Source organism: Tenrec ecaudatus, chromosome 11 (assembly GCF_050624435.1).
Source record: "Tenrec ecaudatus isolate mTenEca1 chromosome 11, mTenEca1.hap1, whole genome shotgun sequence".
NCBI classification, from domain to species: domain Eukaryota; kingdom Metazoa; phylum Chordata; class Mammalia; order Afrosoricida; family Tenrecidae; genus Tenrec; species Tenrec ecaudatus.
The window spans coordinates 91,824,105-91,896,193 of NC_134540.1; the positions used below are offsets into that span (position 1 = coordinate 91,824,105).

Below are 72,089 nucleotides of genomic sequence, written 5' to 3' on the forward strand. Positions count from 1 at the left end.
CCCCCACTTTGTCATCTCTTGCCCTGTCCGACGTCTCCCTTCCCCCACTTTTCTGTTCTCCAGCCCCCAGGGAGGAGGTGACATGTAGATCCTTGTAATCGATTCTCTCTTTCCAACCCAGTCTCCCTCTACCCTCCCAGTATCGCCACTCACATCACTGGTCCTGAAGGAATCATCTGCCTTGGATTTCCTGTGTTTCCAATTCCTGTCTGTACGAGTATACATCCTCTGGTCTAGCCAGATTTGTAAAGTAGAATTGGGATCATGATGGTGGGGAGACTGGGGGGAGAAAGCATTTAGGAACTAGAGGAAAGTTGTATGTTTCATTGTTGCTACATCACACCTTGACTGGCTCTTCTCCTCCCCAAGACCCCTCTGCAAGGGGATCTCCAGTGACCAACAAATGAGCTTTGGGTCTCCACTCTGCACTCCCCACCCTCATTCAAGATGGAAAGATTTTTTTTTTGTTCTGATGATGCCTTATACCTGATTCCTTCGACACCTCATGATAGCACAGACTGGTGTGCTTCTTCCATGTGGGCTTTGTTGCTTCTGAGTTAGATGGCCACTTGTTTACCTTAAAGTCTTTAAGATCCCACTCGCTATACGTTTTCATAGCTAAACACCATCAGCTTTCTTTGCCACATTTGCTTATGCACCCATTTGTCTTCAGCAATTATATCATGTAGGTGTGCACCCAATGATATGATTTTGTGTTCTTTGATGACTGATAACTCATCCCTTCGGTGCCTCTTGATCACACAGGCTGGTGTGCTCTTCCATGTGGGCTTTGTTGCTTCTAAGCTAAATGGTCACTTGTTTACCCTCAAGCTTTTAAGACCCCAGACGCTATATCTTTTGATAGCCAGGCACCATCAGCTTTCTTTACCACATTTGCTTATTCACCCGCTTTGTCTTCAGTGGTTGTGTCGGGAAGGTGAGCATCATAGAATGCCAATTTAATAGAAGCAAGTATTCTTGCATTGAGGGAGTACTTGAGTGGAGGCCCAATGTCCTTCTGCTACCTTAATATTATACCTATAAATATAGGCACATAGATCTATATCCCCACCCTCATATATATATAAATATTTGCATATGTACATGCCTTTATCTAGACCTCTATAAATGCCTTTTGCCTCCCTGCTCTTTCCCCTATTTCCCTTGACTTTCCTCTTGTCCCACTATCATGCTCCGTCCCCACCTGTGTTTCAGCAGTTCCTCTTGGTTACATTACCCTTGATTATGCCCTACCAGGCCTCCTACACCCAACTCACCACCAATTTGGATCGCTTGTTGTTCCCTTGTCCCTGGGTTTGTAAACACCACTTCCTTACCCCACCTCCCCCTATCCATGTCCCCCTGAAACTGTCAGTCCCATTGTTTTCTCCTCCAGATTGTACATCCAGCCTATTTTATTTAGACAGACCTACGGAGATAATAATATGCACAAAAACAAGACAGAGGACAACCAAGTAACAGTATACAACAAGAATAACAAACCACTGACAAAACAAACAAACAAAGCACAACAAGAAAGAAAAGCTTGTCGTTAACTCAAGGATCATTTGTTGGCCTTTAGGTGTCTTTTCCAGTCCAGTCTGATGGGGCACCACATCCTGGCCCCAAAGTTCACCTTCAGCATTCCCTGGGGACCTTGCTGCTCCATTCCCTTGCTGTTCCACTGCACTCCCCCAGTTCTTTGCCTCGGTGTGGCAGGATCAGATCAGGCGCAATTCCCACACTGTGTCTCCGGGGCTGTTCCCCGTAGGGCCATGGGTCAGTGAGGGGCTTCATGTCTCATAGGGGAGCAGGCCATGTGGTCCTCTCTGTGGACTGGCTGCTCTATTTGGGGTCATTGTCCTCAAGGCCTGGTGGGCTAGGATGTGCTCCACTCTCTCCCACTCCCCCTTCATCTGCTCCCATGTGGTCCGATCAGATATGTCCCTCTGGCGGAGCTGCAGATTCAATGCCATCCTTTGAAATAAATTCTTCTGGGGGAAGGGGAAATAATCCACTTAGTATTTGGGACTGGGGCCAGCCCCCGCCTCCCCAGATCTCTCCACTGGGTTCCTACTCCATTCTAGAATGTTGCATTCACACCTTGGGAAAATGAGTTGAGGTCTGGTCCCTCTTTCCCTGTGGAGATATAAACAATACCCTCCCATTGGTTGGGTTAGTGCCCCGTGCCTCCGCTATCCATTTCTTCCTTATTTTCATCATTTTTTTCCCTTTTCCCAAAATGTATAACAGCCCAATGGAATTCTGTTTGTTGATCTTGTATCCTACCACTCTGCCAAACTCCTCTATTGCTTCCTGTACTCCCCTTGTGGAACTTTTAGGATTTTTCATATATAAAACCATATCATCTGCAAATAAAGATAGTTTCACCTCTTCCTTCCCCAGATGAATACCTTTGATGTCTCTTCTTTGCCTTATGCTGTTAGCAAAAACCTCCAGCATGATATTAAATAAGAGTGGGGACAAGGAACATCTTTGTCTGATTCCCTTTTTCATTGGGATTGTGTTAGTTTTTTCTCCGTTGACTACCACATTTGCTGTTGGTTTTTCATATTTAGCTTGTATTGACTTGAGGAACTTTCCTCCCATTTCTATCTTCTCTAGTGTCTTAAACAGGAATTGGTGTTGGATGTTGTCGAAAGCTTTTTCTGCATCCATCGATATTATCATGTGGTTCTTATAGTTTTTCATGTCAATGTGATGAATAATACTAATGGTCTTTCATATGTTGAACCATCCCTGCATCTGTGGTACGAATCCCACTTGGTCATGGTGAATTATTTGTTTTATATACTTTTGTATTCTATTGGCTAGTATTTTGTTAAGGATTTTTGCATCGATGTTCATTAGAGATATTTGTCTGTAGTTCTCGATTCTTGTGGGATCCATGCCTGGTTTTGGTATCAGAGTTATACTAGCTTCATAGAAGGAGTTCGGGAGTTTGCTATCCTTTTCTATGTTCTGGAAGAGTTTCTGTAGGATTGGTGTTAGTTCTTCCTTAAATGCTTGGTAGAATTCTCCAGTGAAGCCATCTGGTCCAGGGGATATTTTTGTCGATAATCCCTTGATAACCTTTTCTATTTCTTCTATTGCTATGGGTCTGTTGAGATTCTTGATGTCTACCAAGGATAGTCTAGGGAGGGATTGTTTTTCCAAGAATTTTTCCAGGTCTTACAAATTGTTGAATTTATTGGCATATAATCCTTCGTAGTACTGTGTAACTATCCTTTTCATTTCATTAGGGTCTGTTGTAATGTCCCCTCTTTCATCCCTTATTCTTGCTATTGAAATTTGTTCCCTCCTTTCTTTGGTTAGGTTTGCCTGTGGTCTATTGATTCTGTTTATCCTTTCAAAGAAACAACTTTTAGAAGTATTAATTTTTTCCATAGGTTTCTTATTTTCCCTCTCGTGAATCTCAGCCCTGATTTTTATAATTTCTTTTGCTATTAGTAGGATTGTCCTGCTGACTCTGCTCTAGTGGCTGTAAATTTTGTGTCAGCATATCAAACACGAGTCTCTTCCTTTCTCAGGTGTGCATGTATTGCTATGAAACTTCCTCTGATAATTGCCTTTGCTGTGTCCAATAAGTTTTTGTACGCCATGTGCTCATTCTCGTTGGTTTCTAAAAATTTCTCAATTTCATCTCTAATCTGTGCCTGTATGCACTCCTTTTGCAGTAGAGACTTATTCATCCTCCAATTGATTGCTCTTGTTTTTTTGTCTTCCTTTTATTGATTTTCAGCCTTATGGTACAGTGGTCAAAGTAATAGCAGTCTGTATGATTTCAGTGTGCTTAAATTTATATACATTCACGTTATGACCCAGTATGTGGTCTATCTTCAAATATGTGCCATGTGGACATGGGAAGAATGTGAATTTTGTAGTTTTGGGATGAAAACATCTGTAAATATCTATCAGGTCAATTTTTTAATTGTGGTGTTTAGATCTCTAGCCTCTTGTTGAGTTTATTTTCCTGTGATCTATCTTTCTCAGCAAGAGATGTGTTGAAGTCACCCACTACAATTGTTGACGCTGTGATTTCGTTTTTAATCTTTTGAAGTGTTTGGTTGACGTATTCAGTGGGTCTCGCATTCAGGGAATATATGTTTACAATGCTCAGTGGTTCTTTGTCTACCACTCCCTTGAGCATAATAAAGTGCCCCTCCTTATCTCTTTTTATGATTTACACTTTGAGGTCAATTTTATCTGAGATTAGAATTGCAACCCCTGCTTTTTTCGAATTGCTGTTTGCTTGGTATGACTTTCTCCAGTGTTGCTTTTCAGCCTGTTTTTGTCTATAGCCTTGAGATGCATCTCCTGGAGGCAGCAGATTGATGGGTTGTGTTTTCTAAGCCTGTTTGCTAGTCTCAGTGTTTTAATGCCTGAGTTCAGGCCATTGACATTCAGGCTTATTATCTCTATCTGCAGACTCTGTGCTGTCATCTTATACGTCTTGTGTTGGGAGTTTTCATATTTTCCTTTTTCATTAGTATGTTGCCTGTGTGTGTGTGTGTGTGTGTGATTCTTGACTTCTTTCCATCTTTAAGCCAATGCTATCTTGGGGTCTGTTTTCTCTTTGTTGCCCTCTGGGTGAGGTTGTTCTATGTGGTGGTCTCTTATTTATGCTTGGTGAGTGTTGTTCTTCTGCCCATACTGGGTCGGCAAGGAGCTTTTGTAAGGCTGGGTTTCTTCTAATGTATTCTTTGAGTTTTTCCTTGTCTGGGAAAACTCTTACTTCTCCATCTATGTAGATTGATAATTTGGCTGGGTAGAGTATTCTTGGGTTTGCGTAGTTTTCCTTCAACTTTTGGAATATGTTACTCCACCCTCTCCTCTTCTTCATAGTTTCTGCTGATAGGTCTGAGCATATTCTTATATGGGAACCTTTATATGTGATTGCTTGTTTTTCCCTAGCTGCTCTCATGATTTTCTCCTTTTCCTCAAAGTTGAATAGCTCAACTACTATGTGCCTTGGTGACTTTTTCTTGGATTCAGTCTAACTGGTGTTCTTTCAGCCTCCTGAATGGTTGCCTGGTTTTCACTCATTAAGCTGGGGAAGTTTTCCTCCAAAAAGTATCTCACTATTGTTGCAGGTGACTTCTTTGTTGTGACTTCCTCTGGTAAGCCAATAATTCTAATGTTGTTCTACTTCATAGCATCAGACATAGCCCTTAGGTTTTCTTCAGCTTCTCTGATGATCTTATTAGATTTTTGTTCACTTTTGTTAAAGTCTGCATAGATGTCCTCTGAGTCACTGATGTGTTTCTCTGCTTCCTCCAGTTGATTCTTGAGGTCCATGTTTCTGCTACTTGTTTTTGTTATTGCCTCCCTAAGTTCCTGTATTTCCATTTGGTGTATGGCCTTTTTCTCCTCTATCATTTCATCCTTTTTCTGTATTGTTTCCCTCATATCCTGTATGACTCCAAGCAGCATTCTGAAAATTTCTTTCTGTGGCAGCTCAATGTCTGCTTCTTCTATGTATGTTTTTCTGCTCGGGACATCTTCTGTCATTGACTTTTGTTTCTCCTGTTTTTTTCGTTGAGGTCATTGGGGCTGATGGCTGTTCACCTTGTATTGTTTTAGAGGAGCCAGTTGTCATTTTACAGGGAGTCAAAGAGCTCTGGCTCTCTCTGGGAGATTTGTAGGAATGCTTCTTTAAACTGTCGACAGCTAATTTCACTATGGGCTTAACCTACCAGTTTAACCTCCTGTGGCTTCCCTATCAGGGGAGTGCCCCAGAAGGCTGGTTGGTTGCATGCTTTGGTGTTGCAGAGGTTGGGCAGAGGTTCTTGCAACAGCCTGGAATGTTGACGAGTGTTGGCCAAGCTGCCTTATGTCCCCAGTTACACAGGCAGGAATTCCCAGGTGATAAGTTGGGCAGAGTATCCCTGGTGGGAAAGCAGGGCTTTCCCTAGCTTCGGGGTGGCTACACAGCTCACCTACCTGGTTGTGGTGCAGGTATAAAAGCTTTAGGCTAACAGGAGTGTTCTGAAAGTCAGCAGTGGAGTGTGAGAGAATGGGAAAGAGACAAAGAGGGGAAAATTTTTTTAAAGTAAGACTGTTTAGATTGTGGGGGAATATAGGGAAGAGAGGGAAACAAAAGCAACTGTGTAGCTGAGTCCCACTCCCTGCCTATGAAGCTGAGAGGGTTTAGTCCCTGCAAGCCACAGCTGAGCCAAGAAAAAGCCCCTGTGCAGCCCTTAAAGACTGTGGGGGGGACAGCGAACAGAGATGTAAACAATAGCAGCAATGTAGCTGAACCCTGATCCCTGCCCGTGGAGCTGCAAGGGTCCTGTAGTTGTGTTGAGACCAAGCCTGCCTACGGTCTCCAATTGGTCCCGGCTCTGGCAGAGACAGTGTTGGGGCCAAGGTCAAGCCCCAGCTGGCTTCCACTGAGGTAAACCAAAAGTCCCTCAAAATCCCATGGGTCTGTGCCTACTTATCTTTATGATGCTCCTTCTGTATTCCAGCTGTGTTAAAGGTTCCTCTAAGCAATTTTCCTAGGCTGGATTCTGCGGAGTCCCTCTGGTATGTCTCACTCCGTCACCATCTTTCCTCCATGAGTCAGTCAGAAACATCTAACAACTTCTCCCCACCTAAGCCCCGCTTGGTGGTCCACGTGGAGACAGGGGGAAGGGAAAGAGGAAATGAGGAAAGGGAAACAAAGGACAGGAGAGGAGAGGGTGAAGAGAGGAGAGAGAGACCAGCGAGAGTGACCCACTGATCTTGATTTCAGCTGACTGATGCTTCAGAACAAAACTTTCTAGGAAATGCTCTATTAGAAGACTGTTTCATGGTGATATATATATGTTAATTTTTATAATATATTGGAATAGAAATTTAAATTGGTGTTCTACTTTTGTTTCTGTCCTTTTAATTACAAACCATATTTTCTTCATTGTACTTCATTAAAGAAAACTTCCCTGATTTTCTTTCTAACATGCCAAGGACATTTTGTTAGTCATCATTTGTGGCTTCATAATATTCCTTTGTATGACTGGACGACACTGTTTTTTTCTATTCGTTTGTTGATGGAAATTTTGGTTTTCTCCATCTTCTAATTCGTTTCACTACTGTGGAAAGGGTTCCAGTAAATATTGGTTTGCAAGTTATTGTGATTGCAGAAAAACTAAACACCATATAGTGTCGCTTCAGCTTTAGACAGTTGGCAATTCATTTTATTTTTTTTCCAACATATATATGGTTCCCCACCCCTAAAATGTATGTCCTTCATAGAACCCTGAATATTACCCTACCAAGAAACTTTGATCATTAGAGATATGGTTAAGATCAGATCATATTGGTGTAAGATGAGACCTAAATCCAATATAACTCGGTGTTACCAATTTGATTGGAACTCATAGCAGTGCTCTAGGACAGATTGGAAATGCGCCTTGGGCTTTCCAAGTCTGAGTCTTTTCAGAGGCTGATAGTTTCATCTTCCTCTTGCAGAGCAGCTGGAGACTTTCAATCACAGGTCCTGAGGTTAAACACCCAATGCTTACTTCCGACTGTGCTCCCAGAGCTCCTAGTAGAGTTCATCCAAGTGCGCATTTCTCACTCATTGCCACCGAGTCCATTCCAACTCACAGCAACCATATAGGGGAGAGTGGAACTGTGCCTCTGTGTTTCTGAGACTGTATTTGGGGGGAGTAGAAAGCTTCGTCTTCTTCCAGCATAGAGGTTGGTGGTTTCAAACTGCCAACCTTGAGGTTAGCAGCCCAACTTGTAGCCAGTATACCACGAGGCTACTAACAGATATTTTAAGAGTTCAAAGTCACATAAAATGATGCTCAGCATTATCAACCATTAGAGAGATGCAATTCAGAACCACAACAAATTATCACCTACTCTCCATTAGAAGGAACACGACATAAAAATATTAAAATGAAAAGTCCCTGACAGTTAACCCCTATTGTTTGTGTAAATAGCATTCAGCAATGAAAGATTGACTCTGTACAAGAGAATAATTCAGGTACTGCGATATGGAGTTAGCCTACATGGGCCCAATATCACTCTTCAAAATGGCGATAAAAAATCAGTGCCAAGTTCTAATCAAAGACAATATTGAATAAAGATGGTTATGTCACAGAGGGATGACTAAAGAAAGAAGCAAGCAAAAAAACATAGATCCAGGAATGGGTTTGGGGCTCACACTAAATCCTACTCCAATTTAAGAACAACTAGTTTTTTTTCATCATGGCCTGTTCCATGCTCGCCTTCAGTTCATGAAGAGAACACAGAATATATGGGTGCTATAGAAAAGTATGATGAAGAAATTAGATGGTGATCAGCTATCAGATAAAACAGCATCTTGGGACTAAAGACTTGTCTCCAAATAAACAGCCATCTAAGTGAGATGTCAACTAAGTCCACATGGAAAAAGCACACCAACACCAGTCACTGAAGGATTGTAAATCACATAATCTGAATTTGAAGGAGGGAATAGAACCAGAGCCTACATTGTGAGAATTTGGCTTGCAGAACGCTGTGGATGACAGTGGGAGCCTGTGGTAGTTATATAATTTGGTGTCAATTTGAGGATCCAGAATGAAGGGGTAGAATCTAGCCTGTTAAGCAGATCATAGCCAATGAGACCTCTGTGTGTGCATGGCCTTCTCCAGAGGAGTCTAGGAACTCCTGTATTCCTCCTTAGAGGCAGGGAGACTCTTTCTCTCTGCTCACTCCTTGAGAGACATCCCTATGGAGAAGATACATGGAGAGAGGCTGATGGAACCAGATCTCTGGAGCCAGAGAAGCCACATGGAGACCCCTGTCAGTACTGAGATGCTTACAATGTCACTGGGTCCACAAGACCTTTCACCCACTGGGCTGTGATCTTCTTGCAATTGGCATCACTGCATGTGTTTTGTGAGTTGGAAAAGGACTTTATAGATTGGTATCGGACATATGAGTGAATATGGGGCCTATAGACTTGATGTGGACAGGGCTAAAATGTTTTCTTAATATTCAATTGCTTTTGTTTAAAAACACCTTTCTAATACACATATGAGTGTTTATACATTTGTTTCTCTAGTCTACCCAGACTAACACAAAGCCCAAGATACATTTGTGGGAAATATACTTGCAGTGATTTACCTCTATCCATTGGAAGGAAAGTGGTGACCAAGTACAATGCATTGGGAGCTAACTGTAGAAGATCAAAATGATGAACCAATCCTGAATGGTTAGACCTTTGTTACTCAATCCCCATTTGGATGCACATTTAGGCCTTGACTTGGCTTTCAATATTTTCTGTAATTTTTGTCTTTTGTTTGTTCATATTGGAGTTTATCCCAGATGTATTATATCATTGAGGTTCACCCTATTTGATTTTTGTTATATGTTTTTCTGTATATGAAACCCAGGGTTTCTTAATCTATAGGGACAGCAATTAGAATATGGGTTCCTGGGGAGGGGGGGGTACTGTGGTGTTTGGGGGCAGTAAAAGGGAGCTGATATCTAGCAGTTCAGGAAGGAAAAGAATGCTTTGAAACTGATTGTGGGAGCAATTGCACAATGCCGCTTGATGTGATTGAACAATGGAATGACCTATCTGTATTAACTCCCAATAAAATGGTTTTGAAAACACACAAACCCCCCTGGAAATGAGTATTATTAAAGTTGTGGGAAAATTTGAGCCCCAGTCAGGATATTAAATAGTATATTCACTGGGAAAAACAGTTTGTGCCTCAAAGAGTTATACATGGAACTACTAAGTGACCTAGCAATTCAAATCCTAGGTATATTTCCAAAAGTGTTGAGCATGATGACACAACAGAAGATTGCCTAGAAATATTTATCTCCATAGCTTTCATAATAGTCAGAGGGTGGAAATCACTGGAATTTTCACCAACGCATGAGTGGATAAACCAAATATGTCAGGTACATGCAATGGAACTATAAAATTTATCTAGCGGTAGTAATAAATGAAGTTCCGATGCATGCGGCAATTTGATGAGCCTTGAAAATAGTATGCTGAGTGCAATTAGTCACAATCAGAAAGAAGCTCTATGATCTAACTTACATGAAAGAAGTAAATATATAGGAAACACAACTTGCTAATAAAGTGGATCAGGTGGGTTTTCTTTGCGGGGTGTTGTGCATTGAGTTTACATTAATGATTGTGAAATATTTTGGAAACAGCAATAGTGGTTACACAACATAAAATCAATGTCACTAAATTGAACATGTGGAGGTTCTTGTGCTGGCAAATCGTTTCATGTTTCTATTTTCACCATAATTTTTAAATGCTAAAAAAACTAAAGTAAACAAAACCCACCAAGCATTCTCCTTCTGACCAAACTCCAAGTCACTAAAGTCAGTTATCTTTTCCTATGGAATTACCTCCAAATCCATCCTACTGTACTTTCCTCCTCGACCACCCATACCCTTCTAGTGGATTCTTTTAAGTTTTAATATCATTGTAAACAAATTCTCCTATTTTCTTCATCTCTGTCTTCTCTGGGCCCAGGCTCTATCTTGAAGACAATGAATTGTTTTGACTCCCTGAAGATATTGCTTATTCTACATTTCAACTTTTACCACAGTTCCGTATTCCTCTAGTCCCCCAACTCCCAGGCCCAGGATGTTACTTTTAAATCATAATGGAAGTGCTTCTCTCTTTAAAGGTTCATCCATCCCTTGTGGTCTATTACTCCACAAGGGGATTGCTCCATCCTTCATTCTTCCTCTGGGCTGCATCCCAACCTCTCCATCTCTACCAAGAGCTCACATCAGAAAACTATTCTAGATCAATCATGACTTTCATGTGCTCGAATCCAATGGGCTGTCCTAACTTTCCTGGATTAAGGAACTTTACTGCCATTGAGCAAATTGTTTCAGAGCAACCCTATAAGGCAGAGTGAGGTCGCTCCGTTGGCTTTTCTTAGGCTATCCATCTTTACAGGTTCAAGCCAGGACCTCCTGCAATACTCTTCTCGGTTCCCTTTGTTAGTGTGTCAGCGTTCAAGTTTCCTCCTGCTTCACTGACTGCCTTAACTGGGCTTTCTTTCCTGACTCCTCTTCACATCTTTGATGACTAACTGAGACAGATCCAACCTTGGATTCCATTTTCAATCTGATCGCTCTTTATATGTGATCTCAGCTAAACCTAAAGATTAAATGCAGCTACATGCTCACCCGGCTTGTATTCTCTCACAATACTTATTCAGTCTGAATGATGAACAAACAATAAGAACAGCTGGATTATATGAAAAGGAATATAGTATAGGGATTGAGCAAGGCTTCTTAACTACGAATAGCATGCAGATGACAAAGCCTTGCTTGCTGAAAATGAAGGGGACTTGAAGTACTTGGTGATGAAGATCAAGGATTTCAGCCTTCAGTATGGATTATGACTCAATGTAAAGAAAATAAAAATACTCACAACTGGACCAATAGGTAACATCATGAAAAATGGAGAGAAGATTGAAGTTGTCAAGGATTTTGTCTTGCTTGGATCAACAATCAATACTCATGAAATCCGCAATCAAGAGCTGAAACAGCGCGTTGCGTTGGGGAAACCTGCCGCACAGGGCTTCTTTAAAGTGTTGAAAGGCAAGAATATTAATTTTAGGACTAAGGTGCTCCTGGTACAAACCATGATATTTTCAATGACCTCATACACATATGACATGTGAAAGTTGGACCTTGCAAAGGGAAGACCAAAGAAGAATCACCACATTTGAATTATGGTGCTGGGAAGATTACTGAAAGTACAGTGGCCTGTCAAAATACCAAAGCAATGTGTCTTGGAAGAAGTATAGCCAGAATGATCCTTAAAAAAAACAAGTTAATTAATTAATTTAAAACATTTTATTACGTGCTCATACAACTCTTATCACAATCCATACATACATCAATTGTGTAAAGCACATTTGTACATTCATTGACCTGATCATTCTCAAACCATTTGCTCTCCACTTAAGCCCCTGGCATCAGCTCCTCATTTTCCCCTCCCTCCCCACACCCCCTCCCTCATAACCCCTTGATAATTTATAAATTAATATTTTGTCATATCTTGCCATGACCGACATGTCCCTTCACCCACTTTTCTGTTATCCATCCCCCAGAGAGGAGGTCACATGTAGATCTGTGTAATTGGTTCCTCCTTCCCAACTCACCATCTCTCCACCCTCCCAGTATCACCACTCACACCACTGGTCCTGAAGGTATCATCCACTCTGGATCCCTAATGTTTCCAGTTCCTATCTGTACCAATGTATATCCTCTGGTCTAGCCAGACTTGCAAGGTAGAATTGGGATCGTGATAGCTGGGGGTGGGGGGATAGAGGGGAGGAAGCATCAAGGAACTAGAGAAACATTGTATTTTCATTGTTGCTACATCACACCTTGACTGGCTCATCTCCTCCCTGAGACCCTTCTGTAAGGGGATGTCCAGTGGCCTACAAATGGGCTTTGGGTCTCCCCTCTGCACGCCCCACTCATTAACTATGATAAGATTTTTTGTTCTGATGATGCCTGATACCTGATCCCTTCGACACCTCATGATCACACAGGCTGGTGTGCTTCTTCCATGTGGGCTTTGTTGCTTCTAAGCTAGATGACTGCTTGTTTTACTTCAAGCCTTTAAGATCCCAGATGCTATATCTTTTGATAACCGGGCACCATCAGCTTTCTTTGCCACATTTGCTTAGGCACCCATTTGTCTCCAGCGATCATATCATGGAGGTGAGCACACAATGATATGATTTTTTGTTCTTTGATGCCTGATAACTGATCCCTTTAGCACCTCGTAGTCACACAGGCTGGTGGGTTTTGTTGCTTCTGAGCTAGATGGCCGCTTGTTTACCTTCAAGCCTTTAAGACCCCAGATGCTATATCTTTTGATAGCCAGGCACCATCTCTTCATTTGAACAGAAGAGATTTTGTTTACATTTTATATGCATATATATCAGTATATTACATAGTATATATATATACTTATATTTAAATTTTAATAAAGTCCAAAGGCAACATGGTGACGTCCAAACTCCTCCTTCTCCCCCTAAATGACTGCTGCTAGAGTCAATCATTGTTGCCACATTTTTGTGGGTCTACTGGGAGGTACTAAATACATATGCATCTACATTTCTTTCTTATACTAGTGGTAGTACTATACATACTTTTCTGTAGCTTGTTTTCCCATCAGACATTGTATCTTTAAAAAAATCACTCTGTTAAAACTGCCTACTTCACATTATAATTAGCAGTATCCAAGTATATCAATCTACCCACCACCATCATATAGATTACAACTCATAATGATCCTATAAATTGTTTTCAAGGCTGTATATCTTTAGGGATTCATAATAGCTTCATCCTTCTCTCTCAGTGTGGCTAGTGTGTTTGAACTGCCAGCCCTGAAGCTAGCAAACCAACACTTACTCAACAGTGCCACCAAGGCTCGTTCTGTAGAAGTCTGGCATTCTACTTGCTTAGTAATTAATCATTTTACATATGTGTCGGTTTCTTTTATAAACACGATTGCAATTAATATCCTTGTAAAGAAAGCATCTGGTATGTGTACAAATAATTCTTAGGTGTTAGATTATAGATCGAAGGAGCAGGGCATTTGTCATTTTGATAGACATGGTCAAATTCCCCCTATAGATGCTGTGTCCTTCAGCACAATCAGCAGCCATGTGTGGGAGCCTGATTCCCTACATCCTGGTAAGCACACCGTGTTATCAAATGTCTTGACCTTTGCCAATCTGATAGGTGAACTATTCTGCCACAATTGTGGTTTTAATTTGCATTCATCTTACTATGGGAAAAGTTAAGTAAGCTTTCATGTGTTTAAGAGCTTCTTGCATTTATTTTCATGATTTTGAACTTCCTGTTCTGATCCTTTGCCCATTTTCATACCGTCTTTGATCTTTTTTTAAAAATTATTTTCTGACAGGAGCTCTCAAAGCATAAAATCTATAATCAATACTTCCTCTGTGACATGGGCTGAAATTGCTTCCAAGCTTAGTGTTTGCTCTCTCACAACCCAACCCCACATTTTGCTGTGTATCTTTTTTCCCCTACAGAATTCTATATATTAGAAAGTCAAATTCATCAATATGCCTTTCCTTTGAATACTTAAATATTTAATTCATCTGACCCTAAATTGAAGTAAGTGAGGGATTCAACATTAGTGCATTTTCCACTTATGCCTCTCCCATTTATGAAATACTTTATTTTCCCCAAATTAAGTAAAAATTCAATTTCATCACACACTATTTTTCTGTATGTAATTGGATCTATTTCTGTCCTTGACACAACTGGCCTCTTTGCGTACCTCATGTCACTCTCAGGGTCTGGAAGTTTATTTTACTTTTAAAGACTAGCTTCTGTCAATTCCAAATCACAGTAATCCTATTTGCATCAAGGCAGAAATATGCTCCATAATTTTATCGAATTTTTTTGGAAGTAGATGGTCAGGCATTTCTTCCAAGGTACCTATAGGTACCCAAACGTCCAGTCTTTAGCAGTCAAGTTTGTTTGCCCCCCGCAAGCTAATATAGCCTGTTACAGGCATATTGATGGTGGCAGAAGAGCCTTGTCACCAACCCAGGCCTTACCCTGAAGACTGAGGGTCAAAGACACATGTAAAGCAAGCAAATGGGCAAAGCTTTCCTTTGGCTGATCAAGCAAGGAGCGAGCCTGGACTACAGAAGCCAAGGCAAAGTTTTCCGTGTTATATGTGTATGCATCAGGAAGTGCACTGAGAGAATTGTGAATATGTAACCAATTTCCAGGGAGTGGTCACGATTATGCATCGGGGCAGTGTTCTGATTCTTGACCAGGAAATGACTTGCAGAACTCCCACTTTCCAAACGTTGGTGTGGTGAAGTCTTTGGTTCCTTGACCAAAGTCCTTTCCTTTGGGGATGACCTGAGGGTGGTCACTATCCTTTCTGTGCATGTTCAGCAGTGAGAGTTGCATGCTGGAGGGGCTATTTCTTAGGGAGGCAAGGGTCTCACAGACACCGATTATTAGGAAGGAAAGGACCAGGTAACCATGGGCAATATAGGTGTATATGCAACCATCCCGTGACAACATCTCCTGTCCTAAGGGTAGGTTCCTCTGGAACCGTGGACTCTACAAGGTTACCTGGAGCTACGCAGGTTGCCTAGTGGTCTCAGACTCGTGAGTCAGAGCCTCCTGGGGCAGCCAACTGCCGATTTGTTCCCAGGTCCTTGGGGACACTACATTTTTAAGGGGGCTGTGTCATGGCTGAGGACCACTGAGCTTACAGAGTCTACTTTTTATCTTAGCAGAAAATAAGTAAGACTGCTTTGTCCAAGAGGGAGTCATGACGTCACCCCTGAGGGCTTTCCACTGCAAATATAATCCTGAGAAATGGCCTAGGTAAAGGGAAAACAGAGCCTTGCATATTTTTATTTTATTATTACTATTTATTTCTATCTACACAGAAAGAGGTGTGAGGGTGGGAGAGACCCCAAAAGAGCTGTCTTTCCCGCTGGGCTCAGTCAGGTGGCTGCGACAGGCTGGAATCCTGGTGTGCCCACCAAATCGAATCGGCTGTCTCGTACAAAGCACATGTTTGAAGTCTGTGGACAAAGTAGCTGAACCCACTCTTTCGCTGGGCTGGCATGAGTTCTATTGTCCACAGGGTGGCTATGAATTGGAACCTACTCAACAGCGCTCATCAGGAATAACAGTATGGCTTTATTGTAGTGGAGTGAAAGTGCTTACTACGGCTCTGGCACCCATGTCGCTGAAGTCCCCCTGTAACTCCCCCTAAATGATTGGGTGGGACCATGCAGTGATCCCAGGAATAGAGGGGATTGGTCTGTTTTTGTTTCCAACCTCTCGCTATCACAGTAGTTCTCAACCTTTCCTCAGGTCGCCACCCTTTCACAGGAGGCCTCAGGTTGTATTGACCCCAACCATAAAATTATTTCCGTTGCTACTTCCTAATTGTAATTTTGCTACTGTTATGGATCGGGCGACACCTGTGAAAGGGTCGTTTGACACCCCCAAAGGGGTCGCGACCCACAAATTGAGAACCACCGCTATATCAGGATGAGCCGTCTTTGAAGCAGGAGCTCAGAGAGAAAGCCCAGGACCATTTTGGAAGAGCATGCCTGAGATCTCTGCTTGAAATGGTGGGTGCCTCTGGGACCAAAGGAACCAGGGGCTGTGGCACAGAGAGTCAGTCAGCCCCCAGGCTATGGGGTACCTTCCCCTCATCTGGCCCCAAACGATGGAACTGTGGGACAGGGACAGGCAGGATGGCTTCTTGAACCACGGAGGCAAAGACCAAGGGATCACATGGCTGAGAGGCTGAGGACCAGAGAGAGATGTGGCTGCTGGCTGGGGAGACCAGAGGCTGTATCTTTATTGCTGGCTGATTCTATCCGCTAGTATCATTTTAGCTTCCCTTACTGTGGACCACTGGTTCTCAACCTGTGGGTCACGAACCTTTTTTTGGGGGGGAGGGGGAGGGTCGAATGACTCTTTCATAGGGGTTGCACAAGACCATCGAAAAACATAAATATTTCACAATATAAAATTACATATTGTTTTGTGATTAATCACTATGCTTTAATTATAATGTTCAATTTGTAACAATGAAAGTACATCCTGCATATTGGCTATTTACATTACGATTCATCACAGTGGCAAAATTACAGTTATGAAGTAGCAACAAAATTAATGTTATGGTTGGGGGTCACCATAACCTGAAGAACTGTATTAGAGGGTCGCGGCATTAGGAAGGTTGAGAACCACTGCCGTAAACTGTTAAAAGAACAAGCCAACTTGTCTTGGAAGAGGGACGGCCAGAGTGCTCCTTAGAAGGAAGGATGGCAAGACTTCGTCTTGCATACTTTGAACATGATGTCAGGAGATACCGGTCCCTGGAGAAGGACATGTTTGGTAATGTGGAGGGGTGGCAAAGAAGAGGAGGGCCCTCAAGGTGATGGACTGACACAGTGTCAATGGGCTGAGGACGGTGGGCTCAGGCACAGGAACCCATGCATACATGGTGCAGGAATGTGCAGTATTTCCTGTGGTGCTGGGTCGCTGTGGTTCGAACTGACTTGATGGCACCTAATGACAACAGCATTAACTTTCCCAATAAATACCCTTAACTGGGAGTATTGGCTGTGAGCTCTGTGGGTCCTGAAGTAACTGGTCTGACCTAGCAGAAATGGAGGTGGCATGGGAGGAACATTTGGTGTGAGACTAGGCACAGAAGGATGAAGCAGGAAGGCATGTATGACCCCTGCCTGTCATCATATATACTCAATATCATTCTATGTTCATTCTATATTCTATATTTATCCATCCATTCATTCATTCATTTTATATTCGTTCATTCACTCTATATTCATTCTATATTCTGTAGACCTAGGCAGCAGCCATAGTCCAAAACATGACTTGTTTGAAAAAAAACACAAATGTTTGGTTAAAGCAATCTAATTTGCATGAAACAAGACTGTAGTCTTTATTTTTTGCCCCCATTTTCCTGTAAGTGTTCCATTGATAACTTGGGAAACATGTACAGCGTCCAACCACTCTTAGTCTCCTTTAAATTGCTGTGCCTTATTTATAAAATGGAAAAGGGGAACCGATTACAAGGATCTACATATAACCTCCTTCCTGGGGGATGGACAACCAAAAAGCAGGTGAAGGAAGATGTTAGACAGTGTAAGATATGATAAAATAATAATAATTTATAAATTATCAAGGGTTAATGAGGGAGGGGGGAGTGGAGACGGAGCGGGAAAATGAGTAGCCGATATTAAGGGCTCAAGTAGAAAGCAAATGTTTTGAGAATGATGATGGCAACAAATGTACAAATGTGCTTGACACAATGGATGTATGTATGAATTGTGATAAGAATTGTATTAGCTCCCAATAAAATGATTATTTTTTAAATGGCACCTTGTTTATGATCATGAAATATCTTAATTTTTGATATTATAATTAGTTTTTGAGATGATAATTTAATCAGAACTAGGAACACTATGTTGAAAACAAGCTTCGAGAGACCTAACAATGTTTGCCCCATCCCAAGAAATTTTCTAGAAATTGCCAACAGCATCTAGATGTGCACAATGTGAACAACTTATTAGTGACAACTTTTAACATCACTATATTAAAGGCATTGAAAATAAGATTTGTTGTAGCGTTGTCTCAGTCTACCTTCTCTCCTTCATCATTTATTCATTTTCTTACTTCTAGGTGTAAGCATCGTATCAACTAGAAGAGATTTCCGTTTAGACGGAGTCCACCTCTTATTTTCTGCCTCTATCTTTCTAGCGTCTTTCCGTGAACACATATGTACCTTGATGTGAACATGTGGTATTCTATGAAACCTCCAAGGCTCAGAGACGAAAATCACTTCTGTCATAACAGTAGTTAAAAAATGGCTAAACTCTCAACAATGAGAATTAAAATGAAGAACTGAAATTTAGAGGGGGAAAAACAGATGATGGTTATGATGTTATTTGGGTTTATCTCCAAATAATAATACATGACAACTTTCTAAAAGTAAAAATGAAAAATTTCAAGCAGAAATCATTTAAGGAAAAGAGTGGTTTATTATTTAGATTTGTTAATGCCTTATGTTTGAAACTTAATTTATAATGAACATATTTAGTAACTCAATGTCTTTTGAGTTTTTACATTTCATTTTGAGGAATATATGAACACATGAATAATAAGTAACCACACTTTTGTATTATCTAGAAGTGAAGAACCGTGTGACTTAAAACAATAACCTTTAATGCTTGATAATTTCTTTTTGGTTTCAGAATAAATAATAAATATGAATGCCATTTTAAATCGTATATTTTTAATGTGAAGAGATTTTAAGAGGGCAATACATAGTCTCAAAATACAAATGTATTTTATTTTCAGTGTGCTTTTTAATAGCCAAAGGGAATATGCCTTATCATTTCATGCTCTGTACTATCGAGACAGATATTATGACAGCATACAAGGTAATTCTTAAATATTTTCAACACGTAGTTTTCTTTCATGTTTAATCTGTTAATAAACCAAAGCTAGGATAATTGTTAAAACCTTAATAAATAGCAAGCAAACATTAAAAGGCAAATCGAGATTTACACTTATAGTAGTAACTCTTAAAATGTGTTTATCTGAACTGAAACTCATTGAACCATTAGTGGAAAATAGCCGAAATATTACCAGCTTTAACTTCACAAGTTATCTGTTTTATTTATTTTCTTTTGAACCTCCTGAATCCATATTTCCTCCATTGCATTAGTTTATCATTTGTTATAAATGTTTTGCCCAGATCAAAAAACTTCCTACATATGAAAATAATGAAATGTTCTCATTGACCTTAGTAGCTATGCCTGGAATTGAACGACAGAGATGCAAAGATTATCCAGTAGGAGTATTAAAAGACCTAAGATCGATTTCTAATTGTTATAATTATATAATCCACACTATGAGAATATTTTTTATTTACTCTATATACTTGGAAGAATCAAACATAACAAAATGCAAAGATATGCTGATAAACCATTCTTACTGGTTATAATCATTAATGTCTATTAGCCGCCTCCCCCCACCCCACTCTGCCATTCACATAAAAAGAAACTTCAAGGACATGCTTGGTAGCAAATAAGCCTCTTTATACCTTCACTGAATTTGGATAAGTTAGCTATAAACAGTGTCACTATCTTGAATGTCTTTATCATTTGCACTGACTAAAGAGTAGACCAATTCAATTAAGAAGGAAAATGTAATTTATACACTTAAGAGTTGATAGATAAGTCATAAGTCCATGAGTTCAAAATATTTTACTCAATCCAAAGGATAGCTACACTGGACACTTATTAACCATCCTTTGTCATTTTAAGTTTTTTTAAAATACATTTCTTCCACATACATTCCTTTTCTCCTTTGCTCTCCAGTCTCTCTCAAGATGTCTTTGACTAACTCTAAAATAAATGTGAAACGATAAACTGATCTAAGGGGACAATAGGATAAGCAGACAAGCAAGCAGAGGCTTAGCAGACACCTACATCTTGACTGTAACTCTTTTTTTCGTTTTGTTTTATTTTTATGGTAACTCTTAATGGCTTGCTCCAGAAAATAGTCCTAAACAAATAGAGGGTTAAGACATATATTTGTTTGATTTTGTGGACCAAGATCGTTTTCGAAGATCCCAAGTGGGCATTAACATGATTTTAAAAATATGACTTATGTTAATTGTGAAATCTGAAGTCTAAAACATATAAGAAAATATGGGTGCAGTAGCTAGATACTAAATCATAAAAATAAGTAAATTCTTACACTTACAGATTTACTCGTTCTTCATTTGACCTGATACTGTTCTTAGTCATTACTGATATTTTTGTGCATCTGATTGTTTCTATCAACTTCGTAAAGATTCCAGGAGAGTCAGTAAACTCTGACCAATTTTCCTACCAAGTGGCCACCGCCTTGTCTGGAACTCACATTACAGCCCCAAATCTGCCTGGGGAAGAAACACTGCCAGATGGTGGCAGCATTCACAAGAATGGGTCACATTTCCTCTCACATCTTTAGATTGAATTTCAAAACAACTCTGGAAAACAGTCCGAAGGTAAGCCTGGAAACAGCACGTGAACAACAGCAGGAAAGTGGACGGTTTCCAGTGATACTTCACAAAACACAAGAGCATCTAGTCAAAGCTCCTGTCCTCCTACTTGCCTGCTGACCAGCTGACAATCACAGGTCAAAAGCTTGCTCCTAGAGAAAACATTAGCATCAATGAACGCAAGGGGAACTTTCCCCCTTGTACCACTAGTGTCCTGCTCAAGGACGTCCCCAGCAATCCACCGATCATCGTTCACCACCACCACCCCCTGAAAATATAGCTGTGTCATTTTAGAGGCATTTTGTGTCATCTGCTTATGATCTACAGATTGGAAGGCAGACAATTTTGCTTTCCTCTGACAGGAGGGCGACAAAAGCACAATGGTTTTAACCCAGCACCTAAACTACTAACAGCCAGCAAGACACCGTCATTTAAGGACAGATGATAGTACAGGGTCCAAGCATCTTCTCGGAGAAAAAGAGATGCTCTTAAAAAAGAAACAGCATTGGGCTTTGGGTATGCGTGTGATGTTTTAAAAACATATTAGTAAATAATGACATAGAATCATCACATATAATTTACATTTTAATGAAAAAGCTTTTTTTAAATTTAGAAATATATTTTGAAAATACAAAGACAACAAAATCCAGAAGCGTACTCATAAGAATTAAAAATTTCCAACTGCAGCCATTTTAAAAATTGAACATTTTTGTCCCCTCCACATGGTTTTATTTAAAATAATTTCACTATGAAAATGTTTTGAATATGGCTGCCTTTGCACTACATAGTGAAAAATTTTCTAAAGCAGTATACATTCAGTTCCTACATTTTCAGAGGAATTTTATTTTAAAAGTTATAGTAGTTTGCTCTGCTATCTAAGTATATACATATAAGTAGTTTAGGTTAAAAATTATTTTTAAATGTATTTTTATATACATATTTTTTTCCAAGCAGAAAATAGACTCACGTGTTTTTATAGAGCATTTACAATTTCCAAGGAACTAATATGCTTTATTAATCCTGTTTCTTGCAGCAGTTAACAGTATTACCTAGATAATGATCCCCAAAGCAGTTACATGCTTTCATGTAAGTAATCCTGTTACATATATGTAGAGTAAGCATGCTACAAAAATTCTTGTTAGATTTCAGTTGAAACATATTAGTAAATGCCTAATATGTTTAAAGCAAACTTTCCAAGTGCACTGAAGTCCCCTTGTGGATTCTAAATGAGGAAAGAGTTATCTCTCTGTGCACAGTTCATTCATAAGAGGAATGGATAGTTATTAAACGAGCTCAACTACTCTATGTACTGAAGTGAAATGTGAGGAAATGTTGCCCCCTTATTAAAACCTACATATATTATATGATATTAACTTTGAAGTTAAAAGTGACAGATACTTCCTAAAATATATCTTAAATTGCAGCGATGCTAGCCGGCTATATAATAAGTATTCCACTTAAAACACTGACTGCTCAGTCAGTTTGATATCTAATTCATCTAGACACAAAACACCATCAATTAAAAAAAACAAAAAAGAACAACTCCACAAGCACCTGATGTTTTCTTTCCTCCTCTACATGCTTGTTTTATCCATACTATGTAAAAACACTGTTTTACATACTGTATATTAGAGATTCGGGTCATTCTTTTTTATCTTATTAAATCTTTTAATTGGGGGCTCATACAGATATTATAAAAATCCATAAATCAATTATATCAAGCAAACTTGTATATATGTTGCCGTCATTGTCAAAACATTTTCTTTCTGCTTGAGCCCTTAGTATCAGCTCTTTTGTCCCTTCCTCACTCCCCCTTCCTGAACCCTTGAAAAATTACATATTATTAATTTTTCCTATTTTACACCATCGTGACATTCTTGATTTTTTGGTATATTTATGAAATTGATGATCAGGAATAGTGGTCAATAATTGTAGAACAGACTTTTTCTTTTCCTAATAGAATCTTTACTGCGAAAGGTTTTTGTAAAAAATCCTTTGCTATTTAAAAAAAAATTTTTTTTAACCAGTAACAAGAACTACCAACGAAAGATCCTGGACCCTGAGAAAAAACTTCAACCAGCCTGTTTGCTGGCAACAGGCCACACAACAGTGCCTAGTCCTGCAGTAGAGAGCCTATTGGCAGATGTTACTAGCTGACTTTTGCTGGAAAAAGTATGGGAGAACAGTTGGAAAATCACAAGGTGTAGAACAAGCTTTAAAAAAATAAAAAGCTTATTTGGCAACAGAAAGGAGGCAAGAACGAATTCTTTGGTTGAGGCAAACTGGGATACTTCTAATTAGTATTTCTTAGGGCTGGTGTGTGGACTGCCTTCTAAATAAGAACTGAAATTGTACCTCCCACACAATTTGCACTTGAAGGTTGGAAGACTCAGGAATTACAACGAGTTTGCAGTTCTGCGGTAGCCCTGCAGACTTCATGCTATAAGGATGATACTGATATGGGTGATAATTTGTCTCGCTGGCCTGTTGTCTCTGAGTAATCAAGGTAGTAGATCAATTAGAGCTACTGACAGATTGACGTAAAAATATTGGTACTTAACGTTAAAGTAGCTCTAAAAACACGAAGCATCATAACTACTAACATGAGTAAATAAACATCAAGCGGAGTGAGTAAACACCAAATAAATATAGGAAAATTGGATTGTGCATAAAATTCAACATTTCAAAAAACAGAGCGAAATGGCAAAAGGAAGTTTCTCAAAGGCAATTATCACAGGATGCTGCAAAAGGTCACTCCCTTTATTATTGTTTGCTATTCCGGATTGAGGGAAGTCGAAGCAGCGCACATTCATCTATTTCATAAGTGCGGTGTAAAATATTACAAAGCCAATGAAACTGGGTACATTTTCATCAGGTCCAATATAAGATGCCCTTCATCTTTCTTCTCGATTAAGACATATTGCTAGGCAATATCTGTTAGCATGAAAAGGCCAAGAGGTCTAATGAAAACAGAAAGCCAAAGGACCATGCCCATCAAAGGGCAGCAGCACATGCCATGTTGAAAAAAGCATTGCGTGTGGCATTTATTACTTAGTTTTCAAGTGTACAGGTTAAGATGGAAGGTCAGTTTTAAATGCACCTCCACGAGGCAATTCTATTATGATATTTTTGCTGCCCTAAACTCAGGAATCCCCACTCTTAGCAGTAGCCCTTGCTTTGTTATTTAGGGGAGGCAATCCTATTTGGACCCTTATTTGTTAAGGGACTTTGAAAGTCACAAACATCTTGGAGATGTAACAATTCCAAGCATCTCTTCAAGGGCGTCTTTAATTCTGCAGTCCTAGGCATGATAAAGCACTTATCTGTGTGTGGGTACTGAGGGTGTCTTTGGGGGGCTGGGAGGAAGACTCCCTGCCTGGGATAAAGGAGTTCCCAGGGATTGTTTACTTACGAGTGCCCGCCCTCTTCCCTGCACTATGGAAACTGCATTTTCCTATGCCTGCTGCTCTTCTTTCTCTTTCTCCCATTACTACCAACGCTGGCAATTTCAACTTCCCGAGAACCAGCCACGCAAATAGGTGTGCGAGACGCCCCAGGAAGCGATCGCAAATGCAGGTTGTGAAGGAGAGCTTTCCGATTCCGCGTGAGACCCCTCCTGCAAGCCGGTGGGAAACCAGGAGCGCGCAGAACTGGGCTCCGGGGGAGAGATGCGGCAGAGCCCGGCGGGCGCGCGGGCCCGGGCTTTCCCCGCGAGCTGTGTTTTCAGGCAGCCGCCCCCCGCCCCCGCCCCCGCCCCGGCCTTTGAGCTGCGGAGCCTTCGCCCCCTTCCCGCCCCCGCGGGTTCCCTTCCAGGAAAGGGCACGGAGCTGCTATTGATCCGGAGCTCACCGTGTGACTAATTTGGATGCTCGTAAACAAGCGCCAGCGAGCTGTGCGCACTGCCACCCCCGTGCTGACGAGCACCCGGGAGAAAAACACGGGCGCAAAACAACCGGCTGCGGGCGGGCGCGCGCGCGCGCGCCCACACCCCTCCTCCGCGCCCGCCGCCCGCGCCCCAGCCCCGAGAGCAACTTCGCCGACGGTGGGCGAGCGGGCGCGGGCGGGGGGCGGCGACGGCGCAAGCAGGCTAATTTCATTCACATCTTCTCCCTTCGCCCCCGGCCGGCGCGAGGACCTGCCGCGAGCGGGGCGGGGTCGCGAGGAGACGCAGACTGGATCTGGGGTGCTGCCCGCCCCCTCCTCTTCCGCCCAGCCCTTGGCTAGCCGGCCGGCTCTTTGATCTCCACTGCGCCCCCCCTCCCCGTCTCCCCCTTCCACGTTTTCCTTCCCGAATCCCCTTCCCAGCGGAAGCCTGAAGATAAATTAATAGAGTCAAAAGCAGGAGTGAAAGGTCCTCCCCGGCGCCCCCGGCCTGGGCGCTCCCCGCCCCTTCTCCGAGCTCTCTTTTCACGCTCTGGGTGGCATTTCCTCCGCGTGCATCCACAACAAGCCTCTGATTAATGAGGCCCCGGGCCCGCCGGGCCCCCACCTTTCTCGGGCCCTCCATCCTCCGCGGGAGGGGGATGGGGCGGGCGGGAAAAGCAACCGAAGGAGAAAGGAGAAGCGAGAGGCGGCCGGGGAGGGCGGGGGCGCCGCGCGGCCCGCCCCCTTGCGACCCCGGCGCGCGATTGGCTCGGGGCGCCGTCCGTCCCGCGGCGCGGCCGCCAATGCGGGGCGCGGGTGGGGGAGGAGCGGCCGCCGGCCCCGCGCTCGTGTGTGTGCCTGCGTAACGCCGAGTCACATGTTGTTTTGCTCTTCTTAGTTCAGTCACTCGGTGCGCGATGTGTTACTCACTGTTCAACTGGGACCGAGAGGAGCAGGACTCGCCGTTGGCAGCAGCAGCAGCAGCAGCAGCAGCAGCAGCAGCAGCAGCTCCGGTGGCGGCGGCGGCGGCGCGCACCCCGGTTTCCCAGAGCGCAGCACGGAGAAGGCAGCAGCCACAGCACAAGTGCAACCGCGGCCGGCTGGCTCTACGGCCCGGCGGCGGCGGCGGCGGCGTTGGGCGGCTCGGGGACCCGGACGATCTCCCCATCTAGCTGGTTCCCCAGGCGGCCGCACCAGCGGAGACCCTGGAGAGGGAGCGGCCCCGGGAAGTTGGGCGCCCGGGAACGGCTGCCGCCGGCGATCTGAGCATCCTCGGGGCGACCCCCGGAGGCGCCCGAAGCCCAGAGGGGCGCTACGCCACCGCGCGTTCCCCCCCTCCCGCCCGCCACCCTTGATTTCTCCCCACCTTTCGGGCAGCGGGGGACGCTGGTTCGGGCGAGTGAGGGGCGCCGCGCTCCCCGCCCGCGCCCGCTCGCCCTCCTCTCGCCTCCCCCCTGCCCCTCCTGGGTGGCGGCGGCCAGGACTGAAGCGCCCAGGATGGCGAGCCCGCCGCTGAACGGGCTCCCCACCCCGGCCGGAGCCCCGGGCGACGGCGGCGGCGGCGGCGGGAGCGCGGGGGGCGGCGGCCCCAACCTCAACAACAACAACAACAACCACAGCGTGCGGAAGTGCGGCTACCTGAGGAAGCAGAAGCACGGCCACAAGCGCTTCTTCGTGCTCCGGGGCCCCGGGGGCGGCGCGGGCGGCGAGGAGCCCGCGGCGGGCGGCGCGGGCGGGGGGCCGCCGCCGCAGCCCCCCCGGCTCGAGTACTACGAGAACGAGAAGAAGTGGAAGAACAAGTCCGGGGCGCCGAAGCGGGTGATCGCGCTCGACTGCTGCCTGAACATCAACAAGCGCGCGGACGCCAAGCACAAGTACCTCATCGCCCTCTACACCAAGGACGAGTACTTCGCCGTGGCCGCCGAGAACGAGCAGGAGCAGGAGGGCTGGTACCGCGCGCTCACCGACCTGGTCAACGAGGGCCGCGCGGGCGCCGGCGACGCGCCCTCCGCGCGCTGCCCCTCCGCCGCCAGCACCTCGTCCTGCAGCGCCTCCCTGCCCGGCAGCGGCGCCTTCGGAGGCTCGGCCGGCGCCGCCGACGACAACTACGGGCTCGTCGCCCCCGCCACCTCCGTCTACCGCGAGGTCTGGCAGGTGAACCTCAAGCCCAAGGGCCTGGGGCAGAGCAAGAACCTGACGGGCGTGTACCGGCTGTGCCTGTCGGCGCGCACCATCGGCTTCGTGAAGCTCAACTGCGAGCAGCCGTCCGTCACGCTGCAGCTGATGAACATCCGCCGCTGCGGCCACTCGGACAGTTTCTTCTTCATCGAGGTGGGCCGCTCGGCCGTCACGGGGCCCGGCGAGCTGTGGATGCAGGCGGACGACTCGGTGGTGGCGCAGAACATCCACGAGACCATCCTGGAGGCCATGAAGGCGCTCAAGGAGCTGTTCGAGTTCCGGCCGCGCAGCAAAAGCCAGTCCTCGGGCTCCTCCGCCACGCACCCCATCAGCGTGCCCGGCGCGCGGCGCCACCACCACCTGATCCACCTGCCCCCCAGCCAGACCGGCCTGGTGCGCCGCTCGCGCACCGACAGCCTGGCCGCCACACCGCCTGCCGCGGCCAGCGCCAAATGCAGCTCCTGCCGGGTGCGCACGGCCAGCGAGGGAGATGGCAGCGCCGGCGCGGCGGGAGGAGGGGTCTGCAGGCCGGTGTCGGTGGCCGGGAGCCCCATGAGCCCCGGACCAGTGCGGACGCCTCTGAGCCGCTCGCACACCCTGAGCAGCGGCTGCAGCGGCCATCTGAGCAAGATGATGCTGGCGCCGGCAGGGGGCGCCCTGCAACACAGCCGCTCCATGTCCATGCCGGTGTCCCACTCGCCCCCGGTGGCCACCAGCCCCGGCAGCCTCTCCTCCAGCAGTGGGCACGGGTCGGGCTCCTACCCGCTCCCTCCAGGCCCACACCCGCATCTGCAGCACCCCCTGCACCATCATCAGGGCCAGCGGCCCTCTAGTGGCAGTGCCTCTGCCTCCGGCTCCCCCAGTGACCCTGGGTTCATATCCCTGGATGAGTATGGCTCCAGCCCTGGAGACTTGAGAGCCTTCTGCAGCCATCGAAGCAACACTCCCGAGTCCATCGCAGAGACCCCACCTGCGCGAGACGGCAGTGGGAGCGAACTGTATGGGTATATGACCATGGAGAGGCCCCTGAGCCACTGTGGCCGCCCCTATCGCAGGGTCTCGGGGGATGGGGCTCAGGATTTGGACAAAGGGCTAAGGAAGAGGACTTATTCCCTGACCACACCTGCCCGTCAGCGGGCAGTGCCCCAGCCCTCCTCTGCATCCCTGGACGAATACACTCTGATGCGGGCCACCTTTTCTGGCAGCTCAGGCCGCCTCTGCCCATCCTGCCCAGCATCCTCTCCCAAAGTGGCCTACAACCCCTACCCCGAGGACTACGGAGACATAGAGATCGGCTCGCACAGGAGCTCCAGCAGTAACCTGGGCACAGATGATGGCTACATGCCCATGACCCCTGGCGTGGCTCCGATGATGGGCGCCGGCAGTGGCAGCTGTAAGAGTGACGACTACATGCCCATGAGCCCCACCAGTGTGTCTGCCCCCAAGCAAATCCTGCAACCCCGCGCTTCGGCTTCCATCTTGCCCCCGGCAGGAGCTGGGGTGCCAACAACCACCTCTGCAGCTGGAAGAGGCTTTCCAGTGAATGGGGGCAGCTACAAGACCAGTTCCCCGGCTGAGAGCTCCCCAGAGGACAATAGGTACATGCGCATGTGGTGCAGCAACAAGCTGGCCGTGGAGAACTCTGAGGGCAAGCTGCTCTCTAATGGGGACTACCTCAACATGTCCCCCAGTGACGCGGGCATTGCCTGCACCCCGCCCGACTTCTTCGCAGCTGCTTTGCACAGTGGCGGAGAAATCCTCAAAGGAGTCCCCGGCTACTGCTACAGCTCTTTGCCCCGCTCTTACAAGGCTCCTTATACTTGCAATGGGGACAATGACCAGTACGTACTGATGAGCTCCCCAGTGGGGCGGATCCTGGAGGAGGAGAGGCCAGACCAACAGACCAGTCCACAGCCACTGGCCACCCCAGTGACCACCCAGTCGGCCAGCGCCTTTGGTGCCAGTGGGGGCAGCCACATCCAACCTCACCACCCAGTAGTGCCTTCACCCATGAGGCAAAGTGGCCATGGGGGCAGCGGCGGCGGCAGCAGCAGCCGTCCGGAGGGGTTCCTGAACCAACGCTGTCGGGCAGTGCGGCCCACTCGCCTATCCTTGGAGGGCCTTCAGACTCTGCCCAGCATGCATGAATACCCTCTGCCACCGGAACCCAAGAGTCCTGGAGAATACATCAACATCGACTTTGGTGAGGCAGGAGCCCGCCTTTCCCCGCCGGCGCCTCCGCTGCTGGCCTCGGCGGCCTCGTCCTCCTCGCTGCTGTCGGCCAGTAGCCCAGCCTCCTCCTTGGGCTCTGGCACCCCAGGAACAAGCAGCGACAGCCGGCAACGTTCCCCTCTTTCAGACTACATGAACCTCGACTTTAACTCGCCCAAGTCACCCAAGCCGGGGACCCAGAGTGGGGACCCCATAGGCTCCTTAGATGGCCTCCTCTCCCCCGAGGCCGCCTCTCCATACCCACCACTGCCCCCAAGGCCCTCAGCGTCTCCTTCCTCTGCGTCATGCCCCCAGCAGCCGCAGCCACCCTTACCGCCGCCACCAGGGGAGCTATACCGGCTGCCTCCAGTGCCCACTGCTGCCACCTCCCAGGGCCCCAGCGCTGCCTCTTCATCCTCTGAGACCGGGGACAATGGTGACTACACCGAGATGGCCTTTGGTGTGGCTGCCACCCCGCCACAACCTATTGCGGCACCCCCGAAGCCCGAAAGTGCCCGTGTGACCAGCCCGACTCCAGGCGTGAAGAGGCTGAGTCTCATGGATCAGGTGTCAGGCGTGGAAGCCTTCCTGCAGGCCAGCCCAGCCCCAGACCCACACCGAGGCGCCAAGGTCATCCGCGCCGACCCGCAGGGGGGCCGCCGGCGGCACAGCTCAGAGACCTTCTCCTCGACCACCACTGTGACCCCCGTGTCCCCGTCCTTCGCCCACAATCCTAAGCGCCACAACTCGGCCTCCGTGGAAAATGTCTCTCTCAGGAAAAGTGGCGACGGCGGCGGTAGTGGTGTGGGTGGCCTTGGAGGGGGAGATGAGACCCCCAAGTCACCCCATCCAGCGCAACCAGCCCTTCCTGTGCCATCCCAGCAGCCGAGGCCATGGACACAAAATCAGTCCGGGGGATTGATAGGCTGCCCTGGGGGAAGTGGTTCTCCCATGCGCAGGGAGACCTCCGCGGGCTTCCAGAATGGGCTCAACTACATCGCCATCGACGTCCGGGAGGAGACTGGGCTCCTACCGCAGCAGCCCCAGCACCCACCTCCAGGAGAAAAGAACTCCTGGGTCCGGAACCATAGCCTTGGGGGGCTCATCAACGCTGTAGGTGGCGGTAGCACCGGTGGTGGGTGCGGGGGGCCAGGGCCTGGCGCCCTGCCCTCCGCCAACACCTATGCCAGCATTGACTTCTTGTCGCACCACCTGAAGGAGGCCACTGTTGTGAAAGGTGAGACTATTGCACACCTCCCCCGCCTGTTTTGTTTGTTTGTTTGTTTTTGGTACTTTGACCTGAATTGTCAACAAGTCCTGGCTGAGGTTCGCTGCTTTGTTTCATGCTTTGGCTCCCTTCTCCCCGTTGGCCAAAGCACTTGCCAAGAATAGCCAAATGGCCTTTGGGATGTGTGCGAAGCTCTGGCCCAGGAGGCTCTGACTTCCTTAGACCCACACCCCCCTCCCCTTTCTCTCTTCCTATCTGTTAGTGTGGTTGCGGAAGTGCCCCTCAGGTAAGCCAAAGTACCGAGGTGGCCACAAGTGAAGTTGTGGGTCCCAGCAAGATGGCAGTGGGTTTGCCCTTTTGCTTCGGCTTAAGAAAGTTCTGCTAGGAAGGAACCAAGGTGCAAACTGCGCCCCCACTGGCTGCAGTCTTCACCTCTCAGTTTGAGCTCCTTTAGTTGGAAACCAGAGCCTCCCAGTTTATAAAAACAGACCTGAAATTCATGTAAGCAATTAACGTCACGAGTTTAGCTGGCTGCTAGCCACCTACGTGTTCCATGTACACTAGGCATTTTCCCACCGGATGAATTACTTTTCTCTGAAAGGAATGAAATGGGAACACTTCAGAGCTGTGGTTCTCGAACTTTGAACATAGGTGGGAATCTGTTTGTTACAACATTGATTGCTGGGCTCTGTAAACTCACCCCACCTTCTGTTTCCAATTTATGGGATCTGGGGTGCAGCTTAGAATTTGAATTTCGAATCAAGCCCTAAGATGATGCTGATGCTACCAGCCTGGAGGGGGGGGGGGGCATACTTTGAGAACCTTGCCCCAGTGTTTGGGTCACCTGGGGAAGTTTGAAACATAATATGTCAGCAGTCTTTATATCTCTTTTTTTCTTATATTATCTATATGTGTATATATTCTGTATATGTGTATATACACAGATATGTGTATATACACATATACCAGCACCCCCACACACAGGAGTGGCTACAAGTTCATTGACAACTTTTATATCTTAATTATATATTTTTTCACCAACTTTTTTGCAGCCCCTTCACATTGGTATGTGGGTTTGTGCACGTGCATTATCTCAGGAGTGTAGAGGACAGACACCCAGTTTTTAGAGTCTCCTGGGTGATTTTAACGGGCAGCCAGGATTTAGAATCAGTGTTTTAGAAGAAAGGGGTGAGAGACAAAAACAGTGGTCTCTAGGACAGTCAGTGCCCAGCGTTGCCAAGGCTCCCAACAAACACCAATGCCAAGAGGTGTGTGTTTGCTTTGCAGCCTGCAGTGCATCCTGGTTGTCTCTAACTTGGACTGGTAAGGGAGGAAAGAGAGGTGTGCATGCGGTGAATAGCCAACTGGAGAGAATTTCTTCTTGAATTGTGTGGCCGTTTCTTGTCTGAGTTGCTTAGTAGATGTGGCCTATTTGGGGACCAGAAAGCACACAACAGCCAGTGGTGGGGTTCGGATGCAGCAGTGGATGCTGGCTCAAGGTACAGAGCCTGCAGGGCGCACAATGGGATGACTGAGGTGGCTTGGGGATCCATATGCCTTTTGTTCTTAAGATAAACAGACTCCTTTAATTTTATTGAAGACTAGTGTATGTTTTATAGTGTGCTTGGGGCTGTTACTTCCTGCGATTTTAAATGATAGCTGTAGGGAAAATCCCCCATTATTCTCCCGCAAGCGAGGAAAAGCTATTTCCTTTTCTCCCCCTTCCCGCCCCCCACCCCCCACATTAAAGCTGTCGCATGAAAGATGAAAAGAGTCCCAGAGAATTATCAGGAGTATAGAGCTTCAGCATCTAATTAAATCAATTGGAAGTTGTCAGGATGTATCCCATAAAGGATGAGTCTCAGCTGAAGGTCACTTGGCTGAGGTTAGATACTGCAGGTATGTCTGAAAATTGGCTAACGTATCTGGAAGGTCCTGTCCAAGCCTAGGTCATATAAACACAGGTATATGTGAGTGGGGAACTAACTCTCTTTCTCTCTCATTTGGTATTAATTAAATGGATAGATCCCCTATGAGTAGCTACATTTTCGAGTGCGGGAAAAACAGTCTGAGAACCTGACACCGTTTACTGTTGTTGTTTTGGTGGAATAAGCAGTAAAAACCTGGACTGGATTCAGGTAGGGCCCCTGGAGTTGGTTCTTGCAGTAACAGGCAGGATAAGGGTTTGTAGTCTGGGCCCGCAGGCCTGAAAGAATTCAAGGCCATCCTGATAAAAGTCGATACATGTACAAATGTGATTCATGTGTGACAAAATGCCCTTTTCAGATTAGTGAAAAATTTTAAGCTGCCGGAGAGATAACTCTATTCAGAGACCCGATTTAGCTGGTTTTGTTTAAGATTTCCCACCAGTATAAAATTGCTCTCAGCCTATAGGATTCGCGGTTCTGAAATCAAAACAACTCTTGGGGGCGGGGGTAGTAGGGGTTATGTGCCATGGTTGCTGAAACAAAGCTGAGTGATTGGGTGTGTTACTGAGTGTCCAAAGTCTGTGTGGCTTTTACTGACAACGTTCCCTCAAGAAGGAAAATGGCTGTTTTTCAAGCAAAAATAGATCACTGCGATTGATCCAGCAGATCCCAGTGGGCCGTGGCCACAGCTTGTGTTTTCTGTTAAGGAAGCTAGATGTGCGGCGGCTTTCTGGTCTGCACTAACTTGGGCGCAGAGAATGGTAGACCAGAGATGGGGATGTACAGCATCTTCTCTCATTAAAGTGGTGGTCTGTGAGCCGGAAAGGCATCACTGAGAGACTCCGGGTGAACGTCCACTTTAACTCACATATGTGTGCAGAAATTTGTTTGTGGTGCTTATAAATAAATAGAAAGCTCACAACAGATAAATGCCCCGTAAGAGAATGATGAACAGTCGTCAGGCCTGCAATGCATTTCTTTGAAGATGAACTAGAAAAAAGGACTGCATAGGCTGTCGCCTGAATCTCCCTGGCTCTTAGAAATGGCATACGCTTCCCCATAGAGTTCCTCCTGCTCAGCATGGAAAGGCTTAATTAGTTATGCTGAGGCTAAATAATTTGGGGCTACTTGGGTAGTGTTTAGCGTTTGCAGAAGTGGCAAAAGAGAGGAGCGGTTCCAGGAATCTGTGACAGTTGTTTACAGTAGAATCGGGAGTGAGGGTAGGGTTTAAAGTCTAAAGCCAATTAAAAAGTTAGTACACCCTCTGTATATGGTGGGTTTTTTTCTCTTTATTGGTTCAAAGCAAATAAAAATTTAACTCTAAATCCTGCAACTGATTTGGGGACATTGAAGGGTAACTTGTGTGTTTCTGCAGGTACTATTTACAGAAGGGTCCTAACCACCCTGCTCGGGTATTGTTATTTGGAGACTGGAAATATGTTCCCCATGTCAATCTTGCATTACATCTTGAAATTAAACCTTTAAATGTTGAAATTTTACATAGTGTTTGTAGGTGAAGGTTGTAGCTTGGTTTACATCATATCTGTTTGCTCCTGTAATGTGTCTCTTCAGTGGGATTTTCCTCCTGCAATTGATGGCTGTCTGTTTAAAGAGACCTTAGATAAAAAAGGACCACTGAAAATTCCTGTATTCAAATGGCATAAGCAGAATACCAGTGCATATCGCCAAATGGTAAAAGAATTACAGGACAAAAGAAACTTCTACAAAGGAACAGTAAAATCAGGGTTTATGCTTAAAAGTATGGCCTATTTGAAATCTTGAAACCGCAGATTGGAATACTTTGAGAAATCCAGTGAGATCCCTTAACAGCCCACCTAAGCTCTATGTATTTTCTGCAGTGAATGCTATTCTGCTGTAGTTGAGTAGCTTTTGGTCATAATAAGATAGCGTGGTTCCCGGCTGCTGCCCTATCCCCAGAAGCAGACAAGTAAGGTGCTAATGAAAACACACGCAGACGCTCGTGAATGAAAGTCACATGACTTGTGCTGTTTCCTTTATTGAGAGAGAAACCTTTACAAAAATAGGACTTCGTAGAAGGAAGGCATAGTATGTGGAGCACTGAACCAGGAATCAGGAAACCAGGTCTCTCGTCACTGATCTTAATGAGTCATTGTGACTGTATAAGCATGCCACTTAATCTCTTCCCACTTTCTCTACCTGTAAAATGGGGTAATTATAACCCTCTGCTTTCTGGTCTCAGGGCTGGGCTGCTGGAGGGCAGGGGGCTGGCCGACTCCAAGAATGTTTGGAGCCTCTCCAAGGAAAGGCTCTAAAAAAAATCTAATCGCTCTGCTAGTGCTTGTCATTTTGAAACCGAAAATATACAAGACAGGCGGTTTTTAAATGGATGCACTTCATGAAAAACACAACAGACGCAAAAGTCAGGGTTCTGAAAGGGGAGCCAGTACCTTGGAAGAAATGTGCGCCTTTGCTGCTTGATTATGAGCTCAGCTGCCATCTCCAAGAACTATTTTCCCCCTGTGCTCGAAGATCATTATGAATTGTAACTTGGGAGTGTTTGAAGTGGCACGGTAAAAGAGCAAGGACAGTATCCTAACTGGAACCACACTCAGCTTGTGCTTTGTGTTTCCTTGTATGATATGTTGATGGACTAAGGTAAAAATATATTATGAGAATACTCATTTCTTCTCTTTCAAACTGACAGTGTTGGCTGTACATGCAGGACACATTAAAAAGAAAATCAAACTTTTAGATGTTTAATCACCTTTTTTTCAACATGGGCTTTATTATTTTAGGTTAATGTAATGAGATGGGCCATCTAAGCACTCGCTGGACTTGCAGCCTGATTGTATAATGCAGGGAGATGTCCGTGTTTGGTACCTTCTCCTCCCATCCAGAAGAATAGTGCAATCGAGAATTAATCTTTTGTTTAGAATGATTAAAGGGAAGAGCTTTAGCCCCCTCCCCTCCCCAAAGTGCTTGCTTTCTTTTTCTTTCTTTCTCCCCCCACCTCCCCCTTTCAGAGTTTAGTAACAACAGCATGGGTATAATGTGTTTTCTGTTAAAATTCCCACTAATGCATTTTCTGTAGAAGCATAGTTCCAAGCGCTGGTTAACTTTGGGTATCAGATTTGGCAAATGGAGAGGTTTTTCTTTTGGGTTTTTTTTTTTTTTTTGAGTAGCCCAGAATCAAGTGTTCCCGTTTCACCTTAGAAACTTCAGGGAAAATGTAACTTTAGTCTTTTATCTGCATTGCCAAGTAGAGTGGGGAAAGCACTGCAAGTGAAGCACAGAGCTCTGGCCCCGCCCACCAAGGCAGTTCTGCACCGAGGCCCTTGGAATAGAGTTGAGTTCTCAGTCGAATTTCTCTAGCACAGACGTGCTCAGAAAACGCATTTCTGTGCAAGATGGGCCAGGCATTTTAATTTTGTCATTTTAATTGAGAAATAAAAGCAACATTGTACATGCCTCTGAAAGTGTTGCTTTTAAACATTGTGTTATTTATCAGTTCTTAAGTTTTGTGAAAACAATGCTTTCCAAATTTAAACAGGAACGCTCCGTGCTAATTTTATTTAGTGTGAATGTATTCCTCAAGATTGCGCTGATTATTTTGACTCATTTAAGACAGATTACTGTAGACAGAGTTCAAGAGTAGATTTTGTTTTCCTTTCTGAAGAGAACCAGTGAAGTCGTCATCACTCAAAACTCAGGATTTGCCAAGGTTGATAACTACATCTGAGTCCCAGATTACTTTCAAAATAGCTATGAAACGTGCATGGATTTTTCCCGGCTCTGAAACACCCAGAAGCAAGTCTGAATAGAAAGATCTAGAGCATATGTAGCGTTCCTTCTTGGTATGTAGGTAGGACCCTGTAGGCCTGGGCGTCTCTCTCACCCCTTGATTCGTTCCATTAGTAATAACCATTGAGTTCAAACTTTGGGGTGATGTGTGTAAATAGGAAACTAACCAGATTCCGGGTTCTGACGTCTTCTCTGTGACCGGAACCAAGTAAAATCCAACCCAACCCCTTGGAGTCAAGTTCAACACATAGCAACCTGAGATCACCAGGACTTTAACTCTTGAGGGAAAGAGACAGCCTCCTATTGCCTGAGGATGAAGTGGCAGTCGGAAGTGGGGTTCAGCAGCCTGATAGGGAACTTACCGTACCACCTCATTGCTAGGAGACAAGAAATTATTAAAATTCACATAAGCCTTCTTTTTCTTTTTTAATAGCCAACAATGTGGCACTATAAAACTTAATGCGCCCCTGGTGTCATAGTGGTTCCAGGTTAGGCTGCTAACTGCAGAGTCGGCAGTTTGAAACCACCAATGGGCGAAAGATGGGAATTCTCACTGCAGAAAAGAGCTCCGGTCGTGGCCACTCACAGGGGCAGTTCTCCTCTGCCCTCATGGGGTCACTGTGAGTCCTCAACGACTTGAGGACAGTCACTGAGGTGTGTGCCTTTTGTATAGGATACTTACAGACTCCGTAATATTGATAAATGGATTCATTATTCAATTGTGCTTTTATTTAAATTTTAGAATACTAGGTTGAAATACAACCAGTCATTTTTAAAAGATAAATGATCAAGGGCATTACACTTATAATAGTATCTCTTATGAAAACTGTAAAGTGTCAGGCATTCCAGAAATAACTGTATGAGTGATGTGCGTGTATGTGCGTGTGCATCTCCATAATATCACACCTAACTAATCATGCCTCAACAGACTCGATGTGGATATTTTTTCCCTACTAAATGAAACTTAATGATTACATACTTAAATTTTATAATCTTCTATGTAAGTAAAATCCTACTGTTATTTTAATCTACCCATAGGTTATCAGTATAAGTACCTTGTGAATGATCATGCTCAGTAATAACATTTCAAATTTTTCAATGCATAAAAATAGGTCATATGACATACTTCGTTACATTAAGCAATTCAGTAATTACCTTAAAATTCATATCTGTGTGCTAATGCTCAATCATGCCTTTGCGTACTGTTAGTGCTGAATGTGTATTTTTCAATGTGACATTCAAATGTGTGTTTCTGTGTACAAATGTCAAAGTTGCTACTTATATCAGTTCATCTTTTGCCTCCAGATTAGAAGTGCAACCAACAGCCCCAAAAGTTCATGGAGAGTTTCTTGTTCTGAAAGGAAACCATTGAAGAATAGGATGGAATTGTAGCTCTTATTTCTGATCAGTATTGAACGATGCATTATAGACTCCGCTCTCCTTTCTGTCAAAGAGAAATGTTCAAAATTCAAAAGCATTTTTTTCTGGACTTGACAGTTTTAACACATATGTTGTAGCATTCAGTACTAATGCAAAGAAACGACATGCATGACATAGGCAAGGCACCCTGGATCTCTGTTTTTAGGGTTATTTTTGAAATAAGAATCTTGGAACTTGGAAAGCCTAGGTGGTGTGTCCACACATTCACAGAACCAGAGGACCAGTGTTCTGTTGAATCTTAGGAAAAGGATGTTTTTATATTTTCATGTGATACAACCTCATCATATCTTTTGACTACATTGTTGTTTACATTGTTCACATTGTCATCAGAAAAAAAAACAACAACCAGCAACACAGACAAACCCAAACCTCACTGCCTTTCAGTCGATTCCCACCCTCATAGTGGAAATCAATGGAGTTTCCAAAGCTGTAAATCTGTAAGGGAGCTGACAACCTGTCTTTCTCCTGCAGAGGAGCTGGTGGGTTTGAAGCTCCACACACAACAGTACCACCAGGGCATTAAGTCACAGAGATTCACTCCTTTGGAAGCTCAGTAATTTAGATTTTAACCAAAGACTCTGCTGACATTTTAGATTTGGGTCGGCTTCTCCCGTGGACTGTATGCTAAAGCACCCTGTATATAAGACATTCTACCGCCCAACGCTCTAAACTCTTTCAACTCAGCGTGGCAACACTGGCTACCTCATGCCAATCAGAGGAAAATAACACGCAGCCTTTTGGCCGTCTGACGTTGAGAGCCATGATCTGTTAAGTGAGTGGGTTGCATGATTACAAACAGAAGCTGAGGGGATCTGGATGACTTGCTCAAGGTCACCCCGTTTGTGGTGGAGGTACTTGTAAGCATTATCAGGAAAGGCCAGAGCAGAGGATGTGTTCTAAACTGCCATAGTTCTCTTTCGGGTCCTATGTTTACCCTGATGATTAACTTTCTCACAGGATCCAACCTATTCCCTCTAGAGCAAGTCAGCCTTTGTGGAGTTATTAGACAGCTTACAGAGGCACCTCAGTAAGGAAAGCATGTAAACCAGGAAAACAAAGCTCTTTATGATCATGGGCTCAGTGTTTACCAAAGAAACAAGATAGGAAAGATTTGGAAAGTGTTCAAGATGATGATGTTACTTCCTTTACAAAATTAAAATAAAAAACCCAGGTTAATGCAAATCTGAAGACTTATAGTATTGAGGTACTTGTGACTCTTCACTCTCTCTAGAGTGGTTCAACCTGGACAGCCAGTCTACTGATTACGACAATATTAATAACTAATTACAGCCAGTTATTTTACATCAGTGCTCTTTAAGATTCATTTATTCTATAAGTGAAATATCATATACTCCTAATGAGGAATAAGTCCACTAATGGTTTCCCCAGAACTGAGTCATTAACCTATTTAATGATGAGTTTATTTGAAAACTCACCAATTTAGAATTTGCCTAAGGACAGATAAGTAGCTAATCAGTTGTTGCTAGGTGGTTATCTTCTGGGAAGGTGATTATCTCTCCAGTCCCCCTGGTTATTTTTAAGATACTTTCTTTCCAAGGGGAGGAAAATTGATGGAAATTTTATATAAGGGAAATGGATTTTAAAAGAATGTAAGTTAACAAGAGCGCTGCCTTTCGGAGCTTGAAGCAGAAAGGAATACTTAAAGTGGACAAAACAGCACAGGCCCTCCGTGTTTGTATCTTAAAATGTGGTAATAAGTGAATATAGGGCCTGTGCTATTATGGGTGATTCAGTGTTGTGTTTACATTAGCTGTCAGTCTCTTCAGCATCCTAGAGGAGAGAGTACTTCCTTCCTAGCAGATGGCCGCCCCAGGGCCATGTGCCTGCCATTCTAAGCAATATGCACTAGTAATCTACCCCAGCATCACTGTTGACAACAGGCTACTGATTGGAGACTGTCTGCCTCTCAGGATAAACAAACTAGGGAAATGGTTTTTCTTCCCCTTCCATCAGGGATTAATGGAGTGATGAAACTTCTTTTCAGGTTAGGAAGAAAGTAGAGTTCAGAATAGCCTGTCTTCCAGTAATGGGTGTGTGGAGAATCTACTTATCAAGTTAAGTAGAGACGGAAAGGGAATTAGACTCGATACACTATCTAGGGAGTCACGATAAATAAATCCAGATGCTTGTTCCTGGGTGATGTTGCAGCCTGTGTGAAGTCTTGCTGTCTCCTGAGGAACTGGGGATCGCGCCGTCTCATGTATGTTGCCCAGCCCTGCTGTGAAGTCGCCTAAAATAGGGCCTGCAGTCAGTGACTATTTGATCCCCTCGGATTCCCAGGTCTGTTGTTGAATCCGTCCGTAAACCCATCATCTGAGTTTCGCCGCCATCTGTTCCTGCCATGCCAGGGACCTCCTCACATCCGCGCGGGCCTCCCTGCTTTCTTTTCGTGGTGTGCGACTTCAGAATGGCCCTGATGGATGGATAAAGGGGGCTGGGATTGCCAAGTAGTGGGAGAAGTTCTGGAAATCGGCCAGGCTGTTCTTACTAAATCTAAAAACTATGCAAATAATACTCTAGGAACTCCGGGCAATAAACAGGATTAACCGATGCGTGGATTAAGCGTGCTGAGGAGCTTGTTTTTGTCTGAAGAGGTCAGAGATGGAGGCCCAGGACGGCTCCAGCGTGTTGTCGGCAGTACAGAGCTTCGAAACTTGTATGGCTACAGGCCTTTCCAGAAAAGGAGGTTCTGGTAACCAAGCGCCTCCACCATAGCCTGGATGATTAAAATAATGTTCGCTTCTGGTTTACTCTTTCATGGTAACTGGTTTTTCATGCATACACGTTGTCTAAAGTAACCTTCTAGATAAGCAAGCAAAGCACAAAACGGAGCCCCAGTGACCCATGAGCACTTGCATTGTATTTATCAGATGAGCTTAGGGAAAGTGCTACAGAGAGCGCTCATTGCCAAGCAGATAGCCAGTAAGTGTACGGTGCGCAAGGGAAAATAGAATTATTTAGGCATTCCCTGGCAAAATGTGCTAGCTGCGAAACTGCAAGATCATCTTCTTTAGGATATTACAAACCCAAGAGTATTGATTTAATTATAGTCAATTTAGCTGATTGATTGAAAGAAAAAATAATTAAAACCATCCTAACGAGATGCATGGGAATATGAGATATGAAAGCCTGATAAAAACCATTTATAAATAAAGTTATTAAAGAATGTTTAAACTTCCTTTATTGCTTACTTACTTCTGACAACATGCCTAAGCAGGGGTGGTGGTAGCACATTTTTTAAAAGCTTATGTAGCCTCCAAATATAATGATAGTTTGCTATCATTGGGATCATGTCAGTGTTTTAAAGAGGCCACTGAACCTAGTCCCCTTACTCAGTTTCACTTCTTATCACTTGTTCCAATTTAATTGATCAGTAATATTGGTTTATTAGCGGCCTTCGTCCCAAATGAAATAAGTACTGCACTAAAGTGTCCAAGTTGGCCGCCCCCACCCCACATGAGGCATTTAATTAAGTTCATAGGAAAAATCTCTGTGGGTGACAATCATTTCTCTCTTAATGCGTCTTTTGAGTTCTGCCAGTTTAGCTGGAATGTTCAGAATTCATTGGGTCTTCGGCCATCTCATAAAGGTGGAACACAGTTGACTTTTTAAGCCAGTCAAGTTATTGAGGGTTCAGTATGTGCCAACACAGGAGTAGATGTTCTAGAAGATACAGAAGAAATATGAAACAAGGTCTCTGCCCTCCTGGAGCCTTCGTGTCCTCTTGGACAGCATCTCACCAAGCGCTACTTTGTGGGCAGTCTCTCTGGTTTCCTCAGTGGCTACCACCACCCTTGAGGTATCCTTGCCAAAACAATAGAATGTCCCAGCTTGGATTGTGGGCACCACATGGACTTTTCACCCTCTTCTGACCCACACACCTGGGGGATAGCCGAGGAGGTGAACTGTGGAATGGGTTTTCTCGCTGGGTTTGACTGCCATAAGTTTGATTTTTACAATTTCCTAATTCCTAGAGGTCAGTTTGCGCCAAGCTCTTGGCAGCCTGACCTCACGATTCCCACTGCCTTTCCTTTTGTGCTTCATCGTCTTTGAAAGAGGTAGTATTCCAGCCCCCCCTCAGTGGGTAGGTGGTGGGTTTTTATTGCTTGCTCCTTCCGAGTTTCTTTCTGCTTCGTCCTCAGCGACCACTCAACAAATAGACGCCTTCGCTCTGTGTGACTGTGAGTCCTCAGTCCTTGCTGTGCTCTTGCCCCACTGTGTGTGTGCACGTGAGGAAGTTTGTATTTGAAGGTGGATCGAGGTCCTGCTACTTGCCGGCAAGTCTGCCCGTCTGTTAAAAAATAAAATAAGCATTTGGATATTTCGCTCATATCTTCTCACCAAGAATTCACAAATATCTCATCTCATCTTGTCCATAGCTCTTTTTAAATAATTCTCAAGTAGGGTTGTGTTTCATTAAGGCATACCTTTAAGGTCCCAGGTTAGCACAGATGGTTTACAGTTGGAGCCCTGCTGGCGCAGTGGTTACTCATTGACCTGTGACCTGCAGGGTCAGCAGTTCAAAACCACCAGCCGCTCTGAGGGAGACAGATGGGACTGTCTACTCCGGTAAACAGTTATGGTGTCTGAACTGCCTAGGGGCAGGCCTATCCTACCCTATGGGGGTTGCAGTGAATCAGCAGCCACTGGATTGACAGTGAGTTTGTTTTTGTGTGTGTGTTTTATCTAAAAGTTGGCGGTTCGACCCCAGAGGTTCTGGGGAAGACAGACAGACTTGGCCTTGTGATTTCAGAAAGATTCCAGCCGAGAAAGCCCTCTGGGGCCCTGATTCCATCACATGTGGGAGAGGGCGCCATGCGCTGTAGTTGACTGGATGGCAATAGGTTGTTGGTTTTCTGTTTGTTTTGTCTTTGTAAAAGTAGCATCAAGGTGCATTTGGAGCCTCTTTTAAAAAGCATTTATTCCCCTCCTTTTTGCAGACATCCATGATCTACCCAGGAAAGCCCCCTTCCCTTCATGTGCAAAGGAGGCTTCGTGGCCACCAGCAGCCCCCACTGCTCATAGTACTTCCTGCTCTGAAAGCTCACTGCTGTGCAAGCCCCTGCCTTCCACGATGGTGGCCACTGTAGTTGGAGGCGGGAAACCACACTTGGCTGGGCAGCTCTGTGTTACCAACCCGTCAGGCTGATGTGGCAGTCGGTTCCAGGTGAGTTTCCTGTCGTTCGTACCTTTTGCCATCTCTTGCTGTTCTTTTCAAATCAAAATAAAATGAAAAACGACAGGAACTTCACTGAAGGGCTGCTTGGGAAGGGTGACAGGTAGGACTTGGAGCAGGATGGGCAGTGGCAGAAAGGGTAGCATCAGCCTCTCAATCTTGAAAGATACCCAAATTATTGCCCCCCCCCTTTATATTACAACGATACCAGTGCATCGCATGTACCTTCAAACTATTTCACCCATTTGGAAAACATCACAGTCCCAGTTAGAAGGAAACAGGCTTAGTTTTGAGCCGAAAAGAAAAAGGAAAGATCATTTTAAAAAAACATTTCCCTTTGAAGCTTAGAGAAAAATCATTTTGAAGTGTGCTAAAATCATGATGTATTGTGGGTGACCCTAAATGCTCTGGGAAATAAAGTAAGGAAGAAGGGAGGGAAGGTGACGTTAGAGCCCGGACCCTGAAAGTGAGCGCACCAGTCTTGCAGATGTTTAGTGGGGGACACGATACAGCCAAAGGGTGCAAATCCCTGAGACTGGAGAGAGCCTGAGAGGTCACAGAAGACAGACGTCAATATGGCCAGAAGGGGAGAGCAGGAGGTGAGATCAAACTAAGAAGCCAGAGCGTGTGCAACTGGTAGAGAACTCTAAGGACTTTGGCTCCTATTTAATGATATAAAAGGAACAGATAATGGAGCGATCCGGAAACCATTTGAAGTGTTTTATCCTAGAATTGCCCAGTGCTGCTGCAGTGTTTGTGGTTAGCCCAGGTTGGTAATTTTGTCCTTGGTGAGGTACATATCAACGCTTGAGTTTCTTTCTCGAAAATTTTCTATGGAATTCGAAAAGCGTTATAAGCTTTCTAATAGGAAAAAAGCCACTGAGGTGCCCTTGACGTTGGAAAAAACATATGGAAGTCTTCGCAAGGTAGACAGCAGATAGAAGCCCACGTGTGTAGTCACTGAATCACATTGTTTCCCAATAAAAATTTGTGAATAGTAGCTAATGACCTGGAACACAGTTTTTCAATGCTACCTCGTCCTGATCGCCTCCCTGTAGAGATGGTTTGGGAAACAAATAGCGCCTTTGGGTTTGATGCCCGAACCTGGTGCCAGACCTTTAGTGGCATGCCCATGTTGCCTTGGCTCTTCAGCTAGAGTGGAGAGCCCTTCCCCAGTCTGGAGAGCTTGTTCCTTCTTGGAGACCTGTCCCTGTCTGGCTCTCGCTCCTTCAGGTAACGCGGTGCCTTCTTGAAAACAAAACAGAAAATAGTTCCTCAGACAATTCATAAGCGGAAAGCTGAATCTCTTAGATAGAGCTGTGTCTGCGACGTTGCGGCTGCTTCTAATTCTTAGGGATGGCAGCGCTCCCAGTCTATTCCGCTGTGCTATGGGAAGTGCTAAATTTAGACTTATAAAACAAATTGATTTCATTCTTCAGTTAATTGGGAATCTAAAATGATAGAAAGTAGCAAATTTATAATTTATCATTCCATATATTTCATAGAGGTTCTGGCTCAACAGCAAAGCACTAATGGAGTGGGTTTAGCGCTAATGGTGTAAAAACTTCCTCATCAGTAGTGTGCTCTGTGTAAAAGGATCCAGCTCTCCTTCAGCCTGTTGGTGAGAAAAAGCTCCATAAAAAGAGTAAATGGACCTGATGAGCTAACGTGGTGTCCTTTGCTATCGTTCCTATAAATTCTAGAACCAGAAACGGGTCATCTTGTAGGCCTGTCTTTAGAATCGAGGGTCAGCTGTTTTCCTGCATTTTTCTCTAGGGAGAAGACATGACTAGTAGCATGCAGACCATGTCTTGAAGAAGCTCATCCATTTTCCATAGGATAAGAATACGGATCAGCTTGTCTTTTAATTATTTGTTTGCCTTGTCTGCTGACTGTTACTGCTTCCAGACCCAAACTGTGTTCTTTGAATTTATACTGTTACAGATGCATTCTGGAGAAGATAGTTCTGGAATCCCGCTGGTTTTTGAGATGGCCTTTGCAAATGTGGTGTATAAGGAATGATGGCAGGAGACGCGATGTGATGAGTGAGGGGAAGTTGGTGGTTTTGCATGGCTGGGAAGGGAAAGGCGTGTGTGACCGGCGCTGGGGCTGATCCAGGGACACCCAGGGGCTAGGGGACCTGCCTGCCGGAATCTTCTACGTACGTTGCATACAACCTGCCTTACTAGCAAATGGCGAAGATATGTCCATAAATAATTTGGTTCACTTATGTAAGTGCACTGTATCAATTCCAGTGGATCTAAAGGATAAGTAAGCTTACTATTTTTCTTTTCATCTCAATACTATTGGATGGTTCCTACTCATAGCACCGCTGTAGGACCGACCGAGTAGAGAGCCACTCCATAGGATGAGAAGGCAGCAAGCCTTGACTGGAGCAGACCACCTCCTCTTTCTCCTTCAAATGCTAGTGGTGGGTTTGAACTGCTGGCCTTGTGGCTAGCAGCCCAGGGTTTACCCCACTTGTCAGAAACCAGAAGTGTGAAAGTCCGGTTTCCTTTGTCCTTTAATTTTTATTTGTTCTCTTTGCCAACACACGCTGGGTGGGAAACATCCACGACGCAGCCATTTCTACACCTGTGAAGACATGGATTGCCTTCTCTGAGTTGTGCACCGTTGCACCCTCCTCTCCTGCGTTGTCCTACCCATCTCATGAACGTGAACGCACTGCCTCCGCAGGGTCTGCCTGCCCTGCAGAGTTGTTGATGCCCGTTCATGTGATCCCATCTAGAGAGTGCTAAACTTTGTTTGAAGGCAAGAAATGTTTCTTTCGTAATGCCTTGAAAGGTTCCCTGATTACCAGAACCGTGTGTCTTGACACGTTGCTTCCTTCTTTCGGGCTGCTCTCCTCTCCTTGGTAAAGAGGGCAGGGTGACCAGGCATGTTTGTGATCATGCCTCAGGAATGTTACAACTGTGTTCCAGTCTGGACACGAGCCGGATCTGGCAGACGCTGACCTTGCCTGTCTCTGTCCTCTATCCCCACATAGTGAGAACTTCCCCACAGGGCGAGTCAAGATGCAGGAGGCGCTTCCTACGTAGGAAGGTAGCAGTTTGCTGACCACAGACAAGTCATCCAATCCGTGGGGCCCTTCAGGAGGGGTTGCGTTCAGTGGATTCCAACCTCTCTGCTCATTAGAATCTCCCCAAGACTCAGAAATAAAATACCAAGGCTAGCCGCCTGCCTGAAGCATCCCACTAGCGTGTAACATCCCTCCTGGCCCCGTGACGGTTTAAACATTTTCAGAAAAGCCTTGGGTCTCCTGAGATGAACGAAAAGTCCCCAGGTGACCCAGGTAATTTACTTTCAACCCTGAACCTAAAGGGTGGCAGGTCGAACTCACTCTGCGGCACCATGGAAGGAAGGCCTGGCAGTCTGTTTCCACAAAGATGATTGCCAGCAACCACCCGGGCACAGCTGTACTCTGTCACACACGGGTCCCCTTGTGAGTTGGAATCCGCTCTAAGTTACAGTGCATGTGAATTGTGCGCTTTGTAAATGGTCATCAAGTCATGCGGGATTTAGGGAGGACAAGCCCAGGGTACCTGGAGGTGGGGGAAGCAGAATCGTAGACATTGATTTCTGCTCCATCTTCACTTCATGGGCAAAGGACTGACCATCAGCTGCCGCTGTTGCTGCTGCTTTTTTGTTGTTTTGTTTTAAGGAAAGCGACTTTAGAAAGGAACCTTGTAACTTAGCACTCCCATCCCTGAAATTTCAATGCCGAGCCCTGCTTTCGAGTGTAGATCTTCATCTGGGGCACACGGATGTAAATGTCCAGCTAGATTTGCGTATACCTTTTTGCATAAGCCTTAGAGAACAAAAATATGATTCCACCCCGACCTGGAGGACAAGGAGTCTAGTTCGTGTGTGACACATTGTCCTTGCGCAGCCCATGTGAAATCAGAAGGGATTTGTGAATTCTTGGACCCTGCAGCTGCCTGCACTGTGCACATATGCAGGCTCTTTCAGGGCGTTTTCTGTTCTGTCCACAGTGCCTGAAGAAAGCTGCCCAGCAAAGGCCCTAGCTCTTTGCAGTGTCGGTGAACGATTAGCTTTAAATGGCCTATAGTTACCCCCAAGAGGGGGCGGGGGGAGGGGGACAATTCTACTTCTGTTCTGCTTCTATCCAATTAAAACAAGTTTATTCATTTTATTCCGAGAGCCATTTGCCATTGTTTTTGTGCATTCATCGGTTGTTTATTTGCCGTTTGAAGTTGCAATTGTTCCTGATGTCATTCATGAATATAATTATGAATGAGGAAGAGGCCGTGGTGGCCGCGGCTACTGTGCTCAGAGACGGCCTGGCTGTGACTCCATAAATTAGCCGGAGTGGGAGGTCGTTTCCCTGGCATCCCAGGGCTGTGTGCGCCTGGTCTTCGGAGGTGTTGACGGTTGTTCAGAAACTTAGCGTGTGGTTACTTGTGCGCATCGGTTAGAGGCGCTTGGAGAAAGCACAGGAATTCCAACGTCACAGGGCTACTTAGAGTGGCCCCGGAGACGTTTTTGATAGGTTAAAAAAAAAAGGCATACATAAATTTCATCTGAATATTGTGTTTATAAATTTTGCACACACAATCTCATTTGAAAGTTTTGCAATAACCCAAGAAGGAATTTAGGGCAGGTGTGTGATAATGTGTGTATTTTCATATGAGGAAGCCAACCCAGAGAGGTAACTGATGGATTTAAGATTACATAGCTGATGAGTAGTACTCCTGGGTGCCAGCCCTGGGATCGTGCTGCTGTGAGGCCAATGTGCTTTGCATAGCAGCCTTATTACGTTCAGCCATCAGAATGGCATGTGGCTTTAAGGTGTGGGGATGAGTCATTCATAGAGTCTGGGTGAACAGCAGCAGCATGATTTTGCGGTGGATGCTTGGGGAAACAACGTTGCTATCTGTCACTAGCAAGTACACTTGGTGGCACTGAGGGTTAAGCGGCAGGCTGTGACTCCTAAGGTGCACAGTCAGCACCCACCAAACCCCTCTGAGTGCAAAGGCGAAGTCTTCCAGTTTTTCCATGAGTTGGAATGAACTCCGTGGCAGTGGGTTTGTTTTGGGTTGTGTGTGTGTGTGTGTGTGCGTGTGTGCGCGCTTGGTCTGTGACTAGAGCAAAGAGAGCTTGTACTTCAAGGACAAGACCCTAGGTAGCAGGGTCTCGCCCCTTCCCTGGAGCTTTATTAGCATGTCGGACAGCTAGTAGTAACCCCACACACACTACACCGTCAGCCCCAAAGCTAAGACAGAGCTGGAACCCCAGACCCTGTCGGCACTGCAGACTGCGGGAGGATGCACCTGCAGCGCCATGGAGAACTGGCTCGGTGAGGGACTCTGCTTGCGTGCCTGCAAGACGCAAGGGCTTGATCAGAAGGAGGCTGACCAGTAGCCACCGGGCATGTGGTGTATGTAGCACTCTTGTATTAGATCATGTCGCACTTGGCAGGGCTGTTTCTTTCTTTGTTACTTTAAGAAATGGTTTACTACTCTGAAAGGCATCACACCGCAGTAGGCCGTAGGTTCTAATGGATTTTTAAATGACTGCATTTCGTTTAACATGAAAAGCGCAATGTAAGTTTGAACCTTCGTCAAAGACTTGGTTAGCCATGTCACCATACGCATTCGTGTTACTTGTTTGGTAATGTCGTATCAAAGATTTCAGTTCCATGTGCCCCGAATGCAGTCTTCTAGAAAATGCTTATTTCTGTGTGAAATAAAAAGCATGACAAAACGCACAAAAGCCCTTAAATAACCCAAATCATCTCACTGCGATGGAGCCAGTTGTGACTCAAAGCAACCCTAAAACTGCCCCTGTGAGGTCCCAACACTGTAACCTGTACTTCAGGAGCAGAAAACCCCTTTTTTTCACCCGTGAACTGCTGGTGGCTGCGAACTGCCGACTGCAGATCACAGCCCAAAGCCTACCTGTTAGACTGCCAGGGCTCCTGAGGGCTCCGATAGGGTGTATTTAATAAAAATAGGATTTACAAGGTATTTGGGAGGTAATACAGGAGAAACCAGGTCGAACAGTGATAGGTAAGGTAAATTCCACAATTGCGCTGGCTTCACAAATGACCCTATGACTCCCTTATTTTTAGTAGGGTCTGTAACAGGATCACATGGTTAATAGTAGTGCAGTTCCCAAGTGCATAAGCCTGCAGCTAATTTGCAAAAGGGGTATGAATTGGCCTCAATTAATTCAACACATAGATATTTATGGTGCTCTTTTGATAACATGTCTCTGGTTTCTTTCATTATCAACCTAAGAAACCCTTGTGGTGTGCATGTGTTCCTTAGAAGAAGGGGTGGCAACCTTTTCTGTAAAGGACTAGATAGTAGATATTTGAGACTTTGTGGGCCTTACGGTATCTGATATATACCTACTCAACTCTGCCAGGAGAGTGGGACGGCAGCCACATTGAAATGAATGAGCCAGACGGTGGTCCTCTGAACCTGTGTTTACATACACAGACTGCAGACCAGGGTTGGCCAGGGACTGTTTTACCTCTGCTTTGGAAAAGCGGAGCGCATCCTGTTGAAATGAAAACTTAACTGTTTGGGATTTTTTTATTATTTCCTTCTGGGTCTCAGACAGTTCTAGAGTTCTGTTAGCATCCAGAAGATACTCGCTAGCTCTTTTTGAACCAAGTGGGAAGCACAGCAGTTGTAGAATCAAACCTTATTTTTGCCTGTGAGAAGGCGTGTTTGGCACGTGGGTTTCTCGTTTTCTCTTTTCATTTCAGTTCATGCAAACAAACTTTTATCCAGGGTGATGCCAGATGCCAGGGCCATAGTGTAAGGAGAGTCATGAACCTCCTCCCCTCCAGGAACCTGTTGCCTAGCAGGGGGGCCAGTGCATAAAGCAGAAATGTATGTCCTGTGTGATAGTTAACACCTTTGGGGGCGAACCTTACAGAATGTATGATGAGAAGCGAGTGTGAAAGGTTCCACTCTGGGGCCTCAAGGGACAGCTTCTGGTATCCTTCTGACAGCCTCCCCAACTGCCCTCAGCTTCTGTCGTGTACAGAAGAAACACTTAGATACTGGGCAGACCCATGTAAAGCAGTGAGCCATTTTCTGGGAGAAGCCAAAGAAGGTCTTAGTCCTGCTGGCCAGCGGCGAGACATTGGGGCAAGTCATCTTGCTTCCTGCTTATCTATTTCTCAACTAGAAAAGTTCTACCATTCACCCTTTCAGAGAAAGGACCCGATCAGCAATTCCTGGACATTCCCCAGGTCTGGTGTGTGTGCTGGTCACATGGTGTCTCTTGGCCCGTGCGATTGCAGGTGCACCGACAGTTCTTGCCACAGAAGAATAGCTTACAAGATGCACATGCTATTCAATAGCAAACACAAAAACTAAATGGTTATTCAAGTATTATGATATAAAATCTGCTAAGGCTTGCACTATGAAATTAGTGTCGCTTCGCGAGTATGGAATTTTGAATATGCAGATGAAACACAAACTGTAGGAATTGACAGTTTAAGAGACCTGTTTGCTGCCAGGTTTTGGATGATTAAGGCAAGCAAGCTTTTATGTGAAGGATTAAACAGGAGCTACAGAAGGAAAGCTACCTTTTATTAACACCCTGCCTCCTATGAAAACTAGATTGTCTCATCCTGTTTTGTGTTGTGTCATTAACATCAAGTTGCAACTTGATGTTAGGAAATTTCTTTAATAACAAGCACTCAAATGGAATGATTTTAATTGTCAGTGGAAGTGATGAGCTCATATAAAAGAAAGGTCTAGATCTTTCACAAGTAGGGTTACAAAAGCAATTTACCATCGGCAATGTCGTTCATCTTCCACATTTTCCTTTGAAGTGAATTTTTTTCCAACTTAAAAGAAGAGTTCAAGTAACTTTTTCTGAGAATTTCTAGCTTGTTTGTTATCATATCCCACCTTAACCCCCTTTTTTTTTTCTTGCACATATTCTTAGAGTGTCGGGCTTGTATGTAAGGAGATAGATGGAATTATCAGGTTCATTTTTCTAGGTATTTCTCATGTCACCACGAGGTATATTATCCCTTGTAAGTTCTGTGCTTACCATGGGGGTGGGGAGGCGGGGGCGGGAGTTGAAGCTGGGCGCTGAGACAGGCCGAAAGGACTTGCTCGCCCTCATCAGAGGGTGCATTTCCTTTCTCACTACAGTGGCTAAGAGAAATGCACACTCCAGTGTGCAAACATATGGTGTCTTACATCTGTCATGCACGTCAGTATTGGTAACACTCTCAATTCACAGAGACCCCAAAATGCAGAAACATTTTGCACTTTGTCCGTGCACTTCCACCCATTTGTTCCAGTGCTGCTCACCCAAATTGGCTGGTTAAGCACCATGGCCCCTGGAGCTGTGACACGGAGTCCAGAACAGAACCATGTCCCTCCTGGGCACAACTGCCAAGGCTGGGTCCTCAGAGCACTGAGATGGCACCCTGAAGTCAAAGGCTCTGAAATCCATGATCTGATGAGAAATCATAACCAATGATTTATAATACCCCCAGTCAATATATATGTATGCTTGGTTTTATTTGCCTGGACAAATTGATTCTTTAAACTTTCTAACCTTTATAAAAAACTTCATGTGTTTATTTATCTTTAATGCTACTGTTACAACGTGGTGCTTGCCTCAGAGGTGTGACGTATTGGGGTGTGAAATTCATGGGTCACTTGACTACACTTTTTAGTATCAGAGTGTTCCAAGTCTTTGTTTCTTTTGCCTCTCCTTTCTCACTCTCTGGGGGTCGGCCTCTCTCTCTCTCTCTCTCTCTCTCTCTCTCTCTCTCTCTCTCTCTCTCTCTCTCTCTCTCTCTCTCTCAGTCAGCAGATTGAAGCTGAGACTCCAGTAATAGCACTCTCTCTCATTTGCATTCTGATTGCTCTTTTAAGTGGAAGAAAAGAGGGGTGAAATTATAGCTAGTCAGCCAGGAATTATGTTAACTGGCACATGGGACTGTAGCCCACATATGAACACCATTTGTCATATATGACAGAGTAGAAAGAAAAGAGGGGGAATCACTGGCCTGTATGATATGTCATGTGAAAGAGCCTTCATCCAAATGCTAAAAAAGAAATTCTAAATAAACTTGCTCTAGATAAGCTTCTTCCGTTGGTGGGATTCTTTAACCAAAAAAATATAACAATAAGCAACAAAATAATGCCCTTTGAAAGGGGTACACTGTGTAGTGGCAAGGCACCTTCATTGAGCGTCAGTAAGTTTTACATTTTCCCGAATTGGTATTTGTCATTCTGTAATTGCATCCATCCCCAAGCAGCATATGAGTTTTGATGTATCTTTGTTTTGTTTTGTTGTTACACCTAATGAGTTCAAAGAACATCTCCCATACTAAAGAATATCCATAGCAACTATAAAATTGATACACTATTCTCTGCTGGTGACATAGTTCACATAGGTATCCAAGAAAGTATATTTTGTTGAAGTGCTATCATTAGGAAGCACAAATCTATTAAGCTGTGAGTGGCGGATGATTTGCATTAGAAGACTTTTTCTGATAACCAGTCCAATTTCCTCAGGGTGGGATAACATTACCTAAGGTTATTCTTATTTATTTTATTTTTTCAAAAAAGGCAAAAGTGCATTGACATTCCTGGGTTCAAGCCTACACTCGTGTTTCACAGTTCCCGCCTTGCCTTTGTGTCTTTCTGGGAATCCACGGGTGACATTGATGAGTGAGTGTCAGTGGTGGTCGTCAACAAGGGGCGCGAACTCTTGGTTTCTGATGTCTGAATGTCTGTGCCTGAACCACAGAGAGCTGCCTGACCTCTGGCCACGTGTTAATCATTTAAGTTCAGCCGTGTTTCCTGTGTAGTGTGCACATCAGCTCTTTCTCTAGGATGGGTTCCCGCACTACTGATGCTAGTTCAGGGCCTGACCCAGAGATTTTTAAAACAACTGCCTCCCATTTGGAAAGGGTATTTTAGGGATCGGTTGATGGCTGCCTGGTTCTGCCTCAAGCCTTATTTCTCAAACTGGTGAGAAGAGAGAGAAAATAAATATTTCCTTTCCTCAAATGGTTTCCTCTTTGTAAAGTGCATTGTCACCAGTACCTGTGTCCTAGCTCTCTCCATTGTGTCAGATACCTTCTGCACCGGCTCAGCGAGGCCACAGCCATTGGGATCCGGGTCGGGCCGTGTCCAGCCGTGCCCTTGCTCCCCCTCCAGGAGGAGTGTTTCTGGTTCTGTTTACAACTGGTGTGAGCTTCTGCTGGTAGCAGCCACCACGCAGCAGGGCAGTCCCTAGAGCATGTCCGAGGTAAACTACTGCTCGGTTTTAAATGACCGTGTGCGAGTAGCAGGAGAGTAAAATTCCATAGGCCTTAATGAGCCTGAGCACGTCGGAGCTGTGATGGGAGGCATCCGTAGAAACCAGTTGTTGTTGTTTTTTAATAGGAGGGGAGTCAAGGGAATCCACATTGTTTTGCTCCAGGAAACGTTTACAGGTTTAACACGATGTTAGAAGCCGTGAGCATCTTCGACCCAGATTTGTTTCTGCCGCTGATCCAGTGGTCTTGTTCGCCCAGTCTCTGCCATACTCTCTTCCACTGAGAGCACCTTTGTGTCTTGGGCCCCAGAGTCAACAGAAGGTGCTGTTTCCAGCCACGGCCCCTCGACATGCCTCTTCCTAGAGGTCTTTGGCCTCCGCCCTGGGTCTCCTCCTGGGGAATTGTGTTTACTGTTTCCTTGTCCCATTAATAGCATGATGGTCTGACAGTTCCCATCTCCCTCCACTGCTCTCTTTGGATTACCTTTTCTCCCTTTTCTGGTAACCACGTGATAGTCAGCTTCCGAAATACAAATCGAACTCCACCCAGGTCATCAGAGGGCTGTGGATGACTTTGAAACCCAGGCTTCCCCCACTGTCTGAAAGTAGAGCCTGCTAGGAGTCCTTGTCCCTTCGCCAGCTGAGGTCACATGCCTTAAAGGGAAGAAGCGATTTACCGTTCGTTGGTTTAGGTGGGATTTTCCGAGTGTCCCAGACTCCCTAAAATACAGCCACAGTAACCGAGTGTTCATGGGTAGAATTCAAGGCTCTGGGGCCTTCGTGTCAAGTGCACCCTGGAAGGGGCTTGACGCCCCCGCCACGCTTGTCTCCTGGAGGGTGGTGCTGCCTCTTGAAGGCTCGCTGCCAATTAGGTGGACATCTGGCTCACTTTGTACCTTGTTTTTCTGGTCAAAGCAAAAACCCTCTTTTGATTTCTTTCAGCTGGCAGAAATAGGTACTACTTCTCTAGGTCTACCAGAAAAGCAAAGTGGTGTACAGAGCACCTTTGAGAAGAGAGGGAGGGGTACCTGTACACCGTTCACTCCTCCCTGGTGATTAAACGAGCTGTCCTGTGGTTTCCCTCTGGCTGAATGTCTGTCTCCTAAGCACCTGTGTCTCCTGGGCCTCGACTCGGCAGCAGAGTAGAATTCCAAAACCAAAACAAAACACTGAAATGACAATAACTGAAGGATTGCTTTGCCTTTTACCAGCTCTCTCGTTCCCCAATACTGAAGCTGAGGACGGAAGGTTTTCCTCCGGGTTTCATACTTTTTCAGAAATAACTGGCCCGTTCAACTCACAGCTCACGGATCGCTAAGGAACAGTTGCGTTTCTGCATTCTGAAAAAAAACAGAGTCTAAGTTTCATTGGCCCCATGGATTTGCAAGTGTTAAAACTAAAATTTTCAGCCGTAAACCGCCCCCCCACACACACACACTCATTCACACGACCATGATTTTAAGTTTAAAAACCATAGCGTTAACAGGAGCTGATTTAGCTAATTGTTCGTGTAACAGTAAAACAACCTGTGATTGGAAATCTTTTCTATAAGAGAATCCATAAAACTCACTGCTCCGGAGTCAATGGTGTCTCATTGCGACCCCACAGGACAGAGTAAACTGCCCCTATCCAGGTTTGCCAGAATGGCAATCTTGAAGGGAGTGGAAAGCCTTTGATTGTTTACCCTGTGGGGACCAGTGGGATTTGTCTCACAAAAGGCAGGACCTGCATTGCAACATACAAACTCATTTGAGGATGAAATGCGCATCTCCTTGGTTTTTAACAAATGCTTACTTTTTAAGAGATGCCAACCAATTAGGTTCTCGCTGCTTTCTGTGGTACAGAAAAATAACAGGGCTAATAAACAAATAGCCGGGAGACACAACATATCCTTCCCCACAAGAAAATGTGTTGCCCCATTTTCAGCTATTATAGTCTGTTTACAAAACATTGTTTACCTGTTAAATGTTTAAAGGAATGCGGGCTTGTAAAGAAATAATAAGATAACATTGCCTCAAAATCTAACAGTGTGGGAACTTTTACAAGACGTGAAAAGATAGAATATTTACCTTGCACTTTGACAAACGTTATCCATATAAGCGTTCATAATTTGGGCTACCTGCTGCAACAGCTCAAGTTGATGATCAAGGATCGGAACTTAGAGTGGTGTTCGAGAGCCATTGTCCGATACTCGCGCTCAGCGTTCATTTAGGATCCGTTAAACAATGTCTATCTCCACTGGATTCGGTCCGCTGTGCTCAGCATCTAGAGAAGGGGATTAGGTTCACAAAAGAATAGTAAGTCAGAAAGTGTGGTAAGGCTGAAGGATGGGGATTTTAAATGACTTGAGAGAAGTATTTAGAAATGGAATGTGTGTTATGACAACTGCATAGAAGGAAACTTAGCTCGCGTGGATAGGCAAGGGCCAGCAGTGTCCATGTGTGACCGAATGGCCATGATTGTGAATGATGGAAATGAACAGCATGGTGGTTTAGGTAAAAGGCCAAGAAGCTTTAAAAACAAACCCAAAAACACCCGATATGTTATTAAATACCAAATTGTTTCAAATCTGGTCTGCCCTTTAAAGAAGGACTGTATCAAGTAGACATTTACTTAAGATGTTGGAAATTGAGGAAAGGTTCAAGAAGTTTGATCCCTTCAACCTGGAAGGGAGGAGGCAATCAGATCTGGTTAAGTACACTCACTTCATCTCCCCACTGAGCTCAGAGCAAGAGCAAGTGACTTCAACGGGAATATATGAAAGTCGGGGTAGAAAAAAAGAACCCTTTTCTATTGAGGAGAGGTAATTATGGACCAACGAAAGGAGCTTTTGACACGTAGGTCATTTTAAGGAATAGATGATCCAATTGGAAGAGTGTCCTGGAGACCAAAGTACTTGTCTCATGTTCTTAATTGGATAAATATCTGTATCATAAGTAGGGTTTATAAACACTTCTCATGCTCTTTCTCGTCCTCCACCAGTCCGGTGAGGAAGGGGGTACCTTTTATGAACCCCACGGTGCATGTGGGGAGCTGACGTGAAGGCTCAAGAAAGAAAGGAGAATTCAGGCCTCTCTCTCTGGTGCACAGAAACACATGGGAAGCGTTTTTGTTACATTGAAATGATGGCCCTTACTGTACAGACCCCACTGTAAACCCTGAGAGCCCTGGTTTCAGCAAAACTGAATCGGAGTTTCCACATTGCGCTTGGGTCTGGAAAATGAGAGGAGTCCATGTTTGGGTCTCCGTGGATCGCTCGGTGACAGTGACTTGGAATGTAGAGGCGAGTGCAGGGAGACCGCTTTTTCTCACTCAGAAAGCTGGCTCTGTGCTCGTGGCAATCACTGTACTGACCGTGTCTCTTCTTTACTTTTTTTTAGAGTGAAGATCTATCTGGCTTTCTCACCATGACCTCACACATCAGATGAAAAGATGTTCAACCTTCTCCACCCCCCCACCCCTAATATGAAGCTGCTTAAAATTCACTGTTGGATCTGAGCAGTTACTAAGTTGTGAAACACTTACGGACGGTATTAGACGCAAGAATCAACATAAGGGAAGAACACCTGCCTCACTTACTTGTTCCCTAAATTTGGCATCATCGTTGTGCTGCTGTTATTGTGGGGTTTTTTGTTCTGTTTTGTTTTGTAAGAAAGAAACAACGCTAGCTGAAGAAGTTATTCTCAAGAAAATTGGATATTTTCATTGGCTTCAAATTGTGGCCAGTATCATGTTTGTTTTTAACCTTTCATTTTGGCCAAGCAAAATTATTCTTCAGCATGCTAGGAGACACTATGAAAACCCATTCAAGTGGTAAAATCTGGTATTTACTGGCATACACTCTAAACCTCCACAGTCCTACCTCAGTTCAAGATAAAGCCGGATTTGTATGGTTGGGGTGCAGCAGGTCTTCCTGTCTGTCTCTCTGCGAGTGTGTCTGAGTGTGGTCTTCGGCCTTACTGAACTGGTTCACGTAGACAGCTGCTTGTTGGACTTCAATCCAGGTAACCCGCAGTGTTTACTCACAGACAGAGCCCAGTGTGGGACTGACATTTCTAAACGGAAATGAAATTTGGGGTCAGACTTTGAAGATGGATTAATAAATAATACTTACATTAACTGACACAACCTACTTTTGAAAATCATCAACTGTATTGGGTTGTGGGGTGGGGGGGAGGGATGGGGCTTGGGCAGGGTGTGAGTATCTCTTTTTACCTTTAACAGACTCGTTTAATCTGCTCTCTGTCGATGTTTATGTAGGTACTTAAAATTGCAAAAGCCTTTATCTTACTTACAAGCTCAAATTTCTCGGCTACCCTTAATCTTGAGCTTGCATTTCTTTAACCAAAAATTCACACAGGCATGCTAGCGATGTAAGGGTGGTCATAGGTTGGCAGATTTTTTAAAAATGTATTTATTGTCCTTAATGTAATTCAATCTTGCCAGCCAACAAGGCTGCCCTGAATAACAGAACAAAAGGGAGAAGAAGAAGGAAAAGAGAAAAAGACGCAACCGCTGATAATGACACTTGTGAAAGAGGCATTCCAGGCGCCGGTGGTACCCCTGGAAAAAGAAGAAGAAAAACTGTCTTGCAGTACATGTCACTCGTCAAAAAAATTCCCGACAGGGCTACCTTGTTTATGTTTTCAGTATTCTGAAAATGCCAGTGTTGTGGCGGTTATCACAGATGTCACCGAGAACTGCTGAACGAGACCAGCAGTGTTCTGTCCTCCTGCTGCTCCCGGACACATCTGATTGGAGAGTTGTAGATAGTTTCCTCCCATGGGTGCATCCCCAGTGCCTGTCTCTCTGATAGTCAGATAGATGTTACACTAATTCATCAGAGGTGTGAGAGTCCTTTTTCCCCTTTTGTTGGTTGTTTTTTTTTTAACCTGGAGGAAAAAAAATCCATACTATGGAGAAATATATATATATATAAATATATAGATATATATCACTATAGATTAATGCATTAATAAAATGAGGTTTTTAGAGGAAGACCCCCCAAAATTCAATGTCTTAAATATATATTTAATGGCAATGCAAAAGTCTTCCTGCTTACATGCTGAACTTTTAGAACAGAGGATTGTATTACAAGACAAAGTTGAATGTAAAGTAATCCCCCTGGACATTTTTAAGGTTTTAGTTTTCTGAAATTACACATCACAGCAGTGCATAGACCATACAATGTTAGTTTGAAGGTCAATTTCTATGTAAAATATACTTTATTGAAATGTATAAAATGTCCTAAAGTGGCTTGTTTGATTTTGTCTTGTTTTGTTTGTTTGTTTTCTTTTTACCCTGATTTTGGGAATAGGAATGGCTGGGTGGTATTTTCTCTGTAGCTGCCCAGGTACCACAAGATGGATCTGCACCCTGTTGAATACAGCCTGTGGACTCACCTGTACGTAGCCCTGTGCACTTAGAGCAGCCATGCCACAGTACGGATGGCTCATGTTCATACTGCGACTTAAGCAAGCAAAGCAAAGTATACTAAATTTTCCTCTATCCTGTACATTTCAAAAAAGGCATATGCAATATTTACAGTTCTAATTTAGTTTACAGAATGGAACCAAAATGTATAAATGTTATGTTTGCTAAAACTACACAATGTATATTGGGTCTTTGTACATTTTGCCTGACTTACCTTAAATTTAAAATATTTTTTGCTATATAAACTTTAACAGTTATTAAACAGTGTTTTCTTTTGGGGTACGTATTGTTTCTGAATATCAAGATGTTAAATATATTTCTCGCTATTGTGATATGACAAGAGACTTAACTTATCTTGCTCTGTCTTCCAATGTACACGCTGTATATAGGGTAAATGTGACGCTGCTGGAGACAAGAATAAATGGGACTAGAATAGTGCATTGTATTTAGTCTGTATTGATCATGGATGCTCTCCTTAATAGCCATATGCAATAAAATAAAATACATTATTTATGAAATGAATAAAGCTTTGAGGATATTTTTCTGTGTGAATTCTGTGTTTCATAGAAAGCCACTTTAGACTCCTAATATTACTTTTTGACATTTTTTGATTTTCCAGAAACCAGAAAATATTTTTAAAAATCAGGGAACTTCAGATAATTTAATAATATGGGAAAAGAAAGCATTACGCAAAATATGCGCTGGTTGCTAGTCTAAGTGCTTTAAGAACACTAACTCCCAACCAGATCATAGCAAAGAGTGTGTGTGTGTGTGTGCGTGTGTGTGTGTGTGTGTGTCAGGGCCATCTCCGGGTGGCACCATTTGTGTCTGAGAAGAACTGTGCTCCATAGGCTACTCAAGAGCTGATTTCTGGAAAGATTACCAGAGCTTTCTTCTGAGGTGTCTCTGGGAGCATTGCAGCTTCCAACCCTTCTGTTGGTAGAGTTACCCATTTGCATAACCCACTGACTCCACAATAACTTTGGTGTTAGATGCTGTGGTGCCCATTTCTACTTAGTGCAGTGGTTCTCAACCTTCCTAATGTTGATTTCTTGGATACAATTCCTCATGTTGTGACACCCCCCGCTCCCAAACATAAATTATTTTCATTGCTACTTCATACTAATTTTGCTACTGTTACAAACTGGGCAACCCCTGTGAAAGGGACGTTCGACCCCCAGAGAGGGTTGAGAACCACTGAGTTAGAGTGGTCCTCTGTGACACAATAAAGGAGCTCTGGGGTGTAGTAGGCTAAGCTTTCACCTCCTAACCACAAAGGCAGCAGTTGGAAACCACTCGGTCCTTCCCAGTTAGTATCTCAGGAACCCGCAGGGGCAGTTGGACCCAGTACTGCAGGGTTACTATGAGTTAGAAAGGACTCCGTGACAGTGAGTTTGATCTTTGTGACAGACTAGAGCAAGTACACGAAGAAATGCTCATGGTAATTAACCATTCGATGCAAATCAAAACTGCGATAATGCGCCACCTTACCCCTACAATAAGGGTGCTAGTAAATTAAGGAATACTGGTTAGTCTGTGGAGAGGTTGGAACTCTCATCCACTGTGCGTGAAACTAGGAAATCACTGGGAAGTAGCATGGTGCACCCTTACCAAGCTAGAGATGGAAATGCCATATGGCCCACAAATTCCACTCATAGGTATGTATTCTAAAGAAAAAGGGGCGTGATCTAAGTATACAGACCCAAGCTCAACACAGCATCATTGACAATGACCAAGAGTGGATGAGCGGGTGAACAGTGGAACATGCCTACACTGATTTCACGGTCATCCAGTCAATGCTAGCTCATCTGATCCCTTGTGGGCTTCTGAAACTGTAACTGTTTATAGGAGTAGAAAGCCCAGTGGAGCTGCTGGTGGTTTTGAACTGCAGACCATGAGGATTGCAGCCCAACACATAGCCACTGTACCACCAGGGCTCCTAACCTACAAGGATAAGCAGTGATAAAGACTAAGGAGGCATCCAAGAAACATTTCACAATAGGGATGGCTATAGAAGACATGCTAAATGAAGGAGCCCTGGTGCTGGAGGGGTTGCATAATGGGCAGCTAACACCCAATCACTAGTGACTTAGCGAGAAAGATGAGGCTTTCTACTCCCATAAAGAGTTACAGTCTCAGAAACCCACAGGGGCAGTCCTACCTTGTCCTATAGAGTCACTATGAGTTGGAATTGACTCAGTGACTGAGAAAGTGTAAGGATGCTGAATGAAGTAAATCAGTCACAAAAGAACAAATACTGTGCAAGACTACTATTATAAAAAGCCAAGAATACGCTTTTTACAGAAAATAAAAAATCATGGTTACCAAGAACTGAACAGGGAGGAAGGAAAAAAACTCAACTAGGCAGTACACAAACATTGGTTATAATGAAAGAAAGGGGCATTTACAAGATGGGGGAGAGCAAAACAATAAGAACAAGGCAAAGGAAGACATGGAGAGGTATGCAAGGATAAAGGGCAAATTTGATCAATGCAGTAACTTACGCAGACCTGCACTAGCAGCAATAATCAACAATCATTTTTTGAGGAAATACATAGGTGGATAGGTATACTCAATTGATGAGAGAGGCTGTGTGGGAGTACATCCACAAACACATGCAGCCACAGTGACGGACATTTCTATAGACACACTTTGAATTCATAGCAGTGCATATAGGAGGCACAGTTATTGAAACTACTTAGGCATTGCCTGAACTACTGAACAGGAAGACTAAAAATTATAGCCCAGAGGGACATCTAGCTTAATTGACAAAACGATTTATAAAATAATGCTCTATATCTCCTGGTCTGGTGAGTATTATCTGGGGTCTTGAAAGCTTGTGAGTGACCATCTACAAACAAGAATTGGTCTCTTTCCTGTAGCGAAGGAGAATAAAGAAAACCAAAGGCTCAAAGAAGCAATTAGTCCAGTGGACTAATGGTGCACATGAACCACAACCTCTTCTAGCCTGCGATCAGAAGAGCGAGACAGTGGTTGGTAATCAGTAAGTACCAAGAATAGGGGATGTGGGTGGGGCAAATTTCCTGGTCAGAAAGACGAAAGGAATTCTGACAAAAACCTAATTGGAAGCTGAACTCGCGCTCTGAGGCTTTCTTCCAAATAATATATGGTCAAAGAGCAAAAACCGGGAGACTATGCTCCTCCGAATAACCAACTCTATGAGATTGTGTTAGGCTGGGGTCCGGACAGAAGCAAATCCAGTGCTGATTGTATGTGTACGTTGCTATTTGGGGGCCATCGAATCAGTTTTGATTCATCGTGACTCTGGATCAAACCGAACAAAGTACCATGCTTGCCTGCACCGTTGGCACAATTCTTTAAGTTCAAGCTCATTGTTGCAGCCACTATGTCAATACATCTTATCTAGGCTCTTCCTCTTTTTTGTTTACTTTACCAAGCATGATGCCCTTCTCCAGGGAATGGTCTCTCCAGATAACATGTCATCGAACGTATGTGAGACAAAGTCTCACCATCCTTACTCCTCAGGAGCATTTTGGCCATACTCCAAAACCGATTTGTTATTTTGGCAATCCATGATGCGTTTACTATTCTTCACCAGCACTAAGTTCAAATGCATCCATTCTGTATGTATATAGAAAGAAATTTATATCAAGGAGTGGCTTAGACAGTTGGAAAAGTGCAGTCTGGTTCAAGTCTGAGCATAAGCTGAAGGCTTCCCCTGACTCCTGTAGCTGGAGTAGCTGATGAAGCAGGAAGATGAGGCAGGAAGACCACAAGCTGGTAGATGGCAAGCTGAATGAATCCTAGATTGGCTGAGAGGAGAATCACCTTTAAAAGTTCTAATTAAAAAGAAATCTATCACGAGAAAGCTACTGGATTCTTTTCGCAAACTCTCACTAGAGAATGTATAAAATGCACAATGTGTTCCACTCTCTTTGGAGCTTTCCGTCTATGACATTGCTAATTACTGGACGGGATTGTCATAAAACATCATATTGATTGATAGATTTCCCCCCAGAAAAGCTACCTAAAATGCAATAAGGTAGCTGAATTCATTAGAATACATTTCACTGCAAGTAATAGAAAACCAAATTCAGTGGGTCTCAAACTTGCAGGTGCATCAAATCATCTGCGGGGCTTGTTACAATAGATTACTGGTCCCTACCCATCGCAACCTCTTTTCTTTAGTTGGTCTAGGGTCAGCCTGAGAATGTGTATTTCTCACAAGGTCTCCAGTGATGGTCTCAAGCTGTTGGTCTGAAGCGCTGAAAGCCACTAACAGTAAAGAAGTGTATTGCCTGGTATCAAGAGAAGTTCAGGTGTGGGTTAATTCAGGTGTTAAGTGACATCAGCAAAGACCCTGGATCTTATCTTCCTGCTATGCTTTCCCCTGGAGCCCATGTCTCTCAGACTTGTCCCCTCATGTTAGTAGATGGCGGCCAAACAGCATATTCTCCCACAATGGTCACCAAGGAAGTCAGTCCCTCTTTCTTGGGGACCTGTTTTGTTTTGTTTTTGTTTTGTTTTTTGAGTGATACAAAGGATTGCAGAACCACCACCCTATCGCCTCGCTCTCGCTGGCCAGGACTGAATCACACGCTCCCTCTTACAGGAAGCACTTAGAATATGATGGATGAGTAACACTCTAAGGGACGCAGTGTTGCTTGAAGCACCTGGCTGTCAGGTAGCTGAACAAAAGCTAAGAGCTAGGCACAAGGCCTAAGAAGGGGTGGTTATAATCCGTTGGCAGTTAACAGTGACTGCTAACAGCAGCATAGAATGAAAATGTGACCAATACCCTTTCTAGATACAATTTTACCATAAATGCATTATCTCCTTACAGGGGTGAACATTTACCACGTTGACAGTGGTTTTTGAACACAGGATTCCTAATAGGCTTGATTCATTTGAATTACGGTGTTGGCGAAGAATATCAAAAGCACCATGGACGCCAGCAGAACAAACAATTATACCAAGGACAAGTACAGGAGGAGACTGGTGAGGCCTCATCTCATGTATTTTGGACATGTTCTCATGTTTGCTTCCGTTTTCCGACAAGTCTCTGGGAAAGAACACCACGCTTGCTAAGGTGGAGTTCATGAAAACGAGGACCTCCAGGAAGATGGTGGATACAGGGGCTGCGACAATGGACTCAAACACAGCAGTGGTGAAGAGGGTGGGGAAGGGCAGCGTTTTATTCTGCTGTATCTCCGGCTGGCTGCTATGAGTCGGCAGGGATGGACTCAAAGACCCCTCCCTCACAACCACAATTAAACAGATAGTGGGTGGCTCCAGTGTGATGAAAGACTGGTGGTTCAAATACGCCTAGAAGATAAGCCTGCTATGAAATATGCTTTAGATCACGTCCAGCATTGAAAGTCCCGTGGAGCAATTCTATTCCGCACATGCAGGATCCCCGTGAGTTAGACTTGGCTTTATGACAACCGGTCACAACAACAGGTAGAAGAAAACGATCAGTTTATCATGATCAAACACATAATCATTTATTTTCAAGGCCCTGCAACTAATTCGACCACTATATTCTTCATACGTGTTTTTGGTATTGCATGTCACTCAGTATTGGAAGCTGATCAGAAAACCTGACCTTTGAAAAGGCATGAAAGGCTTGAACTACAGAAACTAGAAAAGAGAAATCTCAAGTGTAATTTAATATCTTGTCCAATGACACTAGAAGCTATTCTTAGAAACATATGGGTCAGCTGACCTTTTCAAAGGACAGCATCGCCAGGGAAAGGACAAAATACAATGCTAAATAATCCCTTTCCATAGGAATAATCATAAAGGTTGTCAATACCAACACCGACTATGAATGAATCAATTTAATAATAATGAAGGACTAATAGTAAAGGTTGTTAAATACCAACACCGACTACGAAAGAATCATGAGTCTCATTTACTGGAAGCCTTAAGAACTAAGACATTGCAGCTGTTTCTCTTTGACGTCATGGGAGAAGAGTTAGCTAGTTCTTACACACACAACAAACCCTCCCTTGCCAGGGTCATCCTATCTCAGAGCTTGGTACTAAGGAGCATTTACTTTGTTGCTCGTGAGAGTGGCACTCCCGGAGTTGGGCAAGGAGCAGCTTGAAGGGCTATACATCCTGATCTTGTGTGTTGTCCTGGCATCTCTGACGATTATACAAGTAGAACTGCTTGGCATTGCCCTTAAGAAAATAAATGCCCCTGGGAACAGCACCATGGGGATCGTGGAGGGCACAGAATCTCTAAGGATTATAGAATGACTTCGTTTACTTAGAGGTTAACATGTATTCTAAAATAGTGTGTACTATTCTAAGAATGTCCCAGAAAAGATCAGGATCTGAGATCCACCCTGACCGTGGTCTACTGTTGTGAGCTGCTATCAAATGAGCCCCAGGCTCAGGGTAACCCAGTCTGCGACACATTCTACACCCTCCTTAGCAGTTGCAGATCAGACTTTTGTAATCCGGATGGTTTTCACTGATGGTTTTGACATTTCAAACATAGATTTCCAGGATTTTTTCCTAGTCACCTGAATCTAGAAGCTCTACTGACACCTCTTCAGCATCATTGCAACACACAAGCCACCACTGGCAGACAGAAGGTACATTGGTGGACCTATTTGAACCAAAACCCTTGGCAAGAGTCTAGCTTTATGATTCATGTTGAGGGAGCCCAAAGTGAAAGGCAGGACTGGGGTCATGATAGTGGGGAGAGGGGGGGGGGTTTAGGAAGCCTCAAGGAACAAGGACTATTGTGTGTTTCTGCTGTGCTATCAGCCAAGATTCATCCGATGTCAGCAATGATATCCTTAGGGTCACATCCTCTTCTGAATCTGGCGTGAATTTCTGGCAGCTGCCTGCAAATGTATGACTTCGACTGTCATTGAATGATCTTCAACAAAATTCATGTGATATTATAATGATATGATTGGGTAATCTCAACATCTTTTAGATCACCATTTCATTGAGTTCTCCTAGTACCAGACAATGTTGTCTGTTTGTTGGACCAGACCAGTACCAGATCAGTAGCTGTAGAGTGGTTTTTAATATTGGAAGGATGTCAGCTCTTCTACTCTGATCTTCTATTTTAGTAGTGTTTGACTTATCTGGTGTCTTCCCTTTCCCACATAAAGTTGGCAACTCATTTTTTCCATCTTCCTCATGCTGTGACCCTTTCATACAGTTCCTCATATTGTGGTGAATCCCCCAACCAGAACATTATTTTCATTGCTACTTCATGGCTGTCATTTTGCTACTGTTATGAATCAGGCAACCCCTGTGAAAGGGTCGTTTGACTCCCAAAGGGGTCACGACCCACAGGTTGAGAACCGCTGGTTTAAAGCATCCTCCTGGAGTCTGGATTGAAATGGCATTATATGTGTAGATTACTTTGGATAGTATTAGTATTTTCACAATGTTAGGACTTCTTATCCATGAGTATGCATTTTCTTCCATTTATATAGGTTTGTTTGAGTTTCTTGTAATGTTATGTGGTTTTCTTTGCATAGCTCTTTTGTATCTTTGGGTATATTGATTCCTTTGGGTGGATTTTGTGAATGGTTTGTCTGATTTCTCTTTCAGAGCTCTCTGCTAGTGTAATGGAATCCCACTGAGTTTAGTGTGTTGAAGTTGAATATTGCCAATGTGCTAAATCTTCCTATTAATTGCAGTAACTTTCTTGTTGAGTCATTGGGGTTTCCACATATAAGACAATGTTATCTAAAAATGAGTTTTCCTTGGTCCTTGGATTGGTAAATGTCATCCATTACTCTTCCTCTTTTACGGTGTGCTTTTCATCAGGATGAAATGGTAGATTTTTTCAGATGTCGTTTCTGCATCAATTGCTATGATCATGTGACTCTTTTCCTGTGTTATATTTACGTGGTAGTGAATTATGCTGACTGTTTTCACTGCGGTTGAATTAGTCTTGCATGCCTAGTATGCATCCAACATGGTTGTTTTGTTTCTTTCTGTGGTTTTGAGAGGTTTGCTGTTTGATTACATTGGCTGAGAGTGTGTTGAAATTTTTGTGTCTGTGGTCATGAGGAATATCAGTCTGTAACTTTCTTTTTCAGTGATGCGTTTGCCTTCCTTTAGTATCAAGGTCATGTTCACTTCATAAAATGAATTCAGGAGTGTTCCGGTCTTTTCTATTCATCTGGAATAGCTTGAGTAGAGTTTGTGTCAGCTTGTCTCTGAATTCTTTATAGAATTCACAAGTGAAGTTGTCTGAGCCAGAACATTTTATAATGGGAATTTAAAAAAATTTGTGGCATGTTAAATATTCTTCTATTCTGTGGTTCAGCTTACACTTTCTATTGTAGCCTGTGTTCATTTAAGCAGGTCGTGTGCTCCTACAAAGTTGTTCTTTTAGGTTTTCAAGATGGTTAGCCAACACTTCTTCATGGTTTTCTGCTCTCACCCAGTTTACTTCAGTGGAAGTCTTAAGCAGCCCTTGGGAATCTTCAGTTCATCATTTAAAACGAATCACTTCTTCTATTCACATGACTACATTTAAGAGCAAGTTTCAGAGTCTCTTCTGACATCGTTTCCTTTTTGTTTTCTCTTTTCGTCCTTGGTACGACGACCTCCATATGAAGGCATCCAGATGTTTGAACTACTCTGAGGGGTAGGAAGTCCACTGCCCTGTCTGCTGCCGCCACGATGATTCTCTGGCCACACCTTCTCACTGCCTCTCGTCCTCCCTGTTATAGTACTCTCTCACTTTGTCTCCTGGGTCTAGGAGGTTCTCAGCACAGGATCCTGGGATCCAAATGTCGAGCTGCACTCCTGACTCCTTTCTCATATTCATGTCTCCTCGCTCTGCCCACATCTCTCTCCTTTTATCTCCTACTGTCTCTGAGGGTGTTCTACTGTGGTAGTTTGCACGTTGTGGCAAAGCTGTTAGTTATGCCTCCAGCATTTGAAATAACAGAAGGATGATCCATCACAGACAAGTTTCATCAGACTTGCCTTATCAAGCTGGACTTCGAAGGACTTGGGTGGGGGTGGGTCTGGGGGGTGGGTGAGGTGGGGCATGACTGTGCAGAATCACTGTAGCAGTAGCTTTCTTGGATGTCCTCTAAACAATAGCTCATAAAAAACTCTGATTGTATCTTCATCTAGATAAGGATTGAAGTGGCTCAAGAAATGTTCCTTTATTGATGAGTAATCAGTCAGGTTTGGTGACTCAAGGTTTAGGCTTAAGTCAAAAGATACCAGGTGTGGGTCACATTCAGTGTTGTCTACATGTCCATTTTCAGTGTTCTATACTCTCTCATGATCCCTTTCTCTCTAGAGGAGAACACGCATCCTCATGAATTCAGCTCTATCAATACACCCACGAGAGTGCTACATCTACACCTTTATACAAACCAGTCTCTCGGGCTGAAGTCCTTCCTGGTCAGTGATGCAGTGCACATTCTGCAAGGACGCTCACAAGCCTCACTTTGTTCATACTCTCCTCAGTTTCTCCTCTTTCCGCAAAAATATCTGTTCTTTATGTTTTTCATATGATGCTAGCAATATCACTCTTCAGCCATTCCTTCAAGATCAAAATTGAGGTTAACTTTGCTATGAATGGTCAAGCCTGTTCACCCATCGGATGGAAAATTGTTCTAGATGTCTTGTATTTGCCCTCTCAAGATCCACTTTCTATACTTTTTACCCCAGAAGGTTGCCCAATATCAATGACATTATAATTTTCCTTACTATCTGACTTCCCATTGAGTTCAACTACTAAAAGGCACTGACCAGTCATGGAAGATAGAGAAGCTTAAGTACCCTCCCCTTTTCCCCTCTCCATGCCCCACCACCTCCCCAGCTCATCCATTCTGGGACACTGTCATTGGGCTGCATGGCTGCATCCTAAACAGCACCCTCTGTTGGACGGTCCACTCCTGGAAGGCTAGGGGGTTCAGTAGTTGCTATTTTTTCTTTACTCATCAAGTCTAGGAGTGGTGAAGACTTCCTCATGTTAGCATCAATGGGGAATCACATTATTTCTCTATTTCCCCAAACCACCATGCTGCTTGGGCCAACAGTCTTACTGTGCCACACTTTAATTACTTTAAATGCCAGGTTCCTGACTTAGACTCCCAAAGAAATGAGCGGGTGCTCCCTCATCAGGTGTCTGTCTCTTGAATCTTACCACATTCCTTTATTCCCATGGTGTGTCAGTCTGGGTAATTTAGAGAAACAAATCCGCAGAAACATGTATAAGAGAGAGTTTTATATAAAGGTTAAGTGTGCATCAAGAAAACATCCCAACCCAGTGCTGCCCAAACCCACAAGTCCAACATTAACCTATTAACCCATATGTCCAACACCAATCCACAAAGTCCTCCATCTCACAAAACACACACGATGATGCCGACTGCAGGAGGAAAGCCAAGTCAGTGAACGTGTCAGCATCTCAGCACTGGCAGGGGGCTCCACACGTGTGCTCCAGCACCCAGGGTTGAAACAGGGTAGGTCCATGTGGCTTCTCCTCGGGGATGTCTTGCAGGAAATGAGCCTTGCCAGCTGAAGCAGGGAACTGCTAAGGCAGCTGCACCCTGGGGCGACCATCACAAAGCAAGAGACCAGAGAACTCGAAAAGCGAAAAGCGAGGCTCGCTGAGCCATTTATCCCTCCGCCCCTCAATTAACCCCTACATGTGTTTATCAGCCAGGTTGGCATAATAAACTAAGATACTCACATGGTCACTACTTTGTAGGAGGAAGGCCGTCGACACCTCTTCCCTGAAGTATGGTCAATATGTCCGTGCCAGCCTCCCTGAACAGCCTTTCCCCTCATTTTAATTTTCTCCCAACGCAGTTTTCAGTGCCTGCGTCATGGGAAAAGAAACACAAAACATGATTGTGTCACATTGCCATTTAATTCCCACCACAAGATCAAGTCTAAACCCTCTGCCTTGTCCAAAGATGCCCTATAAAGTCTGGCCCCTCTATACAGAGCCAGTCTCCATTTCTCCCTCTCTATCTCAGGGCCCTACTGTGGCCCACAGTTATACTAAACGTTTCAGGAATTTTATTTCCCAGGTCACAAGATGTCCTGTCCACAAAATAAGGAACTCACCTTCCTGCTCTAAAAATGTGTACCCCGTCAATAAGACAAGTAGAGTCCAATGCTCTTAGGCGTGATAGGTAATCCCACAGTAATCAACAACCCCTTCCTCTGAGAACCTTCACACGATTGAAGTTTATTTCTTACTCACAATAGCATGCCCAGTGCACGTTAGCCACGGGGGAGGCACCAGGGCGACTTAGCTTGTTACAGTTATCAGAGACCCCGGCTGCGGGCGGCGCTGGCATTTGCTTCCGTGACCACCGCGGCAGTGAGAAGGAAGCATGGCCAACTGCCCACTGATGCTTACGTTTTCCACTTAGAGGTCGTGGTACCTACTCCATGTACAAGTGCACGATTTTGGATGCCCTGGGAATTGTGCCGAATTTGCCAGACTTAGCATTTGATGGAGAGCGGCGCACCAGAATTCAAGGAGTTAACTGACTATCGACCCTCAGCGACCTTGCCAGTGGCCACTCTCTTGCCTTTAAGCCGCATCAAACTTTGGGGCTATCACCACTTCCTCAGGATGGGGAACTTACCACCAGAATAGGAGAAATCCACATTGCAGTAACCAAATACTAGTTTGTGACTGCGGCCTTGGCCTCTTCCCTGCCCCCGCCCCCCACACACACCTGCTACATGATCAGGGGAGCAACAGCTAATGAATGCTAACGAGGCAGGATGGTTTTGATGAAGAAAAAGGGGGGTAAAAAGCTTTCTGTCTGACTGCTTTCAAGGAAAAGAGAACTTACTTTTGTGTATGCATCATTTATCAATCTTGCCACACATGCATTTATATTTTAGTACCATTTATTTTTTTGCTGCAACATTGCGAATGCCAATGCTTTGTAATAAAATAAACAATTAAAAAATAATTCTGCTTAGACATGCTACTTCTGTTCATTTTCCATCCTCCAAAGCTGAAGCGAGATGGCTCTATCTAACTTTAAAGGAAGCAGAGGAGAAATCTCCCAGAAAAAAATCAGCAATATTGAGAGCACATCTCTAAAGACAAGAGGACACCCTTTCCTTTGAACCCTGGGGCGCATGCAGTGGGTCCTGTAGGGCACTGTTAAGCCCAAGTCAAGCCATTTGAAACCAACAGTGCTCCTTGGGGAGAAAGAGGCGGCTTTCTACTCCCATGAAGGGTTATGTCTCAGGAACTCACAAGGGGCGGTTCCCTTCTGTCCTCAGAGCTCGCTGGGAATCAGAATCAACTCAATGACGGTGAGCTTCTTTGAGAGGCAAAACTAGTTATTCACTTATCTGCATTCCCAAACACTCTGATCACCATTCGTGTAGCACAACTTGGACATTTGACTCTGGTATTGGCTTAGGCATGTTTCTGGAAGCTCCTTAACTGAAGAGATTAACTTGTCCCTTGAATAATTACCCAAACTCTGCTACCAACACTGTTTGGCAACTGTGTTAAGACATTTAGATACGCTCTCTCTCACATTCGCGACCCCCTTTTTGGCTAAATATTACTGAGAAAACAGATGTCAAGGGAGATTACACACCTGGTTTCCAGTCATACAGCTAATACGCGAGAAGCCAGATTCAAAGCACTACTCTACGTCCAAAGAGGAGCACCGGTGGTGCAGTGGTTAAGCGCTCATCTGCCAACTGAAAGGTTGGTGATTCAAACCCACTAATCAGTCCTCAGAAGAAAAATGCGGCAGTCTGGTTCTGTGGAGATGTACCACCTTGCAAATCCTCCTCTGGGTACGATGGTTTCTGACAGAATTAATAGCACCCAAGAGCCCAGCGGCCACTGGTTTCCACGGTTGGTGGAAACGTGGCAGGGTTACTACAGCCAGCAGGGTCAGAGAGCTGTGGCCCTCCTGAGGCAACCCTTCAAGGCAGGCAGGAAGGTAGAGGGCAGAGAAAGAAAGGTCTTCAGTCTCCTTGCTGTGGTATAAAAGGCCTTCGACATCGACATCAAAGGGTTGTCATCAGGCTGAGGCTTGATTGACAGGTTTGACTCCTCCCCTAGGCAGAAACGTCTAGTGCACATAATTAGTAATGACTACACGAGTCTTCCACAGACAGGCTGAACTTTAGACACATGATCCAAAACAGGGAAAATGAGAAATCGACTTCCTCTGGTGCATTCCACCCCGAAATGCAATTAGGTTCTAAATCTATGGATGATGGAGACAGTGGTGGTTAGCAAACAGAAATAACCTTTGAAACATCAAATGTTTGCATTTGACTTTAAAAAAACAACTGGTTTGATGACGTTTGACTTCGCAACACACCTCTTATCAGATCTTTTCTGTCAAGAATTTTAAATTAGCGTGATTTTGGACTGGATTGAGCAGTAGCCCCAAAAGCAAAGTACTGATGAATGAGTTTAAAAACATTGAACAGAGTGGAGGAATTGTTTAGCTTGACCAAGTGCTTTCTCTGACTTATGCAACAGGGAATAAGACGCATGCATGTTAATAAATCTGTAAGATTTCATAATCACATGTTAAAAGATCACTTAGCCTTTCTCAGGAAGAAGTGTACACATTTAAAATTATTAACAGTCCTTGTGAACCTTAATTCTTGTGAGACATTCTCCATTCTGGCTCCTCACTCACCTGCCTGAAGGAACAGGGGGCTTGGCTTAGCAGAGAACCATTACCAGGATCCCTATGACTGGAAGGGAATTCATGCCGCCTTTCCCACCAGGAAGAAGAACCTGGAAAACCTGGATGTAGCCTGTCCGACTGTGAAGGGTTCCCTCCAGGTAAACTACCAAGCACATCGCAGCATATGCTTCTGTAGTTGCAACGCATATCCCGGAGAACCTTTTCTTTTTCCGCCATTCATCCCTTCAGGGATGTCTCTTCCATATCTCTGCACCTGGTATTTTCTAAGCGTTAGAGATATGGTG

The 72,089-nt window shown here is 44.6% G+C and overlaps 1 protein-coding gene across 2 annotated transcripts; it reads left to right on the forward strand.

Annotated features, from left to right (window-relative positions):
* Window positions 1-25,346: 25,346 nt before the first annotated feature.
* IRS2 (insulin receptor substrate 2) lies at window positions 25,347-58,680 on the forward strand. 2 transcript variants are annotated; one of them, XM_075563430.1, is made up of 3 exons: window positions 25,348-30,086; window positions 42,190-42,416; window positions 56,099-58,680. In XM_075563430.1, the coding sequence occupies exons 1-2, from the start codon at window positions 25,958-25,960 to the stop codon at window positions 42,396-42,398; spliced, it is 4,338 nt and encodes a 1,445-aa protein (XP_075419545.1). In that variant the 5' UTR covers window positions 25,348-25,957; the 3' UTR covers window positions 42,399-42,416; window positions 56,099-58,680. The 2 variants fall into 2 exon arrangements, with proteins under 2 accessions (XP_075419546.1, XP_075419545.1); XM_075563431.1 differs by lacking the exon at window positions 42,190-42,416 and having other exon boundaries at window positions 25,347-30,086.
* The last annotated feature ends 13,409 nt before the right edge of the window (window positions 58,681-72,089 follow it).

Coding starts and splice junctions, on each gene's coding strand:
- IRS2 (XM_075563430.1), top strand. CDS start 25,958: ATGGCGAGCCCGCCGCTGAACGGGCTCCCCACCCCGGCCGGAGCCCCG. Junction 30,087..42,189: donor GGAGGCCACTGTTGTGAAAG/GTGAGACTATTG, acceptor TCCTTTTTGCAG/ACATCCATGATCTACCCAGG.